Source organism: Helianthus annuus, chromosome 4, assembly GCF_002127325.2.
Source record: "Helianthus annuus cultivar XRQ/B chromosome 4, HanXRQr2.0-SUNRISE, whole genome shotgun sequence".
In the NCBI taxonomy this organism is placed as follows: domain Eukaryota; kingdom Viridiplantae; phylum Streptophyta; class Magnoliopsida; order Asterales; family Asteraceae; genus Helianthus; species Helianthus annuus.
Window position 1 is genome coordinate 36640397 of NC_035436.2, and position 72089 is coordinate 36712485.

General features: G+C 37.4%; 2 protein-coding genes and 1 non-coding gene across 3 annotated transcripts; 1 reads left to right on the forward strand and 2 right to left on the reverse strand.

The window, feature by feature from the left end:
- Positions 1-16667: 16667 nt before the first annotated feature.
- LOC118491773 lies at positions 16668-16774 on the forward strand. The gene has a single exon (XR_004892218.1). It is a non-coding gene; the product is annotated as a small nucleolar RNA R71 (small nucleolar RNA).
- A 10332-nt stretch (positions 16775-27106) lies between these two features.
- On the reverse strand, positions 27107-27793 carry LOC110933164 (ATP-dependent DNA helicase PIF6-like). Its single transcript, XM_022176398.1, has one exon. It carries the CDS (start codon positions 27791-27793, stop codon positions 27107-27109), a length of 687 nt encoding a protein of 228 aa, XP_022032090.1.
- A 7539-nt stretch (positions 27794-35332) lies between these two features.
- Positions 35333-38910, reverse strand: LOC118491470 (replication protein A 70 kDa DNA-binding subunit B-like). Its single transcript, XM_035989280.1, has 10 exons — positions 38728-38910; positions 38065-38200; positions 37761-37848; positions 36922-37049; positions 36772-36832; positions 36477-36615; positions 36161-36372; positions 35770-36085; positions 35586-35666; positions 35333-35491 (listed from the first exon to the last, which is right to left on the reverse strand). Exons 1-10 carry the CDS (start codon positions 38908-38910, stop codon positions 35333-35335), a joined length of 1503 nt encoding a protein of 500 aa, XP_035845173.1.
- Positions 38911-72089: the final 33179 nt, after the last annotated feature.

A 72089-nucleotide genomic window follows, 5' to 3' on the forward strand; every position in this document is an offset into this window, starting at 1 on the left:
GTTAAGATTTAAGATGAAAATGTTAGTTAAATCGACTCATTTAAGTTGTCGTTGGCGGTTCACACGACCTTCAAGTTGCTATCGAGAAGTTTAAATCTCAAAAGATCGACAACAAGCCCGAATAACACCTTACAACCAATTCAGCCCGAAACTAGAAATTCTACATATTTTGCATCCATGCATTGCTTCTAATAAGACCAATTGTTATTGATTTTTTTTTTGAGTTAAATGTCATTTTAGTCCCTATGGTTTGGGTCATTTTGCCAGTTTAGTCCAAAGGTTTGAAACGTTGTCATTTTAGTCCACTGGGTTAACTTCATCCATTTTTTTTTGTTAACGAGAAGGGTCATTCGGTCATTTTATATGTAACTCTATTAACTAAAAGGGCAATTCGGCCATATAAAATGACCGAATTGCCCATCTCGTTAACATAAAAAATGGATGAAGCTAACCCAGCGGACTAAAATGGCAACGATTCAAACCTTTGGATTAAACTGACAAATTGACCAAACCACAGGGACTAAAATGGCATTCAACTTTTTTTTTTTTTTTTTGAAGATCAAAGGTTTTGTTTTAAGTTATTCCCGATTTACAATGGTGACCCTGTTGGGCTCGACCTTGAGGCTTGGACAACATGTTTGAAATTTGAAAGTAGCCACTTGCCCAACAATCAACATCGTGGGCTAGCCTTTATTTCAGATGGACCAAGAAGCACTTTTACATTTTTCTTAGAAGTTATAACTTTTACATGTTTCTTAGAAGTTGTAACTTTAGAATACGTTCCAAAACATGTCACTAATCGATATTCAGTGACATAGCAAGGTTTAGCAGCAACATAGCTTACAGTGACGGCTATGATAGTGTGCAGGGAGGAGCTCCGCACAGGGCTTGTGATTTTGAGGGCACGTGATTTGTAAAATAAAAATCCGATATATATGTTATTTTTTTAAAAAGTAAACACATAACAATTCCAATAAAGGCCCATTTACAAATCATTTTTTATAGTTTAGAATTTAGCCCACTTGTCATTAGGTTTATTGAGCTCATTACTAATTTGATATTATAATAATAATAATAATAATAATAATAATAATAATAATAATAATAATAATAATAATAATAATAATAATAATAATAACAATAACAATAACAATAACAATAACAATAACAATAACAATAACAATAACAATAACAATAACAATAACAATAACAATAACAATAACAATAACAATAACAATAACAATAACAAAACATTACGAAATAACACATTTTTTCGAGCTCAAATAGGGTACGTGAATTCTCAGAGACGTCTCTGATAGCTTAGCAAACAAAATCACATAAAAACAAAATTACAATACAAAACTAAACATTTTCCACTCGCTCCATGATATACCCCGATAGCCTTCGCCCGCTGCTGAATCCATTCAAAGGACCCGTCTTTTATTTCCTCAATCAACTTGAACAAGAATATGTTCTTGCCATTAAACACCATGCCATTTCTGTGTCTCCAAATGCTCCAAATTGTTTGTAGAAAGACCACATATAACACTTGTTTCTTCTCTGTGGATACCGCTAATCCTATTACACTTTGCAATAGTTCACTAACCGATTTGTTATTGTGCCCCATTGGAGTATTATTGAGGCTTAGAAATATACGTGATCAAGTCAAGATATATGCATGCTATTTACTACTTGCTAGTCTACTACGATATAAGTCTAGAAAGCTAGTTATGTGGAATTCAGGGGTGGACCTACCCACATTCGGGGGTGGGTGGGCGCACTCTTTGAAAAAATTAGTGTTATATTTTGCGCAAAATCCCAACTGCACCCCTTGGAAATTTTCAACCGCCCCCCTTAGAAAAAAAATCTTATGAATATATAAAAAAAATTGTAAATGCTGATTTTTATTAAAATATAACCTAGTTTATATAATTATAATTTAACCACTTCCGCTTAACAATTTAACCCTGGTGTATTGTAAAATACATCCTTTATTTGTGTATAGTTTGTACATATTTCGTTTAGTTTGTTTCAGTTTTTAGTTAGAATTCGTTACTTTAGTTAGTTTGTGTGTTTCTCAGGTCGTTGTTGCTGAAAGTCGAAGAAAACGTCAAATAACTTGCTGATTATGAAGCTGAAATTGGAGCCGAATCATCACGTAGCTGAACGGGAACAAAAATCGAAGAAATCTGGAAAAATAAGGCGTTGGCGCTACGCGAAGGGCAGATGGTTTTGGCCTGGACAAGCGCGAGAATCAAAATAATATTAAATGGACATTTGAGGCTTGGTGCTCCGCGAAGCCTAAGAGGAATACCCGTCGCGTAGCGCGACGGGGTAAATGTCGGTAATTTTTGTGTATTCGTCAGGGTTCTTGTAGGGTTTAATTATAAATGGTCATTGTTATTAAAAACTCTAATTACAAATCAGCAACACTTTGGGCAAAAACTGGACATCTTTTGGAGCGTTTTCGAGATCTTGAAGCAACCGATTGAAGTCTGGAAGCTTAGGAAGTCATCCGGGTCATTTTTTTGCTATTCGAGTCTCTTTGTTCATCGTTTCTTACTTTGATTATGTTTCTTGTTATTGGAAATACTTTGATTTTGAATTGTTCAATGACTATGATTGGCTAAAACGTTTTTACTACCTAGATTGGATGATCGGTTTTATAAAGTTTTGATTGTTATGATGGATATTTAGTTATTTATGGATTGTTTGCGAAAGTAGTCGACTCGGTTATTGTTTTGATGTATATGCATGCTTAAAAGTGTTTGAATATTGTTTATTGCTTCGTGTGAATCTTGGTGACTGTCTATATCACATAATAGGTTCATGCTAGATTATGATTTTTAATTGTGATCTTTAGGGTTAATTGGCCAATATACCTTAGAAGCGATATTCGGTAATCAAATAAATTTAAGTGTTCTACTAATCTCAATAGCTGTGAGGTGCGAGGTTATTGTTAGGTCTAAGTCATTAAATTGCTAGGTAAGAGCTTCGTGAGGAGTCTGAACTAGTTTCCCTATTGACCGTTGTCTAACAAGTCAAACTGAGAACCCGAGTCTATCCTACGTTTATGTCCTGTGAGGGAGTAAATCGAATTAGGGTACTTTCGTAAACCCCTTAGATGTCCAGTGAGGGAGTCTAGATCAACCGGTATTTATAACAGCCTTTAGAGTACCATAAGTGTCTTCCTGAGAAGGGTCGTGGGTCTTGTTCGGTATCTCGACAGGTTTAGCATTAGAAGATCCCGGTTCCATAATAACTAATATCCTAATAATATCATTACTGATGCACACCAGGATTCCAGTCTAGGTAGTTGCTTCCACCATCCGAGTAAAACCCAAGTTAGTTCGTGATTAATTAATTTAGTCAATTTACTTTAACTGAAATTTTAGGAAATTTAGAAACCCCCCCCCCCTCAAACATAAAAACAGTTAGTGTCGTGTCAGTGTCGGTCTAGATAGAGTCGTTAACGTAGTTAAATCGATTCTCGTGGGTTCGATATCCGGACTTACTTAAGTTTACTAGAGTCGATTGGTTCACTTGTCGGTTAGTAGTTTAATCGAGTTTTAGAGAGTCTAGAGTATTACTTAGTGTCTAGATTAGGTTATTTTAGTTTGTTATTATTAAACTACTTTTAGCACATCAAACCCAATCACTTTCACTTAACAATTTAGCCCAATAAACATTACATTGTAACCCAAACCCAATTAACACAATCCAATCAAATTTGAAGTTTAATATAATAACCCAAGCCATCGCCCCTTCCAATTCATTTCTCATGCTCTCCGTCTTCTGCTCGCCTATGGATGCAAACAGTGAATAGGACGACAATAGCCACCAATTTCTGGCCGAAAAAGCTTGATTCCAGCCACCAAACCACCTGGAATCCGAAATTTAACGAGGTACCTTCGTTTATTTATGTTTTTTATGAGATTTTTTAGGAGAAATAGAGTTATAGAGATGTTAAAAGGGGTTAAATTTTATGTGTGTTTGATGTGTTTTTTGGTTGTTCTAGACTTTAGTAGGGTGATTTTGTTGTTTGATGATTTTTGGTTGTTACAAGTAATCAACAATTAAAACTAGCGCTTGAAAATTAAAATTAAAAATTATGAACTGCGGTTGAACATGATTGTTTATTTTTAATTGTTTAGTGTTGTTTTAAAAATATTCCACACCTAGGAAAAAATCCTGGATCCGCCACTGGTGGAATAAGTTCAACTTAAGTACTAAATTACTCGATCATAAAGCCTTATCAAATTTTGAAAAATAAAACCAGTTTGTGAACCTCTACTTGGTACCTATATTTTGTTGTGCATGATGTGCGTGAAGTGTGTATATTTTTAGGTGTATATTTTAAGCCCTTTTTACACTTTTTAACCAAGTTTTAAATTTATAAACACGATATTCACTAACACTAAACACACATATGGGCAAGTGCACCCATCGTGGACGTAGTATAGTGTTGGTAAGATACCGAGGTCGTCCAAGGATACAAGAGCTTTTAGTACTGGTTTATCCTCAACGTCTAATCAAATCAAAATGTTAGAAAAAGGTTTTTAATTTAGGAAAATAAAACTAACTAAAATGCTGAAAATAAAATAAAAATAAAAACAGATAGACAAGATGAATCACTTGGATCCGACTCGTGTGTAGTATAACCTTTGATTATTTTCGCACTTTTGCACTTGTTTAAGAGATTATCTTAGTTATTGTAGTAAGTCCCTCTTTTGAAGGCGACATTACCCTCAACCCAGTAGTTTGAGTCAGTAAGGATACAATCCTAAAGGGTCGGATTACTGAAAGATAATTAATTAAGTTATTAATGCATAATGTGGTAGGCCCCTCTTTTGAAGGCGACGTTACCCTCGGCTAAGTAGTCTGAGTCAGCAAGGATACCATCCTAAGTAGCCGGCTTAAAGTTTTAATAGTAGTTTAACTTATGAGGGGGTCAAAGAGTTTGGACCCCCGCCATCCAATACCGTTGGGTATTGAAGGAGGTCCTACTAAATTTGACCCAGGTCCTTTGCAGGATCTATACACTGAACAATGGCAAGACTCTTACCAAACCGTTCCCTTAACCCCCGACCAGGTAGCCAACATACCTCCATATAGACCGTGGAGATATGAATGGTGAAAATCTTTTATTTTATATAGACGGTAAAATAATGCCAAGACACCACAGACAAACGATAAGGAAGAATCACCTTCAACATAAGAAACTAGTAATTAAAGTCATTAATACAAAACCAATTAAAAAGTGCAAAAGATTAAAAATAAAAAGTATTACAATAAACACTTGTCTTCACCAAGTGATGTAAGAGACTAGGCAAACATGGCCTTTGATTGTCAAGAACTCTTACGATCAATCTTGGATCCCGAGACGACTCACACACTCTATGATGGACAATGGATGATGGTGGTGGATGATGGTGTTGTGATGGTGGTGGGTGGTGGGTGAAGTGTGAGAGAGGTGGTGTACCAAGGGATGAGTTGCAAGAGCTCCAAGCACTCCTATTTATAGGCTGAACAAAAGCTCGGGCACGGCCCCGTGTCCATCCTCCTCTCTTTCTTCATTAAATGCAGTTTGTCTGCATTAGTTGACCACGCCCCCGTGTCCGCTGAGCACGACCCCATGTGCAGAAGCATATCTGTACTATCAAGATTTGCCTGGATTCCGCGAATCATATAGTTAACCACGGCCCCGTGCCCGTTGAGCACGTCCTCGTGGTGGGCGATGGAAGCTTCTACCACTTTGTCTTTTCTGCTGACACTTGGGCACGCCCCCGTGCTCGCTGAGCACGGGGCGTGTTCAGGCTTCTGTCTTCTTGTTTTGCTTGGGAAGATGCTGTCGGGAGGTCGGGCATGCCACGTTTTGTTCATTTTCTTGTATTTATGTTAGATTTAGCTGTCTTTTTGCTTCTTTTGTTCATTTGAGCTCATTTAATCCTAAAAATGCAAAAGGAAGACAAAAGCATACTTTTTCCAACATTAGTACTAAAAAGGGTTAGTTTTATGCAACAATTGATGTAATTTATATGTTGCATTTTGTGCACATCAAATACCCCCACACTTGAAACTTTGTTTGTCCTCAAGCAAAACTCTTTATAATGTGGCTTTTTCACTCCCAAATGGAATGGGTAGAAGAGAAGGGGTTTTTTTTTTTTGGGCTTGTCATAGAGTGTCGGGATTTCCAAGATTCTTTATCAAGTTTTATTTTTATTTAATTGCAATCCTATTCGTCGTGATTTATTAAAAACGTTTCATAAGATAAATTACTTATTTGGGCATAACATACCTTTTTTAAAATTACATTTATATACAAGTTCACATACCTCACGGGGGATCACTCAACACTCGGCCGAAGGTGTATTTTTAGTGAATCACTCGAAAGCGGCATGGAACTTACTCCTACCATAAGCTTGCCACGCAATCAATCCTCCTCCTTTTTAACTATATACCTTTGTAAATATCAAGAGGACTTTTTGGGTGAAGGGTTAGGTTTGGGCTAAAGGTGGGTGGTTGGGTTAGTGGTTAGTAAAATGGCGAAAAGCGTAAAAAGCATCGGTTTTTTTAAAGACTTTTTATTTTTCACAATTTTATTTTTATTTTGATTAACCATTTCTTTCAAACAAAGTTATTTTTGATGAATTTGTTTGTTTATTTGGTTTCATCAAATATATATAATTTTTTTTTAGAAGTCATAAGAAAAACCGAGCTTTGTTACTAAAAGAAAGGGTTAAAATAAAAAGGTTTAGGTGGGTAAAAATGGTGATTGTTTTGGGTTAAGAAATGAAAAGGTTTAGGCTCAAAGGGGTTAACTAGGGGGATTTTGGGTAGGTGGTAAAAAAAATGAAAAATAATGGTGTAGAAAGAAAAAGGGTTAATCCTAATGCCTCCATCATTTACTTACTTGGGTTTAAGTTGGTAAGGATGGGCAATGCATTGTCGTGGCAAGTTCTAGAGTCGTAAGAACCAAGCGGCTATTCACACAAGAAACGAAAAATGGGCATTTACTGTAAAGATATGTATTTGTATGCTCAATAAAGGCTCAAAACTCACTTTTGTGGGAATGAGTTTTTATGTGATCAAGTATATATAATCAAATTTTAACTAAGCTTGTCATGCCGTTTCATAATTTTCTTATGTTGGTTCTTTTTTTATCACGACGCTATCGGTTGTAAATTTGTAAAAATATAACCTTTTTTAGAACTTGAAATTCCCAACTTAAACTTAGACAAGTAAAAAAAATGAAAATTTTTTGAAAAAATTTGGGGTGATTAGCGGTTCCAATAGAGTTTTGTGTAAGGCTTGTTGATTAGGACTTGCAAGATTCAAAGTTTTAGCATCCCCCCCACACTTAAATTACACATTGTCCTCAATGTGTCCCAAAAATAAGTTTTTAGGTTAATTGAATGTGTAAAAGGGTGTTAAAAGCAAAATTTTATGTTACTGGCACTCTGGACACGGCCCCGTGGTGTCCGGGCACGGCCCCGTGTTCAGGTGCCAGTGACAAAATTTAGTAAAAAGAAACAGAAGCCTGGACACGGGGGCGTGTTCAGTGAACACGGCCCGTGTCCAGTTACCTGAACTGGGCGTTTTCTGCAGATTGTGCAGCACGGGGCCGTGTTCAGCGGACACGGCCCGTGCTGAACTTACTGTAATGAAGAAATTTTTATCGGATGGCCCTGTTTTCGTGCATGGGGTTATGTTTCTCGTTTCCCTTGTTATCCTTCACCATCCCGAATGTGTTTTATTCCTGCAAATTAAAATTAAACTAAAAATTAATCTAAGCTAAACTAAGGATAGTTCCCCGGAATGACTCCGTGGTGCGCCACGTTTATAGGGGTCCTTGGCTAGACCCAAAGTTAGGTCATATGTTATCCGAGCGGGATGTTTTGCATCCCATGTTGCACCGTCGGAGAACATCATCCAAACTCGAATTAATGACCTTCATGTAATTGACCGGGTCATCGTCCTCTACTCTCTTCCCAACTCCAAACTTCACTTCCTTATCCCCAAACTTCAAAGTAAGTGTTCCGTCATTCATGTCTACCACTACTTGTGTAGTGGCTAGAAATGGCCTCCCTAGTGTGAGGGGGACTTCGGTGTCCTCTTCCATATCTAGTATGACAAAGTCGGCCGGGTAGACGAAATTGTCGACTTTGACCAATAGATTTTCAGCGACACCTTGCGGGTACTTGACGGATCTGTTGGCAAGTTGTATACTCATCTTGGTAGGACTTGTTTTTCCTAGGCCGAGTCGTTTGAACATTGATGCAGGCATGAGGTTAATGCTAGCCCCAAGGTCGGCTAGTGCATTACGAACGGGGGATTCCCCGATCGAGCAAGGAATCGTGAAGCTTCCAGGATCAATCTTCTTTTGTGGGAGTTTGTTGAGTACATGAGCGGAGCACTCTTCGCCTAAGTTAACTAATTGCAAAGATTCAATTTTCCTTTTGTGGGTGAGGAACTCCCTCAGGAATTTCGAGTATTTAGGCATTTGAGTTAGGACTTCGATAGATGGAATATTGACATGCAATTGTTTTAGTAAATTTTCGAATTTTGCGAATTGCTCATTGGTCTTTTGGCGAATTAACCTACCGGGGTATGGAACCGGAGGAGCCTTGGTAGGCTCTTGAATTAGAGGAGAAGCCTTTTCTTGTGGTGTTGTGCTTCCCTCAGTTGGCGGTGGTGGACTTCTTCGGAACCCACGGTACGATTTCTCGATGTTATGAGATGGACTTGTGCTTTTGGGTTTGTTTCGGTATTACTTGGTAACGCGCCTTGTGGTCTCTCGGAGAAATTTTGAGCTAATTGATTTATTTGTTTTTCAATGTTTTGTATACTAGCTTGTTGATTTCTAAAATTCGATTCCAATTGTTGAAATCGATCCGAGTTTTTCTTTTCAGTGTCGGAGATGAGGCGAGATACAATATCTTCAAGCCTTCCTCGTCCACCTTGTTGTTGAGGGAAAATTTGTGACTCGTTTCTTGGTTGTTGAAAGTTTGTTCGTTGGTTTAGGTTTTGTTGGTTACTACTATTGCCGGGTTCTCTCCGACCAAGGTTAGGGTGGTTACGCCATCCTTGGTTGTAGGTACCCGTTGGAGGACCCGACGGCCTAGGTCTGTTATCAATGTAGTTTACCGACTCTTGTTGATCATCTGTTTCTTTCATACAACTCCAACTTTCATGTGGCCCACCACACCCTTCACAAGCCATAACCGAGATCGTTTTTGTCATTTCTAACTTCTTGATTTTTGAAGAAAGGGCCTCGATTTGTGCCTGTAAAGAAGTGCTTTCATCAACCTTATGGGCGCCCGGGGCAATAGATTTATTGCCTCGGGGAGGGTGCCACTAAAAATTGGTTTGAGCAATTTCCTCAATTTGATTGTATATTTCATGTGGGCGGCTGATGTGCGTAAAGTGTGTTATATTTTTAGATATACTTTTAAGCCCTTTTTACACTTTTAGCCAAGTTTTAAATTTATAAAACACGATATTTACTAACACTAAACACACATATGGGCAAGTGCACCCATCGTGGACGTAGTATAGTGTTGGTAAGATACCGAGGTCGTCCAAGGACACAAGAGCTTTTAATACCGGTTTATCCTCAACGTCTAATCAAATCAAAAAGTTAGAAAAATGTTTTAAACTAAGAAAAATAAAAACTAACTAAATGCTGAGAAATAAAATAAAATAAAAACAGATAGACAAGATGAATCACTTGGATCCGACACGTGTATTAGTATAACCTTTGATTATTTTCGCACTTTTGCACTTGTTTAAGAGATTATCTTAGTTATTGTAGTAGGCCCCTTTTTCGGAGGTGACGTTACCCTCAACCCAGTAGTTTGAGTCAGCAAGGATACAATCCTAAAGGGTTGGATTATTGAAAGATAATGAATTAAGTTATTAATGCAAATTATGGTAGGCCCCGCTTTTGGCGGCGACGTTACCCTCGGCTAAGTAGTCTGAGTCAGCAAGGATACAGTCCTAAATAGCCGGGTTATAGTATTAATAGTAGTTAGCTTATGAGGGGGTCAAAGAGTTTGGATCCCCGCCATCCAATACCTATGGGCATTGAAGGAGATCCTACTAAATTTGACCCAGGTCCCAAGCAGGACCTCTAAACGCTGAACAAGGGCAAGACCTTTACCAAACCGTTCCCTTAACCCCCGACCAGGTAGCCAACATACCTCCATATAGACCGTGGAGATATGAATGGTGAAAATCTTTTATTTTATATAGACAGTAAAATAACGCCAAGACACCACGGATAAACGATAAGGAAAGATCACCTTCAACATAAGTAACTAGTTATTAAAGTCATTAATACAAAACCAAATAAAAAGTGCAAAAGATTAAAAATAAAAAGTATTATACTAAACACTTGTCTTCACCAAGTGATGTAAGAGACTTAGGCAAACATGGCCTTGATTGTCAAGAACTCTTACGATCAATCTTGGATCCCGAGACGACTCACACACTCTATGATGGACAATGGATGATGGTGGTGGATGATGGTGTTATGGTGGTGATGGGTGGTGGATGAAGTGTGAGAGAGGTGGTGTGCCAAGGGATGAGTTGAAATGAAGCCAAGCACTCCTATTTATAGGCTGAACAGAAGCCTGGGCACGGCCCCGTGTCCGCTGGACACGCCCCCGTGTTCGCTGGACACGCCCCCGTGTCCGCTGGACACGCCCCCGTGCCCGTCTGACACTCTCTCTCTTCATTAATTGTAATTCAGAATTACAATAAATGCACCTGCAGCACTCTGACCACGCCCCCGTGTCCGCTGGGCACGGCCCCGTGGTGGGCAATAGAAGCTTCTATAACTTTGTCTTTTCTGACCATCCTGGACACTGCCCCGTGTTCGCTGAGCACGGCCCCGTGTTGAGCTGGACACACCCCGTGTCCGCTGGACACTGCCCCGTGTTCAGCTGGGCACAGCCCCATGCTCAGCTGGGCACAGCCCCATGCTCAGCTTTCTTCTTGTTTTTGCTTTGGGAGATGCTGTCTAGGAGTCGGGCATGCCACGTTTCTTCCTTTTCTTTGTATTTATGTTGGATTTGGCTGCATTTTTGCTTCTTTTGTTCATTTAAGCTCTTTTAACCCTGAAAATACAAAAGGAAGACAAAAGCACACTTTTTCCAACATTAGTACTTAAAAAGGGTTGGTTTTATGCCTCATTTGATGTAATTTATATGTTGCATTTTACACACATCAAATACCCCCACACTTGAATCTTTGCTTGTCCTCAAGCAAAACTCTTTAATATGTGGCTTACACTCCCAAATGGAATGGGTAGAAGAGAAGGTTTTGGGCTTGTCTTAAGTGTCGGGAATCCAAGATCTTTATTGGGTTTTATTTTTATACTATTTACAATCATATTCGTTGTGATTTATTTAGACCGTTTCATAAGAGAAATTACTTATTTGGGCATAACATGCCTTTTTAAAATTTCATTTATATACAAGTTCACATACCTCACGGGGGATCACTCAACACTCGGCCGAAGGTGTATTTTTAGTGAATCACTCGAGAGCGGCATGGAACTTATTCCTACCATAAGCTTGCCAAGCAATCAATCCTCCTCCTTTTTAACTTTATACCTTTGTAAATATCAAGAGGACTTTTTGGGTGAAGGGTTAGGCTTGGGCTAAAGGTGGGTGGTTGGGTTAGTGGTTAGTAAAAGGGCGAAAAGCGTAAAAAGCGTCGGTTTTCGTAAAACACTTTGTTTTTTTTTTTTTTTTTCACTTTTTTTTTTATTCTAATGAAGCATTTTTCAAACAAGGTTTCTTTTGATGAGCTTGTTTGTTTATTGCTAACTTCATCTTTTTTTTTTTTTTTTTTTTTTTTGTCACAAGAAAACCGAGCTTTGTTACTAAAATAAAGGGTTTAAAATGAAAAAGGTTTTGGTGGGTAAAGGGTGTTTGTTTTGGGGAAAGAAACGAAAAGGTTTAGGCTCAAAGGGGTTAACTAGGGGGATTTTGGGTAGGTGGTAAAAAAAAAAGAAAAATAATGGTGTAGAAATAAAAAAAAAAAAAGGTTAGTCCTAATGCCTCCATCATTTACTTACTCGAGTTTAAGTTGGTAAGGACCGGGAAAGTATCGTCGTGGCAAGTTCTAGAGTCGTAAGAACCAAGCGGCTATTCACACAAGAAACGAAAAATGAGCATTTAGTTTAAAGATGTATATTTGTATGCTCAATAAAGGCTCAAAACTCACTTTTGTGGGAATGGGTTTTTATGTGATCAAGTATATATAATCAAATTTTAACTAAGATTGTCATGCCGTTTCATAATCTTCTTATTTGGTTCTTTTTATCACGACGCTATCGGTTGTAAATTTGTAAAAATATAACCTTTTTAGAACTTGTTATTCCCAAATTAAACCAAGACAAGTAAAAAAATATGAAAAGTTTTTGAAAAAATTTGGGGTGATTAGCGGTTCCAATAGAGTTTTGTGTAAGGCTTGTTATTAGGACTTGCAAAATTCAAGGTTTTAGCATCCCCCCACACTTAAATTACACATTGTCCTCAATGTGTCCCAAAAATAAGTTTTTCGGTTGATTAAAATGTGTAAAAGTGGGTTAAAAACAAGATTTTATGGTACTGGGTAGCTGAACACGGGGTGGTGTTGGCTGAGCACGGCCCTGTGTCCAGACTGCCAGTACCAAAAGTAAACAGAAGGCTGGGCACGGGGGCGTGTTCAGTGAGCACGGCCCCGTGTCCAGGTACCTGAACTGGGCATTTCTGCAGATTTTTGGGCACGGGGGCGTGTTGGGTGAGCACGGCCCCGTGCTGAACTTGCAGTAATGAAGAAAAATTGTCGAGAGGCTCTGTTTTTGCGCATGGGGTGTTGGTTCAAGCTTCCCTTAGTGTCCTTCACCATCCCGAGTGTGTTTTATTCCTACAAATTAAAACTAAACTAGAAAGCATAAAAGTTAAACTAATCTAAAACTAAGGATAGTTCCGCGGAATGCCTCCGTGGTGCGCCACGTTTATAAAGGTCCTTGGCTAGACCAACCTTATCAGGTGGCTCTGGCTCATCTTCAATCAGGGGGTCGTCATTGCCAAAAGGATATTTCATTGAGCGCTCAAGATCTATGCTCCTTTTGAATGCCCCTAATTGAAGAGGTAGATTGTTGTACTTCCGGTTTTTCAAAGCTTCGTGAGTTTTTACAAAAGGTCGTCCCAACACTAGAGGAGCGTCATCAAGGATGACAAAGTCGGTTGGGATTACCATTTGATTTGTTTGAACCAAGATATCCTTAACTACACCGATTGATTTTATTATTCTCCGATTGGATAGAAAAATGGGTATTTGAAGTGGAGCAAAATCACTAATACTTAGCTTTTCAAAAATGTAGTTAGGCATTATGTTAACACAAAGATCTTTATCAATGGTGATATTACTAATAAATGAATTTTGAAAGAAACATGGAACCGGTGTAATGTTAATTTCAAAAGGATCTTCTTTTATTAGCGAGGTTTGATCATTAGTTAACTTAACACTTACCATTTCTTCTATTTTTGTATTAATGTTTAGCTCTTTTAAAAACTTAGCATGAGTTGGTACTAAACAATGATTTTCGAAAGAAGGTGACAAGAGATTAATTTCTTTAAAATTAGACTCTTCTTGTAATTTAACGTTATCGACTTCGCCCCTTTCGTTGTTTAACTCATGTGTCGGTTTTTCACTTATTTGTTCTTCCATTTTTAACTCCTCAATTATCGTTTCTTCCTTTTTTAATTCTTCTCTTGCGCGGGACTCCTCTTCCCTTGCGCGAGATTTTTTTATGCATCTTTCGATAAATTTGAGTTTTTCTATTATCCTATCGGCTATGTCGGTGATAGAGTAAGGATCGGGATCCTCAAAGCTTGAATCCGGTTGTTCGATCCTTGGTTCCTCATAGTACCCATATGAAGTAGATGGCTCACACCATTGTTCTTCATGATAAGTACATGATGGATAAGGGTCGAAACTTTGTTCTTCATAGTACTCATATGAGGTGGGTTGTTCACGCCATGGTTCCTCATAATAAGAGTATGAAGGTGGTGGCTCATATCTTGAGTCTTCAAAGTATGAGTATGAAGGCTCATACCTTGGTTCATCAAAATATGAGTATGAGGGGGGAGGTTCATACCTTTGGTCTTCATAGGATGTGTATGAAGTTGATGGCTCGTACCTGGGCTCCTCATAATGGTTGTATGAATTGGATGGTTGATATGAGTTATTATATTGAACCGAGTGTGCATTACGACAATTAGTGCAATAATTACCCCTATAATCATCCTCATCATAGGTGTAGTTGTAACCTCTTGAGTATTGATCCATAGGAATCACTCAACAGACTACAACTGAGTCTCGGGACCAGAAAACAAAAATAAGACGGAAACAGAAGCTGAGCACGGCCCCGTGTTGGGTGAACACGGCCCCGTGTTCAGGGACTGTATCTGGGCGTTTTAATTAAATTAACTGGTCACGTTGAGCACGGGGGCGTGTTGAGTGAACACGGCCCCGTGGTCAGACTCTGTATCTGGGTGTCTACTCTAAAATATGCAGCACGGGGGCGTGTTCAGCGAGCACGGCCCCGTGTTCAAGCTACTGTAAATGCAAAACTAAACTAAAATGCAGAAAAAATGCGCGCGTTTTAAAAAATGTTTTGAAAAACTGATTAGGCCGTCGATTTTAAGCTTTCTTAAAATCCTTGTGTCCCCGGCAGCGGCGCCAAAAACTTGATGTGCGTAAAGTGTGTAATATTTTTAGATATATTTTTAAGCCCTTTTTACACTTTTAGCCAAGTTTTAAATTTATAAAACACGATATTTACTAACACTAAACACACATATGGGCAAGTGCACCCATCGTGGACGTAGTATAGTGTTGGTAAGATACCGAGGTCGTCCAAGGACACAAGAGCTTTTAATACCGGTTTATCCTCAACGTCTAATCAAATCAAAAAGTTAGAAAAATGTTTTAAACTAAGAAAAATAAAAACTAACTAAATGCTGAGAAATAAAATAAAATAAAAACAGATAGACAAGATGAATCACTTGGATCCGACACGTGTATTAGTATAACCTTTGATTATTTTCGCACTTTTGCACTTGTTTAAGAGATTATCTTAGTTATTGTAGTAGGCCCCTTTTTCGGAGGTGACGTTACCCTCAACCCAGTAGTTTGAGTCAGCAAGGATACAATCCTAAAGGGTTGGATTATTGAAAGATAATGAATTAAGTTATTAATGCAAATTATGGTAGGCCCCGCTTTTGGCGGCGACGTTACCCTCGGCTAAGTAGTCTGAGTCAGCAAGGATACAGTCCTAAATAGCCGGGTTATAGTATTAATAGTAGTTAGCTTATGAGGGGGTCAAAGAGTTTGGATCCCCGCCATCCAATACCTATGGGCATTGAAGGAGATCCTACTAAATTTGACCCAGGTCCCAAGCAGGACCTCTAAACGCTGAACAAGGGCAAGACCTTTACCAAACCGTTCCCTTAACCCCCGACCAGGTAGCCAACATACCTCCATATAGACCGTGGAGATATGAATGGTGAAAATCTTTTATTTTATATAGACAGTAAAATAACGCCAAGACACCACGGATAAACGATAAGGAAAGATCACCTTCAACATAAGTAACTAGTTATTAAAGTCATTAATACAAAACCAAATAAAAAGTGCAAAAGATTAAAAATAAAAAGTATTATACTAAACACTTGTCTTCACCAAGTGATGTAAGAGACTTAGGCAAACATGGCCTTGATTGTCAAGAACTCTTACGATCAATCTTGGATCCCGAGACGACTCACACACTCTATGATGGACAATGGATGATGGTGGTGGATGATGGTGTTATGGTGGTGATGGGTGGTGGATGAAGTGTGAGAGAGGTGGTGTGCCAAGGGATGAGTTGAAATGAAGCCAAGCACTCCTATTTATAGGCTGAACAGAAGCCTGGGCACGGCCCCGTGTCCGCTGGACACGCCCCCGTGTTCGCTGGACACGCCCCCGTGTCCGCTGGACACGCCCCCGTGCCCGTCTGACACTCTCTCTCTTCATTAATTGTAATTCAGAATTACAATAAATGCACCTGCAGCACTCTGACCACGCCCCCGTGTCCGCTGGGCACGGCCCCGTGGTGGGCAATAGAAGCTTCTATAACTTTGTCTTTTCTGACCATCCTGGACACTGCCCCGTGTTCGCTGAGCACGGCCCCGTGTTGAGCTGGACACACCCCGTGTCCGCTGGACACTGCCCCGTGTTCAGCTGGGCACAGCCCCATGCTCAGCTGGGCACAGCCCCATGCTCAGCTTTCTTCTTGTTTTTGCTTTGGGAGATGCTGTCTAGGAGTCGGGCATGCCACGTTTCTTCCTTTTCTTTGTATTTATGTTGGATTTGGCTGCATTTTTGCTTCTTTTGTTCATTTAAGCTCTTTTAACCCTGAAAATACAAAAGGAAGACAAAAGCACACTTTTTCCAACATTAGTACTTAAAAAGGGTTGGTTTTATGCCTCATTTGATGTAATTTATATGTTGCATTTTACACACATCAGCGGCGATTACCTAAAAGTCCCCCGGAGCTAGAGTCAAGTGTTTGTCTTGTGTGTGGCAACAACCCATTGTAGAAAGTGGATACTTGTTGCCATACCGCAAGACCGTGATGAGGACACTTTCGCAATAGCTCCTTGAACCTTTCCCAAGTTTCATATAAGGATTCCCCATCCTCTTGTGAATATGTATTAATTTCAGTCATTAATTTAGCCGTTTTAGCAGGAGGGAAATACTTATACAGAAACTTTTGGGCTAGTTCATCCCAGGTGTTTACCGAGCCAACTGGGAGGGCATTGAGCCAAGCCTTTGCTCGGTCCTTTAACGAAGAGGGAAACATCCGAAGGCGGATGGCGTCGTTTGATGCTCCATTGATCCGGAAGGTATCACATATTTCTAAGAAATTACTAATATGTAGATGGGGATCTTCATCCGCAAGCCCATGGAAGGTTGCGGAGTTTTGAAGCATTTGTATCAAATGCGGCCGAAGTTCGAAGTTATTAGCTTCGACATTCGGGGCATTGATAGCGGCGCCGAGATTACCTACGGTGGGTCGTAGGTAATCCATGAGGGTACGTTGGTCCGCCATTGGAAACGGGTCCCCCGAAACTTTCTCTTGGTTTTTAGCTTTAAGTCTTTTTCTGAGAAAGCGTTCGGGTTCTTCTAGAGGTTCTTTTATGTCTCTACTGGAACTGGAGCTGATACACTACGTAGAAAGTTCAGATGTGGTGCCTGGGTTCCAAGTCCTGCAATAAAAACGGAAAAGATGTTGGTCAGAAAGTTCACCACGGCCCCTTGCTCAGTGAACAGGGCCCGTGGTCGGAGATACAGTGATTGTTTTCCGGATCCCTGTTACTGGAAGGTTGTACACGGCCCCGTGTTGCACCGACACGGCCCCGTGCTCAGCTCTCTGTAACTCGGAAAATAAAAACTACCAGTGACACTGTTGGGCACGGCCCGTGTCCGACCAGGCACGGCCCGTGCTGAACTCTGCAGAAGCTGAAAAATTTAGAAAACCCGAAAAAAATAAAAATAAAATAGAAAAAATGATTAGGCTGCTGATTCCTAACTTTCTTAAAATCCTTGTGTCCCCGGCAACGGCGCCAAAAACTTGATGTGCGTGAAGTGTGTATATTTTTAGGTGTATATTTTAAGCCCTTTTTTCACTTTTTAACCAAGTTTCAAATTTATAAACACGATATTCACTAACACTAAACACACATATGGGCAAGTGCACCCATCGTGGACGTAGTATAGTGTTGGTAAGATACCGAGGTCGTCCAAGGACACAAGAGCTTTTAGTACCGGTTTATCCTCAACGTCTAATCAAATCAAAATGTTAGAAAAAGGTTTTTAAACTAGGAAAATAAAACTAACTAAAACGCTGAAAATAAAATAAAAATAAAAACAGATAGACAAGATGAATCACTTAGATCCGACTCGTGTGTAGTGTAACCTTTGATTACTTTCGCACTTTTGTACTTGTTTAAGAGATTATCTTAGTTATTGTAGTAGGCCCCTCTTTTGAAGGCGACGTTACCCTCAACCCAGTAGTTTGAGGCAGCAAGGATACAATCCTAAAGGGTCGGATTATTGAAAGATAATAAATTAATTTATTAATGCATAATGTGGTAGGCCCCTCTTTTGAAGGCGACGTTACTCTCGGCTAAGTAGTTTGAGTCAGTAAGGATACAGTCCTAAGTAGCCGGGTTAAAGTTTTAATAGTAGTTTAACTTATGAGGGGGTCAAAGAGTTTGGACCCCCGCCATCCAATACCGTTGGGTATTGAAGGAGGTCCTACTAAATTTGACCCAGGTCCTTTGCAGGATCTATACACTGAACAATGGCAAGACTTTTACCAAACCGTTCCTTTAACCCCCGACCAGGTAGCCAACATACCTCCATATACACCGTGGAGATATGAATGGTGAAAATCTTTTATTTTATATAGACAGTAAAATAATGACAAGACACCACAGACAAACGATAAGGAAGAATCACCTTCAACATAAGAAACTAGTAATTAAAGTCATTAATACAAAACCAATTAAAAAGTGCAAAAGATTAAAAATAAAAAGTATTACAATAAACACTTGTCTTCACCAAGTGATGTAAGAGACTTAGGCAAACATGGCCTTTGATTGTCAAGAACTCTTACGATCAATCTTGGATCCCAAGACGACTCACACACTCTATGATGGACAATGGATGATGGTGGTGGATGATGGTGTTGTGATGGTGGTGGGTGGTGGTTGAAGTGTGAGAGAGGTGGTGTGCCAAGTGATGAGTTGCAAGAGCTCCAAGCACTCCTATTTATAGGCTGAACAGAAGCTCGGGCACGGCCCCGTGTCCGCTGGACACGGCCTAGTGTCCATCCTCCTCTCTTTCTTCATTAAATGCAGTTTGTCTGCATTAGTTGACCACGCCCGCGTGTCCGCTGAGCACGACCTCATGTGCAGAAGCATATCTGCACTATCAAGATTTGTCTGGATTCCGCGAATCTTATAGTTGACCACGGCCTCGTGCCCGCTGAGCACGGCCCCGTGGTGGGCGATGGAAGCTTCTACCACTTTGTCTTTTCTGCTGACACCTGGGCACGCCCCCATGCTCGCTGAGCACGGGGCGTGTTCCGGCTTCTGTCTTCTTGTTTTGCTTGGGAAGATGCTGTCGGGAGGTCAGACATGCCACGTTTTGTTCCTTTTCTTGTATTTATGTTAGATTTAGCTGTCTTTTTGCTTCTTTTGTTCATTTGAGCTCATTTAATTCTGAAAATACAAAAGGAAGACAAAAGCACACTTTTTCCAACATTAGTACTAAAAAAAGGTTAGTTTTATGTCACAATTGATGTAATTATATGTTTCATTTTGTGCACATCAGTGCATGTTACAGAGATTAATTGTATTGACCTCCTTATATTACTAACTATATGTTTAGTGGTGTGCTTACTTAGGCCATGTTTGGATGAGCTTATTTTACCTCCTTATGACTTATTGGTTTCTTGAAAAGGAGTTTTTGTGAAATGATGTTTAGGTGGGCCAGGTTTCTTGTTTTCCAAATCTCGTGTTTTGTTTTTTCTATTAAACTTATCAGAGCTTAGTGTCGGCGGTTTTGAAAGTCATAAAAGTTTTCTTGTTGATCGAATAGTAACAAAAGAATATTAATCAAGATTGGGTTCGGAGAATTTCTTAGCCAAGAAGAAGAATGGTGTGGGCTAGTTTCTTTTGGTAAGTAACAACCAACGAACTTGGGTGTAGGTAAAATGAGATCAACAGGGGTTGGGGCTGATTGTGGTGGCGTCGATAACAGTGAGTGCAAATCAATCAAGCAATTATTTTGCTTAAAATCCGGTCAAGATTATTCAAACAAACGGGCTAGAAACTTCTTCAATCGTGGTAACCAACAGATGCACTAAAAACGAAACATGGTTGGATCTTTCATTAGGCAGAATCAAAGTTGGTAGCTACGTTTTCGGTTGGTGAACGCGATTTTACAATCAAGGTGTGATCGGTGGTGGAAGTGTGTGGGATATTGTGAACAAACAAAAGATTAGGGGTGATTGTTGGACTTAATTGTTTTGTTCACACAAACGAATGGGTTAGAGGTACAAGTGTCATTTTTATTAAGTTTATTTATTTAAGGAGTCATATTATTATAGTTTGGGTCAAGATTTAATCTTTATTTACTTTCATATTTGAGAGGCTAGGTTTTTTGTTTTCTAAGATGCTTGCTTAGTATAAATTGATGGTTAATGCTATTGTAATTTGTATATCTTGGTTTATGATTAAAAAAAAAAGACAATTAAATTCGTTCAATCTCGTGTATTTTGATGTTTCTCTTTTAACCAATCTAGGCCATTACAATATACCATAACTATGGGGGTTCCATATGCACCCCATTACAATCAAGAGTTTTTATTTCATAGTATCATATTGGAAACACTTTTATACACTATTATAACACTAATAGAGAGTATGGTACCCAAAAAAAATGATTAATGATACATTCAACCAATGAACTATGACTTGGTTATTCCATTGCCACGATTTATCCATTCGAAGGGCGTTACAGGGTATGAGTGATTTTATTGAAGAAATGCTAATATCTTTAGGAATAATTACTAGCTAAAAAATATTTTTAGTGCCCAAAAGTAATGCATGACTATCTAATAGGGATTCACTAAATAGCATTGAAAATAGGTGCTGAATCATTTCTTTCTTTATGTTCTTTTGGAAGGCATGACACTATAAAAAGAAACCAAAGCACTCTAGCAAGAAGCTAGAATGCTGCAGAAGGTACAGTACAGCCAAAGCAAAACCCACAAATACAAAAACAAAATTAGAAACATAACATAGGACTCTTGACCCACTCCTCCCAACATAGGTGAGAAAGCTTAAACCTGTTCACAACCCAACTAAAGAAGTTGGAGATAATCTCGTCTCCAACATACTTTGTCCTCCTCTTTAAGCTATTAAACATTCGGTTGTTTTTCACCTTCCAAATAAACCAACATGTAGAGAAGATAACTTTACCTTTATTTTTTATGTTCTTAAGTTGTATTATTACCATCTCTCAATTTTTTTTTAACTTCCTATTAATTGAAATTATACCAACGCACCAATCTAACTCATGTATAGTCGAAATCAACACACAAAGACCCTTCCTATGCTTTAAAAAAAAAGAATATAATAAATGGGATAATATATATACACACTGCACACATATATAGGGTAAGGTTAAAATGAGAACTCATATATTTCATAAGAACTTGAAGAACTTTGTTAAAAAACATTCAAAATCACAAAAGAAAATTTACACTTATCATTATATAATTATATAATATCAATTTGGAACACATGTAGGCATCAAGGATTGTACTATATGTTTCATGAGTTGTACTCATATTTTAGTTCTTTTATTTTTAGTTTGTTTTACTTTAACCATAAAACAATTTGTAACATATGTAGGCATGAAGGATTGTACCATATGTTTCATCAGTTGTACTTATATTTTGGTTCTTTTATCTTTAATTTGTTTTACTTTAACCATAAATCACTTGTAAGCATATACAAATTAACATTTAAAGGAATAAGAGGTTGTACTCATATGTTTGGTGGGTTGTACCCACTTTTGGTTTTTTTTTCTTTCTTTTTTATCTTTAATTTTTTTTACTCTTAACCCCATAGATTTATATGTTTTACATTTTTACCAATCACGTTTAATCACATACAGATTTTTTTTTATTACGTTTTGGTCAAATTTTGCGAGTTTACATGCTACAATGTGCGTGTATGATTCAACGTTTTTATGCGTAGTTTTCCTGTTTTGCACACCGTCGCAGCGCGCGGTTCTATAACAAATTAGTTGTTGTTTTCTACGTTTTACATTTAGAGTGTGTGGTTCAACATTGTTTCATCATCTGCATTTTGTTCGGTTTTATATTTCTTTTTTTACACGAACCTTTCTGGTATTGATGGTCGCTCATAGTGATATAATATTGGAGCTACTTAGCACGGTTTTAAGCCCCCACCACAACATGGGGGTATATAATTTGCAACATATCTATGCATTATGATTTGTCACATAATGTTTAGTGAGTTGTATCCACTAAAGACAAATTTGTATTTCATTTAAATACTATAAATAATTTGCGAGTTAACATGGCGCAACGTGCGTGTGTGGTTAAACGATTTTACGTCATCTATTTTTTTCCGTTTGATTGGTTGATCGTAATGCTCGGGGTCCTAGATCGACTTAGTTATTTGTTTATATGTTTTATGTTTCGGTTTAATTTCTTCGTATTAAAACGCTGCAACTTCATTGTTGGTGGTCGTTGATCGTAGTGTGGCATTGGTGTTCGCTCCCGCCGCATCGCGCGGATGTTTAATACTAGTTATTATTAAAATACCATACGAAAAACGAATTTACATGTATTCGTAAATAAAAATATATACACAGTTAAATTTACCATTTACACATAGGTAAAAAAATTATATACACATATATACAAATTTATTGAAATTGATTTTGAGAGGAGAGATGAACTCATATGTAGTAAATTAATTGTTTTTTTAATACTTTAATATATTAGTATAAATAAATTGACAAGGTTAGTATAATAAATTTGAATGGATTTTTTATTAGTTTTCACAGGTATTACAATAATTAGGTTCTTAAGATAAACAATCCAATAACATATTATCATAACCAATAACATATTATCATTGTTAAGTTTAATCTCTAATCTTATCCATAAAAATAAGCATCCTTCTCACGTCATGTATCTTGTATTTTTTATTCATGTATAACACCTGTTATTATTAGTATTATTTTATCCGGGTATAGACTTTAATTTTCAAAATGGTTAGCATGATAATGAGAATCAAAGCTGGGACACGTATAACTGGTTAAGTATACTTTAGTATAAAAAAAAAATATATAAAAAAAATAGTATTTTTTTACTAATAGGGGTTGTCCTTTCGTTTAGCCCAAATTTGGATTTGGTTTGCAACTCAAGATCCTGTTCCCGGGATATCATACATGAGAGCATATTACGTGCATTTGTAACTATTTAATCATGTGGTTTTATTCCCTTAAGTCCTTTTTAATTATAATTAATTGTCTTTCATTTGCTATCTCAGATATACCTTAAAACCAGAAGTGTGTATGATTTAATTAGGGTTTTCTTTATAATCGAATTATAAAAAGTTTTGGGTATTGAACATTATCGGTTAGGTTAATTTCGATTTTGGTTATGGGTTAAACATAAAAAACGATTCGCTTAAGCTATTGTCGAGTGGGCTTCATTTTTGAGTTTGTGTTACTTGAGCTAATTGTAATATTGATTTAGGGTTAATAAAAATAAAAGATTTTATAATACATTTAGACATGGGATTTTGAACTTTACCACTAGGTTAAACATGTTCTAATATAAACTATAACTAATGAATTAAACAGTCAAATGAAAACATATAATAGACACTAGGTGTAGTACCCGTGTAACCACACGGGTAGGTTTAGTAATGATCGAAATCAAATACTAAAAAACAGATTATAATATATCATTTAAATTTTGGTCTTTATAAAGTAATGTTAAAAACAGTATGTGTGATCACACGGGTAGCTTTAATAACCATCGAAATAGATTATAATACATCATTCATATTGTTTGTGTTTAATACAACTAATCAAATGTTATTGATCAGTTCAATAAAGCCCCTTATATTTGATCCAATTAAGCTTAATAATATATTAGATTTTGTAGGCCCATTAAAACCCTTATATCCAGTGTTGTAAAAGTCGGATTACTCGGCCGAGTACTCGGCGAGAACTCGGTCCTCGGACCCCCTCCGAGGCGACTTCCTCCTAGGCGGTCTCAATTAGTCGGCCTCGGGATTACTCGGGAGTACTCGGTGCCTAGTCGGCCTAGTCGGACATAGTCGGACGTAGTCGGCCTAGTCGGTCTAGGCGGTCAACGTGGTTTGTTGACTTTTAATCGGTCAAACTCGGTCAAAATCGGCATACTCGGCCTTGTACTCAGACTAGTCGGACTTGTATTCAAAATATTTGAATTTTAAACATGTTTCATTTTAAATTATACTCAGTTGACATGAATTATGCTTATTTTAACACATAAATAATATATAGCAATTAATTTTCTTTATATTTACCATGTCCGCGTACTCCCCGAGTACTCTCCGAGTACTCCGATTACTCCCAACTCCCCAGTCGGCCGACTAGGGACCGCCTAGCGACTTTTACAACACTGCTTATATCAAATCCGGCCCCAAATTCTAACCACTCATCTACCATTCCATTTCCATCTCCGAACTTCGAAGGGCGACAAACTAATGACAGGGAGTGTTAAAGATTTTTCCTTATCAGCAAAAGGTAATCGAAAACGTATTGATTCGATTTTGTTTTTCTGAAATCTTTGCTTCATGTAATTTTTTATACCACGCTTGCATGTATGATTTTTGATCTTAGGTTTGTTCTTTTATATGAACTGTAAGTTATGATCATGTTTGTTTATTTGATTTGTTATACTTCAGATTCCATCATATGAATGTTCGTATTGATGTTCGATTGAAGTTTTTACTTTTGTATGGATGTTCGATTGAGGTGTAGATATTTAGGGCTATGTTAAAAATGATTGTTTATCAGTTGTTGTATAAAGATTTTTTAAGATTATGATGTTTAGTAAACTTTCAGTTGGTGTTCTTGACAGATTTTATCAGATTATATTTCACATGTTTGGGGTTTTGTATCACGCTGTCAAAAATAGAAACATATTAATAACCTTTAGAAACTCTCGGCATCGAAAATAACATTTGGTATTTCACATTGTTGACATTGAATATACCCTAATAACCTTTTAACGTTATATAATATTTTAGTCTATTAGTTATACTCTTTTTAATTGCATTAATTAGAATAATCTTTTCAAGTTTTTCATAAATAATGCTCATCAACTTAAAATCATTGTTGTTGATACATCTGTTGACTTTGGTTAACAGATGGATGAAAATATATGTTTAAAATCACTGTTGGGTTAAACAGTGTTTTGAGGAGAAAACAGTGGTTTGTCATTGGACAAACAGTGGTTTGACCATGGTCAAGCAGACTTTTGAACCACTAAGAGTCATAGTTTTGCAAACAGTGGTTTGACTTTGGTCAAAGAGGCTTTGGTCAAACAGATTTTTTTAAAAAAAGTGGTTTGACTTTGGTCAAACAGTGGTTGGATACTAATGCTATTTCCTTTCATCATGTTCTCTCAGTTACTTACCATCTTTTAACGTTTTTCTCTTTTTATAGAAAGATGTATGGTTTTGCTTGTTACATGACCGACAACCAAAGGAAATCTTTGGTTAGTATTTTAATCTCAGATATGTCGAATTTATTTTCTTTATAACATCATGTTAGACAGTTCTGATTTTAATATACTTATACATAGGTTCTGCCAAAAAAGTATAAACAATGGATAAAAGAGTTTAACTATCCTGTTGGGTTTGTCAAAGTACGGACAACTAATGGGCAAGTCTTTGAAGTCAAGATATATGATATAGGAAACTTCTATTGTCTCTACAATGGGTAGTATTCCGTAGTTCAAACTTTGAAACTACAATCTAGATCATGGCTCGTATTTCAGTATGAAGAAGCAAAAGTTTCCGGATATTTTATTTCTATGACAATATTGCATTTGCTCCATCTGATTATTTTTACTACAGACCCAATGGCGATTTTGATAAACCTGATGCTATGGTATGTAGTTCGCAATCTGGGTTCGGTATATTTATTATTGTTTCTTATTTATTATGGTTCCGTATATGAAACTACTAATATTTTTTTTTTCTCGTTGTAGCATATCAATCGTTTATTTGTACATCACAAGATGGACAATACCATTCCAAATTATCCGGTTGTTATTAGAGGTCCTGGGAAGCATAAATTTTTTGTTCGAATGGATGTTAGTGACAATCAGCTTTACATAACAACTGGATGGGATTGGATTAAGAAGAACTTTTCACTAAGTGATGAACATCTTCTTGTGTTTGAAATGATTGATCTTCACACTTTTGATATGTTTGTTTTCAATTGTTCCAAGGATGCTGATTTAATCTTGCCACCGGAATTATATGCTGCTATTAAGGAAGAAGTGGTAGAAGAGGTTATCAGTATCTCTGATGGTGAAGATGTGGATGACATAACTAAGGACAATGAAACTGAAATGCTCGCTGTAACTATGAATAACGAAACTATTCCAGTAGTTTTTCATGTGGACAATCATTTTGTAAGTTTCTGTAACCAAAAAGTAGTAACAGGACCTTACATTGTGTTAACCATATTATAATACTATCTTTGTTAACATTATTTTTTGTTTGGTACAGCGCATTAAAAAAGTTCTTGGTAAAAAACTTGGCTTGGATAGGAAAAGAACTTTAAAGATTGTAGATGCTGCTGGAAATGTTTGGGATGTTCGAGTTGGTATCGAGTCTCCTGATGATCGGTTTTACATAAAAAACATGAAACAGTTTGTGAAGGATAAAAACTTGGTTCCTCGTGAAGAGTTTACCCTTAAATTCGTCATGGGTAAAGGTATTTTCTTGTTTGACTGAATGGTTGTGGCGCTTTTTCAGATAATGTTATGTTGTATGGAAACAATGTTTTTTGTTTGTGGTTGTTGGTTTCCTCAAAACACTTTTGTAAAGGTTGGTAGTTTAGTTTTGATGTTGGTAGTACGAAGGGTTAGCTACTGAAAAGTTTTTAATTCATATGTTACTGAACTACAAACAAACGGTTGAAAGTATTACTTGTATTAGTTATTTCTTGTCTTTTAGATATATGTTATTGTTATTTATCTTTCATTATTTTATAATTGTTAAAGGTATCATTTTTTAAAAATGTATACTATATTTTAAAACAATTCTGTAAAATAACATCCATTATTATTAGATAAAAGAAACATGTTGATAGGATGTGCAAAACATAATACCAAATAACTTCAAACATTACAAGACTTTTCTTCAAAATGCTATTTCTACAACGACTATAGATTTTGTAGAACTTCTTTGTAGACCACGTTAGTTGTGGTTTTACACACTTGTTTTCCCCTGTCACATATCAAGATCTCCAAACCCTTCCTGCTCTTTACTCGTGATACAGCAACGTATAGTTGTCCGTGACTAAAAACCGGCCTTGGAAGATATAAGCCTACACGTTCAAGTGATTGTCCCTGGCTTTTGGTGATGGTCATTGCAAAGCATAGAGATAATGGGAACTGTCTTGATGCAATTTTCACCGGTATTCTTTTATCAGACGGTGTCATTTTCAATCTTGAAATCAAAGTATGATGACCTATATTATTTCCAGTAATAATCTTTGCTTCGATTACAAGTTTTCCAAGTTTTGTTACTTGAAGTCGTGTACCGTTACACGGACCATTTGTTTTATCAATGTTTCTAAGTAACATTACCGGAGCTCCAACTTTGAGAACCAATTTATGGTTAGGTAATCCTGACAGATGCAATTTGTTTAATACATCCGGAGGAAACAATGCCATGTTAAAGTCGGTTTGATCCTCAGACTCACATAAAGTATCTGAACTGAGATATATCTTTTCTTTACCAGGCTTACTATTTAACAGTTCTGTATTTATTGAATCCACAACTTCATTTGTGGGTGCAAGAATGGCTCTTTGTTGGAAGTAATTTGAATTGCATAAAAACTTTTGCATATCCGGATATGTGAAAGCGATCAATGAAGATATAGGATTGACTGCATCGAGTATAAGTAAATCATCTAGAATTTCAATTTCCACTTCTCCATCATTTGGACCCCAAGTAGACCATCACCAAGCCTTAAAATCCATTCAGCAAATTCCTTGGTCTCGTTAAAATTACTTGATTTGGTACCCATTTTTAACCTCATGTTTTCAGTTAACTTGAGTAACTGACAATCCTGCCATATATAAGAAGAATTCAATGAAGAATTTACAATCATGCTTCTGGTACCTTTTGGAATGACTGGAAGGATTTGTCTAAAATCACCGCCAAAAAGCACAATCTTTCCACCAAAAGGTTTGTTCTGCAAGGACGGATTATTGGAACGGGCTATATCTCTCATTGTTCTATCCAGAGCTTCAAAACAATGCTTATGTGTCATTGGCGCTTCATCCCAGATTATCATCTTAGTTTGTTTGATTAAGCCTCCTAGCTCACTGTTTGGTTCAATAGAGCATATAGAATCCTCGTTAACATTTATCGGAATTACAAACCTGGAATGAGCCGTTCTACCACCATCGAATAGAAGTGATGTAATACCACTGGATGCAACATTCAACACAACTTCACCATCGGAACGTAACGCAGCTGCAAATGTTTTCCACAGAAATGTTTTACCAGTTCCACCGTAACCATATAGAAAGAAAACTCCTCCACTTCCTTTAACAACTGCATTCATGACGGTTTGATACACTTTTCGCTGTTCATCAGTTAAAGATTTTAGGGAAGCTGCAAGTTCCTTTTTTAAGATAGCCCGATCATACGAAAGTTCCTTCGTTATCAATTGATTGTTCAATCCTGAAGTGTAGTTGTCAGGAACATTTGGCATGTCAGGAAAGTTGCTTAACGTACTTCCATAACCAAGTAACAGTTTTTGGATATGTGCTAAGCAAATGTTTTCAATCTCTTCCTCTTTAAGAACCAAATCTAAAAAATACAACAGATGTTTAGTAATTAGATTTTTTAAACACTTGATTAAAGTAAAATGGAATCTGAAATTTTATTTAAGTTTTTAAAATTACCAGGAATACCAGTAATCCTCCGTTGCTGATATAATGTATCTTCACATAATAGAGATTTTGTTTCCTTCCAGAAAATACCCAGCCTAGAAATGGAGTTTGACATCAAGAGCATTACAAAAAATGTACGCAAGAAATCAGAAGTAGCCCATGTACTTGCTTCATTAATGGCCATTAAATACTCCTTATCATCGTCCAACAGACCGCGAACGAAACATGCATCTTTAAAAGTATGATATATTTTTCCATCAACTGTTTTTATATCATTGAAACTCATTGGTCCTATAACGTGATTCAATAAAATTCTCAAGAAATAACAATCACCAAGTGATGGAGGTACATAATGTATCCTACCAACTGCACCAAAAGGTTTTTTTCTACGTACCCACTTTCGTGTTTTGCGTATCCATACAAAGTATCTAGGGAACTCTATATACTTCAAAGTTCTAGCAAATGCATCCGTTTGATTACATTTCATCCATTCTGTGAACATAGACATTTTCACAGTTGGGTTACTGATCACGTCACACAAGTTTGAATTATCGTCATAAACAATAGCCTGACCATCTTCACAGTGAAAAGGTAATATTTCAACAAATGGATGCCGATACTGTATGTCAAACTTAAAGATTCTCCAAGCAGCTTCACACGGTGAAATATATCTACAATCAAGATATGCTTTAACTTCATCTACTTCCGATTTTCATTATTTGTCATTTCCTTGTTTTGAGGGTTCACATTAGCAGTGGAGGTACTTTCGTAAACAGAAGCTGTCACTCTATCCGGACCCTTATTAATGTATTTGAAGAGATATTTGATGGATCCTGTTTGGTTACACCACTCAACATTTATGTGGCACTGATACTTTTTGAGTAGCATAGCATTGTACGGAACCACAAACCTATTGTCAAGTAAGACACCATTTTTTCTATTGTGTTGCATGATTGACGACGTCGGTAGACAGGATATCCTTCAGAATCAACACAAGTCTCATCTACATATTTTTTCGGAAACTTTTTTGAACATTTTAAATTAACCATGCATGGAGAATGAGGATTGTCTGTACCACAAGGACCATGGATCATAAATTGTTTGACAAGTTCATACAGTGAAGCATCCATCTCTTTGTCAGGTATTTCAGCACTAATAACCAAATCGATTTCTTTAGCCGTTGGAAATTTGCTCTCGGCACTTAAGAACAAACATATATGAGCATGAGGTAGACCACGTTTCTGAAATTCGATTGTATAAATAACTAAAATATTACATCAAAAAAAGTGTTAGTAAAAGTATTATTTGAGAAATTAATTAAAACAATTTACAATGACTTACTTGCTTGTATCTCACCAAAGAATTTATGTTTCATGAAATCTTGAATTAGATGATTGATTTTAATTTTGAATAACCGTGCGATAATATCCGGTCTATCTTGAGGGTTCAACCATTTGTCTTTTAAACATCTATAAATCTCAGGCCAATTGGGATTACAAGTGACTGTTATGAAGAGATCCGGATATCCTACAGCTTTGCAGATTGCCATAGCATCTAGATACTTTTGCATCATATATCTCGCTCCACCGGTAAATAAAGATGGCAACAAAATTCGTTTTCCACAATTTGACGCATCGCTTTGGCCACTTTGAACACTTTTATTTAAATTCTTAAATGTTTGACTTCTAAGTTTGGGTTGTTGTGTCTTTATGTAAGCTAACCGTGCAGATTCTATCATTGTATACGCATCAACTACAAATTGTTGGAATAGCTTTTGGGCATTGAGTAACAACGAAAATTGGTTGGCTTTGTCTTGTATCCTGTAACTAAAGAACTCTCTCATTGTGGTACTGGTTCTAAGTATGTCACAATCAACTGAAACACCTCGATGTTTAATACCAAGTCTAAATCCATCTTCTGCATATGGAAAGATAAGTGGATATTGCAATGCAAGATAAGAGGGATGAAGCTCACTGATTCTCTGAAGATCGCCTGATTTTGTTTGAACTATGATATCCCTTTTATCAAATGCTCCATCAAAATCACCAATTATTAAGGTAACAATTTCTTCAGCAGTAGGCAAGTTAAAAATTCTACCATCCTTATCCCTTATTCCAATGAGCTTGAGTCTTACATTTTGCCAATCATTTTGTTTAAAACAATCTCGTACCATTCTAAATGACTTCACAAGTGGATTGCATGAATCCAACATTTTTTAAGACTCGATATGATGGCAAGATCAAGTTGTTGTTTAGTGTCTGTCTTCGAACCTTGCTCGACACTGTGTAAAAAACGACATTATTGTATAGATCAGATATATATATATAACACTTGACATAAAACAGAATTTACTGAATGCTTAATTTACCTTACAGCCTTTTGACGATTAAAATCCTCGTTTTGGGAATCATAAATATAAAGCTATAAAAATTTGGGCTCTTCACCATCTTTCAGTAGCAGACTACCAATGCGATGGTAATTTTGTCCTTGCAGTCCAAAAACATAAGGACCTTTGGTTTTTTGAAAAGTTTTAGATACCTTGCCACCAAGGGATGTGAAGGAAAACATCATGTTATATGCTCGAATGTTATTCATGAAATTGCGGCTTTCAGGAGTAACTCTTTTGTAAAATCTTTCGAGCAGTGGAGGAGGAGCAGGTTAGGAAGGCAATCCAACGTCTCCGTACGAACAACAAAGAGAAAAAGAAGATTTCTTAGAATCCAAATTACCCCTAAGCATTTAATCTTTCCAAATCATTGCATGACAGTAAGAACATACATAAATAGCATCTCCATGATCAACGTATTCTACAAAATTATATAGGCAGATAAAAAAACGATGATATAAGTGAAATATTAGGAGATTAAACTGTTATTTGGAAAGATACTTTGATAAGTTTAAGGAGGGTGGTTACCTCTTGCAATTCCGTAATCTTTTTTACGATAAAAGATGGTAAACAATCCTCCGAATCGGGATCATCAAAGTTAGACCTCTCACCAGGGTAGGAATTTTCTTTTCCTGCCGTTTCATTTTGGAAAAGGCAAATTAACATCGGTTACAACAGATAGGAAGATAAGCCATAGATTCGACAAATATAGTGACTCAGAAACTTATATTTAGTTTTGTATTAAAAGTAAAACACATACCACTAAACGCTACTACGGAACATTTTGGCAGTTGTCGAGAAGTTCTATTGTCAATATTCTGAGGAGTTGGAATATAACTTCGACGGGACCTTACTGTAACACAATCCACTTGCAAGACAAAATTTATAAATGTTATCAAACTTACATTAACATTCAATAAATGATTAACAGTAATAACAAAAGTGTATATAGCATACAGTTTGTAATATCTGTTAATGGACTTCTATCAATTTTATGATTTGATGGTTGAAGAGGAGTGACCATTGAAGATGTCCTGCTTAAATCAGCTACAATGGAGAAATCAAATTTACTTATATCCATGGTTTTCAAACTTTGTTTCCTCTTTCTAGAGTCATAAACACCATACTTAGCCTTTCGAGATTCCCTAAAATTCAAACAAAGGGATAAGGTCAAGTCAGATAGCATACCTTAAAAAAATAAGATTTATAACCTTACCAAGACTGGATGAAGTCAGAGGGATTGTACTAACACATGTTCGATCTAAATTGTCGGGCGTGTGACATGCTGTACATGAAGAGATTTGGTTAATTTATGCTACAAACACTTACATTTTTGACATATGACCATCAAAAACATACCTCCGTTATCATTTTTTTGTGATAGTAACATTGCCCAGAAGTGTATCAATAATAGGAGGTGTCTGTACAAATTGAACCACACCCCTGTTTCTACGCTTATTGAAGATAGACTTTCTTATCTTCCTGGATTCTTTGGACTGTTGGGGACTGCACTGTGGAAAATACTCTCTATGTCTTGGTATCAAATTCTTTTTACTCTCCGTAACTGTACATAAGAATTGAGCACATATGTCTGATTTAGGGCTAGCTATACGTGATTATTGTAATCACTGTCCAAAAAAACATTTATTCTCAACAGCTAGTGGTGATTGAAGATCCCTATTGAAAACCTACCTAAATAAGTGGATGATCACATCAAATGTTGAGAATAGATTTAAACAAATGAGATAGAAAAACCTACCATTTAGTGTTCATCGATTGCTTCCAAACTAAGAGCGTCTTGAATTATAGGTTGAGTTTTTGGCGCTAATTTTAAATCTTCACTTTGATTCATTCGAAAAAGAAGCTATAAACATAGCGTACAATATGAAATGGTCATTTAACATACCTAATTCATTTTGTGGGCCTTTGACAGGATTTTATGGTTCACAACTTATGGGCCAGAAATTATTGAAAGAATTAGACCATTTAACTGCAAAATTAAGCCAAATTGGGGGGCCTTTGTTTTTGTATAAAAAATATAACCAAGTGAAAGTTCAACTCCATAATTTATATGGAATTAAATAGTACATATTTTTTTATCATTACAACGCGATCCTCAAGAAACATCAACTCCATAACTACTACATGTTTCTAAACATTCTTGTCTTGGTTTTATTAGGAATTCGTTGGACCCCTTAGAAACATCATAATTTATATGGATTTAAATACTACATATTTTTTAATCATCCTTGTCTTGGTTTGAACAATATATTGGTTACTACAATGAAGTTACTATAACGCGACCAAATAGCCAACTTATTTAAAGTTGAAGTTTAACTCAAATAATTATATTTATGAATTATATCCTGTCATAACGAAAATCGATTTAACTCAAAAAATATAACGAAAATTGAAGACAAAGTGCTGCTATTTAATCGACTGCCCTAAGTCAAGTGCTGCTAAAGACCAAAGCCCGGCTTGGACTGAAGCAGTGGAATGAAGAAACAATGGTTTACTTTGTCTATTGTAATAGTATGAGTGTTTAGCTAGCCGTAGTTATATGTAACACTGGTTAAAGAAGAACGATAATAAGAGCCAAAACTGGTGAATGGTTGAACGATCAAATACTAAAAAACAGATTATAATATATCAGTGGATTGATCATAAGTAGCTGTTTGCATTAAACTTTAAATCATCCCTTTCATCAGAACCGCAGATGCTCAAAACATTTGTCAAAAGCTTATTCACTGTTGATTCATAAGAGGCAAACAATATGGTTCACATCAGCGGATTCATCATCAGCAGCTGTTTGCATTAGACTTTCCCCTTTAAAGTGTTTATAACATCTGATAGGCCTCATCCACTGTTTGTACACTACAACTGATGTCCATTAAGCACTGCTTGTATACAACAACTGCTCAAGACAAAGTCCTGCTATTTAATCTACTGCCCTAACTCAAGTGCTGCTAAAGACCAAAGCCGTGCTTTGACTGAAGCAGTGGAATGAAGAAACAATTGTTTACTTTGTCTATTGTAATAGTATAAGTGTTTAGCTAGCAGTAGTTATATGTAACAATTGTTAAACAGGAACAACTAAAAAGAGCAAAAACTGGTTCACATCAGTGGATTCATCATAAGCATCTGTTTGCATTAGACTTTGCCCTTTAAAGTGGTTATAACATCTGATGCCCCTCATCCACTGTGTGTATACTACAACTGCTGTCCCTTAAGTACTGCTTGTATACAACAACTGCTGAAGACAAAGTGCTGCTATTTAATCTACTGCCCTAACTCAAGTACTGCTAAAGAGCAAAGCCCTGCTTAGAATGAAGCAGTGGACTGAAGAAACAGTTGTTTACTATGTCTGTCATAATAGTATCAGTGTTTAGCTAGCAGTAGTTATATGTAACAGTGGTTAAAGAGGAACAGATAATAAACAGCTGATGGCCCTCATCCACTCTTTCTATACTACAACTTCTGTTCCTTAAGTACTGCTTGTGTACAACAACTGCTGAAGACAAAGTGCTGCTATTTAATCTACTGCCCTAACTCAAGTACTGCTAAAGACCAAATCCCTGCTTAGAATGAAGCAGTGGACCGAAGAAACAGTTGTTTACTATGTCTATTGTAATAGTATCAGTGTTTAGCTGGTAGTAGTTATATGTAACAGTGGTTAAAGAGGAACAGATAATAAGCAGCTGATGGCCCTCATCCACTGTTTGTATACTACAACTGTTGTACCTTAAGTACTGCTTGTGTACAACAACTGCTGATGATACATTCAAACTCTATATTAAAAAAAGTAGAATTTAGAATATGTCAAACTAATTTAGACATCCCATATACTATATTCACAAATCATAAGCACACGTTATAACCAAAGATTATATTTCCCAGCATAATACAAAAAAGTAAACCACATAATGGTTTACCACATGTTCCAAGTTCATAAGTTACCAACATCTAAAACATAGAAAACAACTGTTTGAGTAGTTTACCACTTACCAACGACAACCAAACTTCAAACAACCACGTACTTAAGTACATACCAAAAAACATAGCATGTTTACCATCAAAATATAACGACGTGAAAGAAGCTAAGTGTTAAGCCTAGATGGCTTCCTTTTGTTGTTAGAAGAGAGTTCCCCAACATTTTGACCTTCGACATCCTGCAACGAACGTTTACCATTAGGACTGGTGGCCGAATCCTTCTCAGCTTCAACAACGGAAGAGTCGGCCATAACAGATACAACATCCTTCAATTAAATCACAAAACAACTACTAAGGTATCAAATAATGTAATATAATCTATACTAAACCAAAAAACAAAACTGTAGAATTCTTATTCACCTTTGAAATATCAGCACCGGCCATCTGTGAGGATTCAGATAATTGAACAGCTTTAATTTCTGAACCTTCTTGACTAAACACCTAATATCAAAATATTACCAAAAGGGAATTTAATTAAGATATTTAAACTACAAAAATTGGGAAGAAAAAAACAAATCAATATAGGATATACAAAAACTCTTACCTCATCAGCAACCTCAAGAGCATTTCCATTACCACCAACCAATTCAGCAATTATGTCCGGATCATCACATACTTTTTGGATAGTGTAGACGTGGTAGTCATGGTTAAGGTTGTAATCAGAAACTTCAATTTTAAACGCCAACTTCTTTTCAACCAACCGTGATATTTCATGGGGAAAAGTTTCAGTATCATCAAGCTTCACTTGGCGTTCCCTTATATCATTCGCAGTTGAACCAATAAGCTTCATTACATCTTTATCAAACATCATAAAAGAAACGCTGCCAGTTTCATCTTGCACTCTCAGATGTACTTTGAACCTGTAATAAATGCCAAGTAAATTACAGCAAAAACCATAGCAGTTCTGGACATAAAAAGATCGGACATTAACTTACTTTATGGTTATCGATGTGCATTCTTTATCGCATTTCGGAAAAACCAATGAAGAAGGTGACAGATTCATGACCTCATCAGAAATGGTTTTAGCATATTGTAAGTACTCAATTTTGGTCAACACCTTCTTGTTACAGTCTCGACATGCCGAATAAAACCATCCATAGTTTTGTTGAACAATTTTGATCGTTGCAACTACCACACATGGCATTCCCTACAATATCACAGATAAAGCTTTATTAACATGCTCAATTAATAGAACATAGAAAACATTAACAAAATTAAAAGGCCTATGAATGTATATAGAATTATTCATACACTATCAATCTCAATAATTTCATCAACATGTCTCTTAGGAGTCTCAATTAGAAATTCTTGACGGACTGGAAACACACTCTGAGATGAAAGAATGGCTTGAGAAGAAGAAGCACCAGCTTCAAATTGTTTCACTAAAAGACTATAAAAATAAAAACACAATTAGCGTTAATACTCACACTTATGTTAATAAAAACATGAAAAATATGAAATATAAATCACGGATAGTACCTCTTGCGAAGTTCATTAATCTCATCAATTTCTTGGTTGAGAAATAGACGACTTCCAAACTTATCACTCTGAACAGTATATTGACCAGCAAGAAACAATATGCATATCCAACAATTCATTACAAATCACTAAAGAAATAAAAAAAATGTTTTATAAAAATGTAACAAAACGGAGATTGGGAAAACTAAACGAAATAAATCAGTGAAATATAAATTACCCTGCCACTTCCTAATCCTCGCATGCTGAATGACAGCCATCACAGTCTCATTCGGAGAGTTTTGAGACAAAAAATCATTAAATTCTTGTGCATACATATTCCACAAAGTACAACGGACTACCTCTCTCCTAAAAGAAAAAGATAAAAGAACAGCATTAAAAGTTAAATACAATCATTTGCGTTCTTGTGAGAAACAGATAATAAGAGCCAAAACTGGTACACATCAGTGTATATCTCTTAACATCTGATGGCCCTCATCCACTGTTTGTATACTACAACTGTTGTCCATTAAGTACTGCTTGTTTACTTTGTCTGTTGTAATAGTATCAGACCTTAGCTAGCAGTAGTTATATGCAACAGTGGTTAAAGGTTGTTAGGTTGTTAGATGGGGGAGCAACACAAAGATACTGCCATGGATCATTATAACACTGGTTAAAAGTTATTATAACGCGACCAAATAGCCAACTTATAAGAACAGTATATAGTAGATGTTTTAACTTAAAGAATAGCATTAAAAGAACAACATTGAAAGTTCATACACTCATTTACTGTGAATATAGTATATGATTTACTAATCATTTACATTAAATAATGAAAATGATTTACTATGAATATACCATTAAATGCAATAAAGAACAACCATTTAATCATTGGTATTGTATTAAATAAGAACAACCATTTAATGAACTTTTTTATAAAATAATCTAATCATTGGTATTGTATTAAATAAGAACAACCATTTAATGAACTTTTATATAAAATAAACTAATCATTGGAATTGTATTAAATACAATCATAACACACAAACAAATTTATATAAATGGCAAATTAGAAATTACTGGACATCTTGAACATCCAAATTCATCTTTTTTCTTTCATTGGGAAAGATTTCCATATCTCCACACGAGACAACAATTCCAGCAACATCTAAAATGTTAAAAATAGCAACAGAAATTAGTGACATTGAAAAGGGAGGCAAAACATATAACAGATTATCAGAAACAGTCATACCGCACGTGAGCAGATCCTTTGCATCTCCACTAACAATGTGTGAATGTGCGATGAAATTAAATCCGTAATCAACACCTTGCCAACCATTCGCACGTGTAACAACCGTACATCAGTAAAAGTTAATCTTGTAACCATGGTTAATAACTTTGTAAGCATCAGTGTTTTCTCCAACACCAAATCTGGAGAGAATAACAACTTCATCCTCATGAAGCTGTGAGATAAACATAGGAATTAATGGAGCCTTAATCCCTGCCTGAATCTTACGGCCCTGACAAATAAGTGAAAGCACATACTTTAGAAAGAAACAAATAAACAGTATCTCAAAAAAATATAAAAGGTACATGTGGCTAAAGTCTCAACATATGAAGGATCAATAAGTAACTAGTATTCATGTTTGTTTCATTGTGCCTAATCCTATAACAGGGAAACAAACAGTAAGTATCTATAAATGACCAAAAACCAACCCTAAATTACACAAAATAGAAAATAAATAACAGTAAACAATAATCATCTACGAAGGACCATAAACAAACCAAACAAATATTCATCTTTGGTTCTTTATATCTAACCCTAAATTATAAAGGATCCAAAAAACAAACAAAAAGCCATCTTTCTTTCTTTAAACAAACAAACAAACAGACCATTTACAATAATCATCTATTTCGCATAAAAAAGACAAACAAAAAGATTTTCTTCTTTGTTTCTTTTTGTCTAACCCTAAGTTACACAAAACTCAAAACGAAAATGATAAAAAGAGTTAAAAAAACAACAAAGATGATTGACAAACACTAATACCTTCTCATCGAGCAAGATCAGATCCATCCGAAAGGACTGAACCCATTTCCGGATGATTCGACACTTCAGATTCCACATATCTTTAGACGGATTCAAATCATCAATGAAACTGAGTGACAAAGATGGGGGTTCACCGTCGGATTTCTTGCCGGATGACAGAGTTTGCACAGAAGAGCCGGACATTTTGAAATGAGAAGAAAATGGTGAAATGGAATCGGTGAAGTTACATAATGAGAAGAAAGTTTGAATAAAAAGTGTGAAGAAGAAGGAGAGAGAAAGATATGATTACTTCTAGCAGTGCATTAATGGCAATTTCTCCTCCCCATGCAATTTCAAAGTTCCCTCCTAAGGAAAACCTTTTTTTATAATAATAAAATCAGATTATATATTTGAAATAGATTTATGTAGATACAAATATTGTAAACAGAATTATGACATCAGCAACGCCAAGTGGCATAGCTTAGAAGCTGACAAGTAAGCAGATTTACATCAGCTCATAATCTCTTATTATAGATAGTATAGATTTTAAACTTTACCACTAGGTTAAACATGTTCTAACATTAACAATAACTAAAGAATTAAACAGTCAAATGAAAACATAGCATTTGGGGAAGGGCCAACACAAACCTAAGGGCCCAACTCGATTAGGTTATGCTATAAACCATAATCAAACCCGAACCAAGTTATTTTTGGGTTCGGTTATTTGATTTGGTGTTTCCGGTTAATCCGTTTGCTTATCCTGTCATCTCACTTTTCTACTCATCCAATTAAAAACCAGAGAAAATTAAACATACATACATACACACACATATATATACATATATATTGTGTATATATACGACACATTTTGGACGTTATTTTAACTCTACAACTATATAATACATGAATTCATTTTATATAAGAGAATCGTAAAAAGATGGTTTGTAATATACATAGTTGACCACTTTTTACTTTTTCTTAATGATAAATTCTGAATAAAAATTTGACATATATATAAACTACCCCCTTGGCCGCGGCGTTTAATTTTTTTTTTTTTTTTTTTTTACGGCTGTGTTTATAATACACACATCTAGGTGTAAAAAAATCATGGTAAACGGCGACCCGGATGGTGTGGTTCTCGCGGTTCTTACAACTTGGGGTGGTTCTCATTTTAGCGGTCCCCTATATATATATATATATATATATATATATATATATATATATATATATATATATATATATATATATATATATATATATATATATATATATATATATATAAGGGATGGTTCAAATGAAAACCACTTTTATTGTGAAAACTCGAAAACTAACTAAAAAAAGCCTAAAAAGCACACAAAAAAAATTTTTTTTTTTTATAAAAATCGCTAGTTTTTATATATAAAAAAAAACTTTTTTTTCCAAAAAAAAAAAAAAATTTTGTGTAGTGCACATGTGTAATAATACACATGTGTAGTACACATACATATGTGCAGTATTACACATGTGCACTACACAAATTTTTTTTTTTTTTTTTTTTTTTGAAAACTTTTTTTTTATATTAAAAAACCTGCGAAATTTTGATTGAAAAAAAAAATTAAAAAAAAAATTTTTGTATGTTTTTTTGGCTTTTTTTAATTAGTTTTCGAGTTTTCACAATAACTAGTGGTTTTCATTTGAACCTTCCCCTATATATATATATATATATATATAGTGGAAGGTTCAAATGAGAAGAATTTTTTTGTAAGAAGAAAAAAGAACAAGTTTCAACCAATAAGAATACTTCATTTTACTTCATTTAATATTTGCATTTAATTTTAATATAAGGGTATTTTGGTAAACTTACAAAAATCATTATTTTGTATTCTTCCCTTTAATAACTAACTAAATTAATTTGTAACTCCTTTTCAAAATATATACTTTTTCCAAATTAAAAAAACAACTTAATTTAAAGTGTAGAATAAATTACTAATTGTGTAGGATAAATTACGAGTTGTGTAGGATATATTTCGAGGTGTGTATGATAAATTTCGACTGTGTAGGATAAAATTCTATAATGTGTAGGGTATATGTAGGAAAATTTTGATATGTGTAGGTTTTGTAGATTATATGTAGGATAATTAATGATTAGTTAACTAATTAACTAAAGAGTTAAGAATTAATAATATGAGTTATAAATGAAATAGTATTTTACTAATATGCCCTTTCTTCTTTTTCTTCTCACATTAAATTTCTTCTCAAATGAACCTTCCCCTATATATATATATATATATATATATATATATATATATATATATATATATATATATATAGAGTATGAGTTGGGTGGAAAGTCTATTTTTCCTAGAAAGTCTAGGAAGGAATAAGAATTGGACATGTGTCATTGAGGGATTTTAAGTAGAAGGGCTATCATGTAATTTCACATTTTAATTTTATTTTTGGAATGTATCTTCATTAACTAAAATTTCATGATTTTTGGAATTTTTATTATTTTCGAATTCAAATCTGGAAGTTAATGTGTTCATTAACTAAAATTCCATGTCACATTACATCGCATATTCCATTGTTCAGAAGATTACTGGAATTTATCAGCATGTTCTTGGTGCTGTGTTTTAACAGTTGACAGGGCTAAAGTCAATTTTTTTTATAGATCCCACAATATAAAGATGGTAAAACACAGGGTATAAATCTGATTGCTGTTAAAACACAACTGTATGAATCTGAATGCTAAAACACAACTGTATGAATCTGATTGTTGTTAAAACACAACTGTATGAATCTGAATGCTAAAACACAAGTGTATGAATCTGCTTGCTGTTAAAACACAACTGTATAAATCTGTTTGCTGTTAAAACACAACTTTATGAATCTGAATGCTAAAACACAACTGTATGAATTTGCTTGCTGTTAAAACACATCTGTATGAATCTGGATGTTAAAACACATCTGTATGAATCTGCTTGCTGTTAAAACACGTCTGTATGAATCTGCTTGCTGTTAAAACACATCTGTATGAATCTGGATGTTAAAACACATTTGTATGAATCTTCTTGCTGTTAAAACACATCTGTATGAATTTGGATGTTAAAACTCTTCTGTATGAACCTGCTTGCTGTTAAAACACATCTGTATGAATCTGCTTGCTGTTAAAACACAACTGTATGAATCTGTTTGCTGTTAAAACACATCTGTATGAATCTGAATGCTAAAACACAACTGTATGAATCTGCTTGCTGTTAAAACACATATGTATGAATCTGGATGCTAAACCACAACTGTATGAATCTGCTTGCTGCTAAAACACAACTGTATTAATTTGCTTGCTGTTAAAACACATCGTCAAGAAAACGGAGATGATAAGAACAATATTTGAATGGTGATGATGAACTCGGAGATGGTGGAGATGGAGAAGTGTTTTAATTTGATCCGGTGCTCTCCATCGTTTCTAAAGTTATCTTCTTCCATGATTGTAGTTATTTTTGGTAGGAATCGGGGTTTCCAAGATGGGTTTGGAGAGAGAGAGAGAGAGAGGGAAAATCGCTTGAATTTAGGAACTGGGCGGTTATCTAATTGATTTAAAACACGGCCATTGACAAAACTGCCTCTACTCATTTAAAACAATCAATTAATTAAACTCAAATATTACAAGATTGCTATTGATTTAATCTCAACCCTTAAACACACCAATCGGATGGACCAGATCGCTTCCTAGACTTTCTAGTAAAAACACACTTTCCGTGCGAACCCTACTCTATATATATATATATATATATATATATATATATATATATATATAACAAAACTTTACGTATAAACTAGAAAAGAAAAGGAAACTTTTAAACAAAATATGTCGATTCAGCATATGGATAAAATGAGTTCTTTCATTTAATTCATTTCATTTCATGTCATGTATAAAGTATATTTATAGGATGACATATTGATGATTTTCTATTTAATTCATTTCATTTTATGTCATGTATAAAGTATATTTATAAGATGACATATTGATGATTTTCTATATTTATTTATACATAATACATACATTACTTGACAGGGTCGGCCCTAAAAATTCATGTACCTTGTTCGAGCTCGAAAAAACGTGCTCTTGAGGCTTAACAAAATTGGGTATTGGGCTCATTAAAGGTTTAAACCTAATGGCAATGAGCTAATAACAAATCTAAACCGTAAACATATTTTGTAAGTGTGTCAATGTTGGTGTTTGTATGAGTATACCCTATTAATTTATTTATTTTTACATTTACATATCGGATTTTTTTTTAAATAACGTACCCCCCAAAGTACCAGGCTCTGGCCGGTGGTCTCCCCATCCACCCTAAATGCGGGAAATGTTACTTGATTTAGAAGTTTAAGCCATGAAAAGAGAGCAGCATCATTATGATATAATGTAGACCACATTTGGCTAGTGTTATTGTGTATGTCAGCCTTTTGTCCGGTTTCCATGCGTCTCATTTTCATATTATTTTGGAACTTATACTATATATTTCTAAAGGTATCAATGAGGTTAATATATAGTACATACTTCAATGTTTATAGTAAATTAAAAACTAGGGTGTATTATTATAAACCAAGAGACACAATGGGAAGCATGTGGGGAGTTGTGGTGATGAATGTGAGGGCCATGTGATAAGGACATGTTCATTGGTTGCTACCTTTTCAAACTACATGACTATCACATAACTCCAGCTATTTAAAATTTTACAAATATGTTTGTTTATTACTTTTATTATTATATACTTTTTATTAATTTTTGAGAAAAAATAAGTAAGGTGGTACAAATGGTTCATGACATATTCATACTACGCTCATCTTTTGCTAGTTAAAAACTCAAATAGATTTACCTCAAGTTGGTCACAGTATATAATTTTAGATCTAAGTACAAGTTAAGGTATACTGGCTCGCTTGAATAATACAATATAATATTATAAAGGTTGCCTAAATGAATAAATAGTATTCAAAATAATATTATTAGTTTGTTATTTGACACATCTATAAATAAAAACTATTAAATTATCAAATTTCAAACAAGTTAGAGTCGAATACGAGTTGAGGTGCCAACTCAATATTGATATGCTCACCTGAGTCAACTCGACTCATATTTAGTATACAATCATCTTTGCATTTATATTGACTTGACTCGTTTTTGACCATTATATTTACAATTGCTTAAACTTAAAGAAGAGTTTCTAAAAATCTTTCTTATTCTAAATACATAAAAACTTAAAGTTAAATTTCTTTGTTTTCCACTTAAATAAAATTTTATAATGGTAACATTTTATTAGAGTATTTGGTAACAAAATTCATTCTTGTTTTCCTTGGCCGGTCATGTTTATCAAAGAATGTGACTAATAGTTAACACTTTATTAAGGTGTATTAAAAATTGATCACACCTCCAGAAAGATAAAAGAAAAGTGAAAAACCAGGATTTAAAAGTAATTAAACAAGTCGTGGTTATTAAAGTCCCAAAGTCTAATTTGGAAATAAAGAATCTTAGAAGTTTCTAGTTTGGGTAACAATATTTTATGTCCGTGGTGATATCATATTTAACTAATGTTAAGATAAAGTGTCACCTACTAGCCAGCTATCTGTTTTATTATATAAGATATTATATCTTTGAACTTTGAGTTATATTTTTCTATAGATCTCTGTTGTGTATAAAAATTAACAGTACGTACAAATATTTATCTAAAATCAATGAATCCTTTGTCTTTTTCTAAAACTAGTATTTAGGCCCCCGTGTTGCGGCGGGGGTGTAAAACCATGCAAAGTACCACCAATATCACACCACTGGCAGCGACCAACACCGAAAAACTCGTAAAAACAAAATAAATAGAAAAGGAAAAAATAAAACGAATGAAAAGAAGATGTAAAATCGTTGAAACACACACACCCATTGCGGCGTGTTAATGCAAAAAATTTAGGCTAAAACGTAAAACATAGAAAAATAACTAAGTCGATCTAGAACCCGCGCGTTGCGACGAACTTGTTAGACGGGAAAAATAGCCAAAAAAACTTTGAACACCACACGCACGTTACGACGTGTTAACTCGCAAAATTTTGAACGAACGCAAAACGAAAAACATGCGAAAAATATGGGGGGCCAAAGTTGAAAGTAAAAAAAAGTGTTGGGGTTAAACTGGAAAACATAAAAAGCTTTGTATTAAAAGTAAAAAAAAAAACCAAATAGGTTAAATTGTAAAGATGAGATATTGTGGGTTAGAAGTGAAAAATCTTTTTTTTGTTAATTTATAGTATGGAAATGAGAGTTTATGATATGTGGCGCCGGGGTCGATCTCTGCCCCCTATAAATATACACCATGCATTTTAACTTTTGTTTAAATGGTCAAACACTAAATTTATAATATTTACACTCTAAGTTGTAATATTTTTCAATCGAGTCTTTTGTTTCCAATACATCATATACGTGTTTGTGTTAGTGTGCGTTTTTTAAGGTTTAATGTGTGACAAGAAAAATCAGATTGATTGAATATTTACATTGTATAAATTTATAACCTTTTGTGTAGAGAGGTGTTGTATGTAAGCTTAGTAGTTTATTTTAAATGATTTTTTGTTTTTAACTATTTGATTTTTTTTATTTTAGCTCACAATTTTTCATCTTTTTTCCATTTAACCTAGTAACCATTTTACTTTCAAAACCTTATATTTTTCATCTTTCGCAAATTTTTCGTTTTACGTTTTGTTGTAAATTTTGCAAATTAATACGACGCAAACTGCGTGTGTGGTTCAACGTTTTTATGTTTCGTTTTATGCTTCTTTCTAGATTTTGGGAGTTAACACGACACAACATGCGTGTGTGATTCAACGTTTTTACGTCGTCTGTTTTTTTAGGAAAAATTAAAGGTTTTGTCCTTTATCTTAATACCATTTTGCCGGCGGTGTCCTTTTCAACGAATTTTGACAGGTTTTGCCCTTTATAGGGAATTTTGTTGCACGTTACGTCCTTTAAGCCTAACCCAGTTAAAATTTTCTTGTTAAATCTGGTCCACTAAGGGTATTTTAGTCTTTTTACTCATCTATTTAATATTTTATTTTGATAAATAAACAAAAACATATTAAAAATTAATGTGTATATGTATACACTAAAAAAAGAAAATATATATACACTACAAAGAAAAACCAGTGTTCTCCTATACTCCACCACAGTTCACCACCTACAACCACCCTACACCACCTGCCACCGCCACCCCACACCACCAGCCACCACCCACGCCCTTGATCTATTTACCAATTTTCACATGCTTTAACATAAACAACAAAAATATTCTCATATATCATCCTAATCCTAATCCATCTATCTCTAACTAGATCTGTGAAACAAACACATTCAATAAACACACATATTTTATTAGATCTGTGAAAATCAAACGACGGTTAAATCAGCGTCCTAAATGGGGTTTTTTCTAACGATGGTGAAGGAGTGCTACTCGATCAGTTCGATTCTATCGCTGATAAGTGTTTCTATCATTCAAATTTCGTCAATCATTGAAGAAATCGGCTTCGATCCATGTAAGAAGTTCTTTAATTTCATTTTTATGATCTGGGTTTTTGATTTAGTCATTGCGTTTTATGATCTTGACGGGGGTCCGGGGGCAGCGCCCCTCGTAGCAGGGTCCAAGGGGCGGCAGCCCCTGGTGTAACACCCCGTGTTTCGGAAGTCAAAGTCAAGATTGAAGTCAAAGGAAGAAAAGATTGCTAATTGCGATCTGTCACTCCTTGCTCAATTCTTGTTTTGACTTCTTTGACTTGTAGTTAGCCTTTTTATGCTTTTTCGTTAGTTATATTATGTGGAGTAATTATTAATAATCGAGCTTTATTCGTTATTTTATCGATGTTTATCGCATGTTTTATCGCTTATCGCAATCGCACTCGCAACTCGAATTATGCGTTCTGGTTATTGTTTTACGTGTGCGTGCCTCTTATGTGTTACTTGTGCATGTTTATTTATGTTTATGTTAAGGTGATCAATCGAAACGCAATCGAAACGAAATCGCAATCGAATCGCAAACGCTAAACGCAAGTTATTTAGGATGATTGTATGTTAGATGGAGTAGTTGGGATTAAAAGTAATTTGAATAGGAAACTCTATCGCATCGCAACGATCGTTACGCGAATCGAAACTGCAAAAGTCGTCGCACTGCGCACTCGGATCGAGTGGCTAGCCGACCGAACGGCCACCCGATCGAGGTGCTGTTCGATTGAGCAGCCTCCCGGCCAAGTTGCCAACTCGATCGACCAGCCTCTCCCCTCCTTTTCCTTTTATGGAAACCCTATAAATACCCTTGTCAACATCACAAACATACCTCTCTTGCTCTCTTGTCCGACCAAGCGCTTCAACCTCACCTTTTCTTTGATTTCTCGCGATTCCGGTAAGATCTTATTCCAAATCTTGTACTTTCCTAATCTACACGCACTCATACACCTTTCTATTTTTTGAATCTTAACTTTTAACCATGAAATCACTAGATTTGAGGTGTTCTAGGATGATGTCATCATGGTGTTCTTATGAGATTTATGTTTTGGCTTCAATCCACCAAGAACAACTTAGATCTAACTGATTTCCACACAAATAAACAAAGATCTTGCATAGATCTAAACATATTCATGGTGAAGAAGGATTGAAAGATGGTTTCTAACCTTCTTTCAACTCTTTTACACTCAATGCACTCAAAACCGATAGAATCGGGCCTTGTTCTAACCATCTACTCTATCTTAGTGATGTGTTAGCTCAAGATCCGGATTCTATCCACGAAACCACCGATTTCGAGTTAACCAAGAACAACCGTCTTGAACCGATTAACTAGTTGAACTTGGGTGATTCCTGTTCGATCGGGCTACTGAGGTCAAGATGGGGTTCTATTGATTAGCGCGTTGTCACACCGTCTCGATAAAACTATAAAACTATCAAACAACCAAGGAAGAAGACGATCAGGCCGACCAGGTTGAGTAACGCTCGATCGGACTGCTGTCCGAACGGAGTGCCACCCGATCGACTTGTACCTTGGGGCCCCACACTTAACCATTATTCCACCGTTTCAAGTTTAAAAATTGAACGAATTGTTGTCCGATCGGACTACCACCCGATCGGATTGCCACTACGACTATGTGATGTTTTGACTTTAACACTTAACCAATTTTCAAACTTGTTCAATACGAATAGATTGCCACCCGATTGGACTATAATTCGATCGAAGTGACAAACTGCTGTGAACTTGTTCTCATTAAGTGTTCAACCTACCGGATTGTCGCCGATCGAACGGTCATTTAATCGATCGACCTGAAGGATAGAAACACTTCTATGTTTTCAAAATGCCACAACGAAAACTTCAAAAGTCAAGCCATCATACACAAACACATCCTTCCCAAAGGAAGAAACAATCCACTCGAAAGGTCACCCGATCGGACGACCATCCGAGCGGATTGTCACCTGATCGATCAGGCTACCCGATCGGATAGCCATCCGATCGGAGTACTGTCCGATCCACTGATACCTCACACCCCATTTACGTTTCGCTTATCATTATGCTATCGTTCTGATCTGGCTAATCTCATTCTAAGCGCTCCCTTCAATCCATCATCGCTGTGAGTATACTCGAACCCCTTTTGCTTTCGCACTTTTGGGTGTTACATACGTTACCTATACTCAAATCACATCAATCACACAACGCAACACTATTCAAACGCTAACCGTTACCGCATGTTTTACGTGACTTAATGAATGCTTGTTTGTTATGTTTACACATGGAATGCTGTCTACCTGCCTTAGCAACGATAGTACTATAGTTTGGACTCAGCACCTGTTCACTCAGGGGTTGTTAAGGACAATTAAATACATGGGTCACAATGGTGATCATGCATTACGAACTGCCCTGGGCAGTCAACCCGCAGTCATTGATATCGATAGGTTCATCTCGATAACTAACATGCCTCATTTTACACTGTGTATGTGCTGGTTATGCGTAAACGATTTTGAACTCTATTATATCTATTAAACTTGTATGCTCACCTTTACACTATGTGTATTGACTTTTACTTTAACGTATGTGGCAGGTGCTTAAGATGTTTGAATGCTTTGCTTGCTGTGAAATCAAGGCTAGAAAAGGTCTAGAAACCAATAAACAATTGTCTGTAATTTGAAATCTGAGTTGTCGGAACAGAAAAATTTGACTAGATCTTGCCTGTAATAATTATGTTATCTTTTATGACATGGTATGGGACATGTTGTTTTAAATAATTGGTAATTATAGTTGTTATGGAAACTTCTGGACAATTTGTTTCGCTCAGTGCCACGCCCTGGTGTTTCCGCCACCGGTCAGGGTGTGATAGATTGGTATCAGAGCCATAACTATAGGGAATTAGGCCAGACTCGACCTAGTCCGGGTCGATGTCTTAGAAACGACCTAGTCTATAGTTAGGAGCCAACAGACCAACTTGTACAAATCCTTAGGGGTTTGGCACAAGCTTACTTGCTATATCTCGCTATTCTCGCCTACACTACACTATCACTGCACACTATTATTCAAAAATAAACGAGTAATTTGGTCGAGATCAGGTGTGAAAACCGCAAACTCTCGATTAAATTGCTTATTCGATCTGTATTTATCTATAAAACACGAGAATTTGCGTTGAATCAGGAGTGAAATCCGTACTTTAACGCGGATTTTCATCCCCATTTTTATCAAAACAGGAACGAAGTTGTTAAGTTAGGGGTGAAACCCGAACCTTGATGACTTATTCTGCCCAATTTTGTTTTATAAAACTCTCACCAAAGTCTCGACGGACTCCAACGACTTGAAGTCACACCGTAACTGGAAGGATGCGTGCCATTCGCCCAAATTCGAGGCGAGAGCACAGTTCCGAAGGCTAAAGTATGTACCAAAAGTCCTTGTGAATAGACGAATCACTTTGGGTTGTCGATGTCTATCAGCCTAAGACAATCTACACTCGATCTCGATTTCGCATTTTCGCCAATTTTTATGTGCTTCGATTCTGAGCCCGCAACTGCCGACTCTGATATTTGTTGATTTTATGTGTATTTTATGTGGATTTACTGTCTATGAGCTTCGATTTTTGGTGATTTTATTCGCTTTTCGCCTCTCGTTCGATGGACACACACGAACCACACTACAGGTCTACCTCGAATCGTTGCTCGCTTATGGTATACGACTCGCTATGTACTCGAAATCGCTATTCCCCGACGCTCGCGCGACTTTGAATGATAGGTTTCTGTATTCTGACCGTCTCTGTGTGCTTCTAGGAGAACTATGTGCTTAGATGCTTCTGTGTTTCTGTGCCTTACGTGCTTACGTGCTTCTTTGCTTATGTGAATCTGTGATTATGTGCCTATTTGTTACGTAATTATACGTGTTCCTGAGCTTTAGTAGTATTAGTTGTGTGAGGTGAGATTCGATTATATTGTGTTGAGTCCTGTGGCGATGTCTGTTGCAGACAATGTCGTCATCTGGATCTCGCGCTACTCAAGCTGCTCGCCGAAAGCAAGCGGATAAACGCCTCGCCGCTCTGGTTGCTAAGCAAATGGCGAAGGTTGTACCTTAAGTCATCAGTGAACTTGTAACACCTCGAAATTTTTGCCTCCAATGATGTATTGACACGTGTCATAAGTTTACACGTGGCATTAAATACTAAATAAAGGACCAAAGTTGACAAACATTGAAAGTATGCAAATTCGAGGGTTAAAAATGCCAACAAGGGATAAATATATTGTACAGTAACCCTAAATGATGCTCGTACCTTCAAACGAATGAATCACGGATCGTACGGGACGAATTGTGGAAGAAAGTGAGGAATTACAAACTACAGGGGCCAAATGTGTCAACATATTTAAGTTATACCTCTAAGTGACCTTTGGGCATACCTGAGGCTTTGTAATGGTAAATTATACTCACTAGTACGTGCGATATAAATTTCGCGAAGTTCCGATTCAAAACGAGAAAGTTATGATCGAATTCGTTAATAAGGGTTAAAAGCGTCAAACTTTGAAAGTTAAGGAATTTCGGGTAATAATAAATTAACCAAGGGTTAATAAGTTGGGTAAAAGTTCCGAGGCCCTTATTCGTAAATAATCGAGGCCCAAATCGCAAAGTTACCCCTTCGAAACCGAAAGGCCAGGGCAATAATTACAAAAGATTTGAAAATCTTGGAAATTAAGCTTCAGGCGGGCCGCGTTAAAGAATTGATGGAACTTACGCAGGCCGCGCGGGCAGTGTGGATCCGGGCTCTGACAATAGGATTCAGGCGACCCGCGTAAAGTTAGGCTGACCTCTTACTTGGGCCGCGTCAAGGCCCCAGTTGCAGAAAACGTAGACAGGTTCACTGTTTGCTGTTTTAACCGACTTATATGGCAATTATGAAAGCATGGGCGCCCCCTAAACGTCCCCTAGCACTTAGGGACAGTTGTTGATCATCCATGAACAATTATAGACCTAGTTGTAATGATCCCATGCTCCAAATTTCACTATAAAAGGCCTTGTTGTGCACACTTTAGAAACACACCTCAATTTGCTTTCTTGATCACATCTGGAGCTCAAGAACACTCTTCTAGCATCTCTGGTCGTGTACCAAACTTCTGTAAGTGTGCCTAACCCTTTGTGGTTTAGTTTTTACATAGTTATAGCTTAAAAGTCAATCCGTCGTAATTAACGATTGACTTGACGATAAATCACAAATGGTCCAGTGGTTTGTCGAATCAAAGGTAGTTATATGTTGGTAATCATGTAGGCTTTAAACCGCTAAAAGGGCACCCTCTGATTCCCGCTCTAACTAGTCCGAATGTCGAGTCAAACTTGCTTAGAAAAAGTTAACAGAATGCTATTTTGCGATTTTATGCATAATCAGTAATGTAGATGGCGTGTAACCTATTTTAACACTCATATAACATGATAATAAGTATATTAACTAGTCTAAGCTTGTTTGATCCGACCATTTACTGTTTTGACCCGGTTCGGAACCGAAAGCCGCAAAACTTTGACTTTTTCTTTGACTTCAGTTCTGACCCGTTATGGTATGATTTAGTTATGCCTTAGGACTCTCTTAGGACCAGGTTACATGATGGTATAACCCTCTATGACCGGTTCATTGTTTGTCTGAGTCTTTAGCACATTTCCGTTAAACGCCTAAAAGTTGACCATAACGCCCTTTTAACTTTAAAACGAGAATTTTGGACATGTGAAGAGAAAATAACCTTAGTTACTGATTTCTAAGCATGTCCCTAAAATTTCACGTCAATCCGAGGTCTAGAATGGGAGTTATGCTAAATAGCGCAGTTACGGAAACTTTAGTAATTAAATGGCGCAATTAGCATAAAGCCTATCTAAACCCAAATTTCGACACCAAACCTTTTACACACTGATGTAAAATAATATTTTGAGATTTTTAAAGATTTTTAATTATTTTTAACCTGCTCATAACCTGCGGTTATGGCATCGGTTCGGTAAATACCGAATATACCCTTTTTGGACATAACTTGAATTCTACAAGGTATTTTGACCGATTCCATTTGCTACTGATTTTAAATAATAAATAGAGTATTTTGGACTTTATAAACTGTTTGGAAAACTCAGATTTCCTGTAGAACTCAGAAACCTCTTTTATAATCTTTAAAATGACCGAAATACCCCTACGGGGCATATATTGGATTTAAAACTCGTTACGGGCATTATGGAAGGTATCCTACTGATACCACAACCTCTTTAGAGCATATTAACTTAGGAAACCTGTGTAGGACTCCTACGGTTACCCGTTACGCCTTTTTGCGCGCACGGTTCGGTTTATGTAACTAGTTTACACAAACTAGCTGAAACGGGTCAAACCTTGTTGGGCCCAAACCTAGTTTACTCAAACGGTTTATGTAACTAGTTTACACAACTCCAGAGTGTGGTTATTATACCCATATAAAACAAGTCTTCAAACTTGTTGGGCCCAAACCACATTCCATTCCTGGTTTTCGCCTTTCACGCGATTAAACCGTAATTATCCTTTGAAACTAACCGGTCTAAGCTAAGGCTAGATTAAAGACGCGTTAGGATTCTAATAGGTTGTTTAAACCTTCGTTCCAGAGTAGGAGACCAGTAAAAGAAACTTGCATTTATTTGATTGAGGTTATTACTTGCTCAGGTAAATACTTTTAACTTATTTTCCGTTATACGGGCTTGGGTTACGGTATTTAAAATACAGCTTGGTCGGGCAATTGACCCCAACTCATTAGTAGCTGGGTATTATCAATGTGACCCGTTTAAAAATTGGTTTTGTTGGCTTTACGCTTTTGGGAGCTTAATGTGTTAGTGCAATACGTCTATTGACTTCGTCTTGTATCATGTAATAGAATAGGATAGGTTAGAATATCCTGTGCATGAGGTTCGCGAACTGAAAAGTGATGGTTAAGCAAGGAGGTCCGCTTATATGGACATTGTCCATATAAGCGAACCACACACATCACACAGGTCCGTTCATATGACATGGTCACATAAGCGAACCACAAACACTATATATAGTGCACAGGTTAGTTCATTTGGAACGGATCTGAAAGTGTAACGAAGTGCTGCCAAATTGCTTCCAGGTTGTAAACATTGTCAAGAATCAATATAAGAAGCATTATATTTAGTTTGAGCGTCTGATTCACTGATTCCGCCTTTAAATTAGATAAACGACTCTTCTGGTCGACTCATTCAGGGTCAACGACGATCCTACAAGTGGTATCAGAGCACAGGAGGAAGAGTTTAGCTCAAATCGGATCAGTTTTCTGTCTTCTACACATTCTTTTTCGATTTGGAAAAGTTTCCACGGTTAAAATTGGATAAATTTTTCACAGAATGTATGTTAGTGGACAATAACAAACCCTTGAAAGTTTCATATCATAATTCGAACTAAAAATGGATAAAATGGACAAAATACCCTTCGAATGTAGGTTCGCCCTTTTGGACAAGAGTGAGGTTCGCTCTTGTAACATTTGGTTCGCTTCAAAACTACCTAGATTCGCTTCAGAGGTTCGCCTATAGTGTCACATTCAGAGTAGTTTCGCTCAAAAGGTTCGCTCGAACGGACACTTCCAGGTCCGCTCAAACATACATTGCCGGTCCGCTTTTACGAACAGATTCTGGTCCGCTTAAACAAACCAGTTTAGGTTCGCTCGAACTCACTTTTCAGGTTCGCTCATTCAGACAGTTTGAGATCCGCTCGAAAGGACATTGTCAGGGTTCGCTCATTTGATCAAATCTGTTGGTCCGCTTATCCATACCTTGATAGATTCGCTCATTTGTCAACAAGAGATCCGCTTATTCTGTTAAATCAAGTTCGCTTATTCGGTCAACTTGATTGGTTCGCTCATTTGTCAACTTGTTTGGTCCGCTCATTTGTCAAAGTGGTCCGCTTATTTGTCAAATCTGGTTTCGCTCATACGTTCAATCTGATTTCGTCCAAATGTCAAGATCATTTCTAGAAAATCGAGTGTCAGTGTATTTCAAATTACTTGATATTGTTTAAACTGATTAAGTTTGTTTGTTTGCTTCCAGGTCATTGACTTTCAGGTGTTTTAAAGATGTCAAACAACGGTGAAGAGTTCTACAACACATTCTACAACGCGTTCACTTCCGAATCGTCAGATAGAAGATCTGAGATGAAAGAATATTCAAGAGAAATTTCGGAGAATTTGAAGTTCGAAAACATGTACGGAAGTCAACAGAAGCCACCAAAGTTGATGAAAGTCGAAGACTATAATTGGTGGAAAAACAGATTTGAAGGCTGGGTTAAAGCATTTGCTCTTGAAAGCTGGTTAAAGCTGACAAATGGATACATTGAACCAGTGAAAGAGGGAGGAGAGTTGATAGATCCAAAAGAATACACTGACATTGATATAAAAAGTGTTGTGGCTGAATCAAGAATGATAACGTTAATCAAACAGTCAGTGAGAGAGGATATCATCTCTTTACTTGAACAGGAGAAAACTTCAAAGAGTTTGTGGGAAGCGTTAGGGAAAAAGTGTGTAGGTAGTAATGAAATTGTTAAAAACAAAAAGAAATTGTTGCGTAAAGAGTTTGATGTGTTCAATTGCATGAAAAATGAATCTGTTTGTAAGATGATCGAGAGATTTGGACATCTGAAAATGGAGTTAGCCAGATATGAAATCTCATATCCTGAAGAAGAGATGGTGGATAATTGTTTGATGCATTGCCCAATGATCAAGATTGGCAATATTTTGATCTTTTGCTGAAGAATACAATCAAGCCTGGTGATTTAAAGATTGATTTGCTGATTGAAAGGCTTGAAAGTCATGAGTTGGAGATAAAAAGATCGAAAGTCAACAGTCCAGCTTATCAGCAGAATGTGGAACTGTATTACAGAGGAAATATACCACAAGCTGGGTCTCCAAAAACAACATTCTCTGCAGAAAGCTCGAGTTCAGTGAACAATGAAAATCTTCACAGTGGTTTTCACAGTGGTTCTTCTTCAAATGCTTCAGACCAATCTGCTTCAAAGAAACTATTCCAGTGTAATATCGCAGTAGATTTGAAGAATGGACAGAATTTCAGCGAAGAATCGGCAAAACAACAGATGGTCTTCTTGGCATCTATACTTGAATCGTATGAATGCCTCGTTGCAGGGAAGATTGACAATACCAATTTGATGAAAGAAGATTATGATCAGCTAGACCCCGAAGAGATGGAACTTATGGATATAAGATGGTGCATGGCCAGTGCGGTTCGTCGAGCACAGCGGTTCATGGAGATCACGGGGAGAAAGTCAATTGGTGGTCCATCTACAAAATTGGGTTTTGATAAATCCAAAGTGACATGTTTCAAATGTAAACAAAAAGGTCACTTCAAGCGCGAGTGCAAAAATGTGTATGCTGCTGATGATTCTGAGAATCCTTTCACCGAAGATTATTACAAGAAAGCGATATACCATCAAAACAAGTCTGAGCCACCAAGGTTGAAACAGCAAGAAGAAAGATCAAGAGCGCTTGCAGTTATCTACGACGATGAAGGATATGATTGGGGCAAAGAAGTTTTACCTGAACAAGATGCTGTTGGGTATGCTTTTGTTGCTGATGCAGATCCTGATAGGTGGTGGAAAGCAGACTATGCAAGATGGGAAATTGGAAAGCTAGATGAACCTTTCAAAGAAGCTCAAAGAGCCAAACGATGGAATGAAGAGTTAGAATGTTACATGGATCCACGGGGCAATCCGGTTGTCGACCCATCAAAAGTGGATTTCAAAGCTGTAACAAATCTGTTTCCAAGGCAAGCTACTTTCAACACACGAAGATTATCTGATAAAGAGTATTTGCCTGACTTGGAAAAGAAGATACGAAAGGTTTTTGAAGCAAGTCTACCGAAGGTGGTAGAGATGAGAAAGAGGAAAGAAGAAGAATTGAAGAAGTTGATTGAATAAGTGAAGGCTGATGCAAAGACTGCTGCTGAAATAGAACAGAAAGCTGAAGAGAAAGAAGGAAAAGAGGAGAAGGCAGTGGAAGATCAGAAAGCTGAGAAAGAAGATTTGGTGCTGAAAGAAAATGAGGTAAATAAATCTCCTGACTTATCAAATGTTGAGATTGTTGATAAAAATGAAAACAAGTGCAGGAATTGCATAGAAGTGTGCAAAGCCTGTACAGAAAAAGATGACATTATAAAAATAAAAGATAATGAAATGAATAAACTTGAAGATGTTTTAAAAATGAAATGTAAAGAAAGAATTGAAACAGAAGAAAGTTTAAAATTAAAAGTTGAGAAGTTAACACAGAAATGTCATGATCTTGAAGAAGAAAATAAGATTTTGAAAGAAAAATGTGCCGCAAAATGTGTTGATTGTGTTGAGAAAGAATCTAAGTTTCTAGAGTTACAAAAACAATATGATTCTTTAAAGTGGTCGAGTCAGAGAGTACAAGAAGCTTATGATACTTTGAAGAGCCAAGTCAAAAGTTTTGATCAAAGATTGTCAGAAACTTTAATCACTAAAGAAATGTATGAAAGAAAGGTTAAAGAAAAGCAAATTGAATTAAACAAATGTGTTGATGAAATTGCTAATCTTAAACAAGTCTTGGCTGAAAAAGAAAAGATTGTTACAAAACTTCAAAGTTATCATAACTCTTCGTACATTCTCGAACGCATTTTCAATATCACACCGGATGACAAAGATACTGATAATTGTAAATAGGGTATTGGTTCAGAGTTTCATCAGGTACCACCACCATTGAGAAACAATTATACTTTTTATGATGAAGAAAAGGTGGAAAAGGGTTTGAACATAGCTGACCAATTCCTTGAAAGTATCGATGTGACTTACACCAAATCTGATGATGCTGATGATTCAGAGGTGGTAAGTAAGGTGGTTGATAGTATTTTGAAAGATGAGTCTACAAAAGGTAAATCTGAATCACAGGATGAAGATGAAGGAAATCTTTATGATGGATATCTGAAAGATACAAAATCCGAGAAGATTTTGAATGATGATTCAAAAGGATTGGTTTATACCATGATTGGATCGGACAAACTATTCTTAGATGTTGTTTTCCCGATTCAGAATGTGATTTCAGAGAAAATTGACAAAGTTTTCAAGATGGTTGAAATTGAGAAATCTGAAATGTCGAAGTTTGCTGGTAAAGGTTACAGAGGTTCTTATAACAAACCTGGTTCTAAGAAGAAAAACATGAAGGCTGGTTTGGGTTATAAGAAGAAACAAAATCGAAACAAAATTGAAATGCCAAATTTTCAGACAAAAATGAGTTTTGTTCAAGGAAAAAGCTTCACAGAAGAAGAAAAACTCAAAATTGGACAACGGTCTAATGCAGAGTTTGAGGCTATGAAAAAGAAACAACATCAGGCCAAGGATGTTTCAAAGAAAGTGTGTTTTAAATGTGATCAAATTGGACATGTTGCACGAAAGTGTCCAAATCCAAAGCCTGTTGATGTTAAAGAACAAAAATCTGAGAGTGGGAAACCAAGGTCAACCAGATTTGATTCGAGACAAACATGGAGGTATACTACAAACAAGTTTGCCTCAAATCAAAATTGGAAATCAAACCCGAACAGGTTCAATTCTAGACAGACCTGAAATTCTCACACACCCAGATTGAGAATAACACAGAGTTGGAGAACATCTGTCGATATGACAAAACCTCAAGAGTTTTGGAAACCTAAAAATGTTGTTCAAAATCAAAAGGTTCAGAAAGGAACAAATTTTTACAAAAGAGGTACTCCGGGAGGTCAAGTGTGGAGTGTTAAGAAACATATCAATTCGATAAAAGAAGAAAAAGTTGAGGTTAAAATTGATGATGTTTTTGAGAAAAATGACAGGAATTATCCGGTTTTACATGGAAGAATTCATGTACAATTACCCGAGTCTAAACAGGCTTGGGTTGCTTTGTTCAAATGATCAAATTGTTGATTGTGCAGGTGCTCAATGATGCTGAAGATTGTGAGATAGTTAGTTGGAGCAGCCTGGCACAGGAAGAGGTTGAAGAACCCTGGTTTTGTGTCAAACAGGGAGTTTATTTGTTGATTTGTGTACTGTGTGTATTGTTTGTTGTTAAGTTTGTTTGAATAAGTGTTGATGGACTACGCCGAAGCCCTCACGGCTGAACAAGCATGATTACTGTCACAGGTTGAAAAACGGTTTTCTAACTGTCAAAATCAATGGGTTGTAAATCATGGGGGTACTGGATAGTAGATTTTCTGCAAATCAGAGCACTTTAAGCAGAAAAGGGATGGTGAGACAAAGCTATCAGTATCGGTTTGTCAAATTTCCTTTAATGGTTTTGCATTTTAGGGGGAGAAAAATTGTCAGAAAATACAAAAACATTAGAAAATTTGAAAAAGCCAAAAACATGATAAAATTCAAAAATTTGAGTTTTGCGTAAAAAGTGGAAATGATAGTACATCAGTAGACAGTTACAGTATGCTAAAGAAATGTAATGATTAAATAGCGTTAAACAGTCTCACTGATGATATGCCGATAGGTTTTTATACACTTAGTAAACTTTTTCGGGATATAAACCTAAAATTCAAACTTGCTTATTTCGTGGGGAACACTACTTGGATATATAGGTAACCCCTGAAATCTCGTTTGAAAGGTCCCTTATTCTGAGATACTAGGTCTTTATACTCAGTGATATCTGGGGTATTATTCTGGGACTTCTGCTGTATGGAAGTACTGACCTAGTCCCCGAATAATACTTTCTGCAAATGCTTGAAACATAGCATCGCCCTCAGCAAGCTGATGAAAGAATAAAATTGATAGTCGTTGCTGTTGTAACAAAAAGATCCTCTAAAGGGGACACACCGAAAAGTCAAGCCGTCATCTCTCTGCTGAACGGAAGTTCTAACCTGAGCTCTCACGGTTTCGCATCTAACCCCTTACAGATATCATCTGTGGTATACTCACCTGTAAGACTGAATATCTGGGATTCTTGATACGGGAGTATATTCAAGAGGTGGGACACATGAATGAGTTTAAGTTCTTAAAACATCTAATCGTATCCTGAATCTGTTGAAATTTGTATGAAAATTTAAGTGGATCAGTATATCGACAATCTAAGTGAATTGTTTAATTCTTAACGTGTAACTAAGCTCAACGGTACTTGTGACTTGTCAAAAACTGATATGATCCTCTGACGCATACTCAAACAAAAATATTGTCTGTAAATCTGTGTGTATATATTTCTTTACTGCTTTATATTTTCAGAAAATAAAAAAAAAATTGTTTTCTGCTTTATTTTCGACAACCGATGTCTGAGTTGCTGAGTTTCAAAATCTAAGTAAGCTGATTGTGTTTCTGAAAATAAAACAAGTTCATTAATTTGAAACTTGAAATTTTTAAAAAGTTCAAAAACAGTTTGTGATATCTCCAAGGTCATTAATTTGGACTTGGATGATAAACTGTGAGGGAGTTGGATTCTTTAATGCTGCCATATCTGTTGAGTTGGTTGATAGGGGGAGTAGATTAGAGGATTTGATTGATGATTTTAAAATGTTGTTACTTATTAAGTGTATGAGTGATTGCAGGAAAAGTCCAGGCTATGATCCCAAAAGCAAAGTCTGAGGGGGAGTCTGATGACAAGCTGAAAGAGAGGATGAGTTTGTAGCTGGAAAGCTAGGTGTCGATCCCTAAAAGCACGAAAGCTTGACGAGAGGGGGAGCCAGCTGTCAAAGGAAAAGTTGATGATAGAGCTAATGATGAGATCTTGGTGAAAAAGTCAAAGAGAGAATATGATCAAAGAGAAAGGTTGAAGGATACTTACATTGTTACAATCTGAATAAGATGGCAAGATGATCAAGACTGAAGAGGTGGCATAACAGAGAATGGTTACTGAAGACTTCGTCAATATCCGAGGGGGAGTCTGTTAGTGCAATACGTCTATTGACTTCGTCTTGTATCATGTAATAGAATAGGATAGGTTAGAATATCCTGTGCACGAGGTTCGAGAACTGAAAAGTGATGGTTAAGCAAGGAGGTCCGCTTATATGGACATTGTCCATATAAGCGAACCACACACATCACACAGGTCCGCTCATATGACATGGTCACATAAGCGAACCACAAACACTATATATAGTGCACATGTTAGTTCATTTGGAACGGATCTGAAAGTGTAACGAAGTGCTACCAAATTGCTTCCAGGTTGTAAACATTGTCAAGAATCAATATAAGAAGCATTATATTTAGTTTGAGCGTCTAATTCACTGATTCCGCCTTTGAATTAGATAAACAACTCTTCTGATCGACTCATTCAGGGTTAACGACGATCCAACATAATGACCATGTCCCGGATATCCTTGGCATTATTTTACGAAATGGCCACGACCCCGACACGCGGGTGTAGGCGTACACCCGGCAATGTGTCTATATTAATTAATGGTATAACCGTTGGTTTTCCCGCCACCGCTTTATGCTTTGTGGCGTGTCTATTAACCTTAAAACCGGCACGATCCGGGCGACCGAACGCATAATGAACATGTAATTCTTTTACAAGATTTAACTAATAAATTATCCCAAGTTATAAAGAGTTTGTGCCTTGTGCATTCAAATCAATTTTATTAAACATTTTACAAAAGTGTCGGTTAAATGTATTTACCAGTGTAAACTGACGTATTTTCCCCAAAAGATTAAATGCAGGTTCTGTACGAAATAGGCGGGCCACTCCTTCAGCATCATTAGAGTCTCGCAAGCTTGGGATGCCATATCTGTTGAACAATATTTTTATTTTGATCCCCTGTGGATTTATTTTCGACTATTCGTGATACTTGGATATTACAATCAATGGTTGAAATATAATCTATCTTTATGCTTCCGCTGTGCATTTAAATATTGTGGTTTTTGACTATATTGTTGCCAACTACGTCACGGTAATCCCCCACCGGGCCCACCGGTGAAACACGTGGAAATCGGGGTGTGACAGGTTGGTATCAGAGCCAACGTTGAGTGAATTAAACACTATCCTTATGTGTTTAATCTCAATGACACAATTGCACGTACTTGAGTCTAGACAAGAACATATGACAAATTCGAATTGTTATTCCAGTTTGTCTTTCATTATTTATTGTGATTTAAGGATTTGTTAAGCAGGAAATATGCCACCAGCAATTAGAAGAGGAGGAAGAGGCAAAGGGCCGATCACTACTCATAATGATCATGAGGCCGGACCTTCAAACATGCGAGCTCCTTCCAGCACGAGGAGCGAAGAGCCTCAGAGACGTAGAAGAAACCTCTTTGAGCCAGCAAGACGTTCTACCTCACACAGTTCGACACCTTCATACCGTCACTCTTTTGGACCAAACTCGGAGAACGAGCCCAGTAGCCCTCAACCTTCGTTTATACCTCTCCAGCGATCTGCTTCGCACCGTTCCTATGGCGATCCTACTCCTTTCTTCCAAGGCCAGTTCAACCCGGCTGATTATGTCCAAGAACCAATAGGTTATAACCCTTTAGGACCAGAAGACCATTTCTCCGAAGATAATGCGGTAGATATGGATGAAGACACGGATCCCATAGAACCTGCACGAGGTACTCCCAACCATCCTATCGAGATCTCTGATGGGTCATCCTTTCATGGAACACCCTATCAAGGTCCCGACAGTTACCAGGCGAGGTTTAACCAGTGTGATTGGTACTTCACACCTTCTCACCACTTCTCGCCTCATGAGCAGCAGCAGCAGCAGGATCCCTCCGAGGATTCGCGTTTCGTGGCAGTTACGCCACCGCCACCAGTTCAACCAGCACCTCCTGATCCGCCAAGGCGTAGGAGATCAGGCGCGCGGATGTCTACCCGAGGAGGGGAATTCCACTTTAGCACCCCTCGCCACTCGAGTGCAAGTCACTTTCCGCCAGTGCCTGAAGAACCACAGTTAGGGGAACCTTCGGGTCACCCTGCAGAGGTGAATTCTGCACCAGTTGCACCATCTCCGCCACCATTCGGCTATGACAATCCGATACCAGCGTACGCTGGTTCCACCGCGTACAACCCGTTTGAGCAGTCGACTCACACGCACTACAACTATAATTATGATGCCGACCCATACGTGGTAGCGGCTAATTACAACGCCCTCCATCCCGACAGACCTTATGGGGATCCTTGGGGATTAGGATACGCAGCTCATGGGTATCCAGCACCTCCTAGATCTCCGGTTCAGCAGCCGTCGCAGCAGCCACGTTTTTCTCCACCGGAGCAAGAAGAAATCCTCCACCGTCTAAACCGAGTGGAACGAGACTTTGAGCAAGAACGCAAGAACAATCGTGGATTCCTTAAAGGCCTAGCAAACCTATTAAAGGGGAAGAAGAAGCGAGATCATTAGTCTTTATATGTTCTAATGTAATTTCTATTTTATATCAAGTCCCTGTGTGGACATTTATTATGTTTAGTCCCTGCGTGGACAATTGCCTTTTCAGTCCCTGCGTGGACTTATCTTTTTGTCCCTGTGCGGACATCTATCCTTGTATTTGGTCCCTGCGTGGACTTGTTTTCTGTAAACCTCTGCGTAGGTATTTTGTCTATTTAAAAGTCCCGTTTAGGGCAATGTGTAATCATTATTATGATTAATGAAATGTTAAGTTATAAATTTCATTTTTGGTGATTAGATACATTCTTATATGAAATAAATCAAAACTCATTCCTTTTAAATTAATCTGTCTACTAAATAAAGAATCTTAATGGTGAAACCTAGCCTGGTGTCATTATAAGACCCGGCCAAGATGGTAAGACCTGATTAAAAGATTCAGATTCCTGTTAACCTCTGTAAACATGTTAACGTTCTTGGCAGATGTGATTCGTTAAAATCGCACATGTCATTCTTATAAAAGAATCCTTCAAAGGATTCTAAAACCCAAATTAATGATTTGTAAATCAAGGGTTAAATCGTCAATAGAGATGATCAATTATCGAACATCCGTTAGTGATGAAGTGCCTACGGGCCATACTTATTGTCATATAGACAAAAGGCAGTTGTAGTCTATGACTCCCTGTCAGAAAAAGTAAAAGGACTACGGTTCAAACCTTCATGCCTTGATTCTCTGTGATCCCGACTTATATTATAAAAACGTCCTTGTGACTAGGCTTTTGTGCCCCTAACAATATTATTTGTAAATAGGATAAGTTATATTCAAATCCTAAATAAAGTGAGTAATAAATTAACCAGATGTGGTCTATGTTTACCATGGTTAATGAATTGTCATAAAAGACAATTCCATAATAAACTCCTAAATAGAATTCTGTCATATTCCTTGTAGCAGATCAAGATCACGATGGGTGACCCAAATGAAGTTAATAGTCATTCGAAGGAGGATGACAATGATAACGCCCAAATTCATATAAGGGGCGCTGAAATAAAAGCTCTAGTAGACGGCGCTGTTAAGGCAGCCTTGGATCGGAAGTACGAAGAATACACCGAGTCTCGAAGCAGAACCCTATCTACACCACACTCAAAGCCAAAAACCCATTCTAAATCTCACAGCAAACCACCCTCGACTCCGTCTAAGCCTAAGAAGGACGACGATAGGCACTCATCCAATGAGAATAGTGTCCATCCTAAGAAAAAGGTGGTCAATGACGCACCTCGCGCCAGGGGTTGCACGTATAAGTATTTTGTTTCTTGCAAACCCCGAGATTTTACTGGAGAAAAGGGCGCGGTAGATTGTATGACCTGGCTAGACGAAATGGATACAGTTGTGGACATAAGTGGTTGTGCTGAGAGAGACGTGGTGAAGTTTGTATCCCAGTCGTTCAAGGGTGAAGCCCTAGCGTGGTGGAGATCTTTGGTTCAAGCCTCTAGGAAGGCTGTTTTGTATAGCATGACATGGGAGGAATTTATTGCTCTCATCAAGGAAAACTACTGCCCTCAGCACGAGGTCGAGAAGATAGAGTCCGACTTCTTATCGTTGGTCATGAAGAACCTGGATTGCCAGGCTTATCTCACGACTTTCAACACTCTGTCGAGATTGGTTCCGTACCTTGTTACACCGGAACCCAAACGGATCGCGCGTTTCATTGGGGGTTTGGCCCCTGAGATAAAGGCTAGCGTGAAGGCTTCTAGGCCTGCTACCTTTAGGTCCGTGGCAGATATATCTCTGTCTCTCACACAGGATGCAGTGAGACAGAGATCGTTGAGAAATGCTGATAGTGAGAAGAGGAAACGTGAAGATGATGATTCACGTAGATCTAACAAGAAGCATCGGGGCAATCATGACCACAAGAAGGGGTCAGAGAACAAGAAGAATGATCGACAGTCGGGCGATAAGCCCATGTACAAGGTCTGTCAGAAGCACCATTTTGGAAGGTGCAGGTTTGAAAAGAAATCCCAGCCGAAGGCGTGTGGGATATGCAAGTCCTCTGAGCATAGGACCCTTGAGTACAAGAAACTCAAGGATGCAACTTGTTATAGTTGCAATAAGAAGGGGCACATCAAGACTAACTGCCCGAAGATAGTGAAGAAGGCTGAAGATGGGAAAAAGACCAATGCGAGGGTCTTTCAGATGAACGTTCAAGAGGCCATCCAGAACGACAACGTCATAACCGGTACGTTTCTTATCAATGATGTATACGCAAGAGTATTGTTTGATTCTGGAGCAGATAAATCCTTTGTGGATGATAAGTTCTGCGAGTTGTTAAAATTGCCTGTTAAAACCTTGAATGTAAAATACGAAGTAGAACTAGCTGATGGGACTATGGGAACAGTCTCAACTTTTTTAGATAGATGTGTTATATCCATTAGGAATCACTCATTTCCTTTATCCCTATTACTTTTTAAACTAGCTGGTTTCGGCGTAGTATTGGGTATGGATTGGTTATCGCATAACCAAGCCCAAATTGTGTGCAACAAGAAGCAAGTGGTGATCAAGACTCCGTCTGGAGAACCGCTTACCATCCAAGGAGATACTCGACATGGATTGCCTGCACATGTATCTATGCTAAAGGCATCCAGATGTTTGAAGAAAGGATGTGTCATTTATATGGCACAGGTGACTATCGGTGAGGAGAAACCCAGAATTGAAGACATCCCAGTCGTCTCTGACTATCCTGAAGTTTTCCCGGAAGAACTGCCTGGTTTGCCACCAGATAGGCAAGTGGAATTCAGTATCGACATCATTCCAGGAGCCGCGCCTATTACGTGAGCACCTTATAGATTGGCACCCACGGAAATGAAAGAATTGAGGACGCAGCTAGATGATCTGCTAGCCAAGGGGTTTGTTAGACCAAGTTCATCTCCTTGGGGAGCACAAATCCTGTTCGTCAAGAAGAAAGATGGTTCGATGCGTCTATGCATCGATTACCGTGAGCTGAATAAAGTTACAATCAAGAATAGGTATCCTTTGCCTAGGATCGACGATCTGTTCGATCAGTTGCAAGGAGCGAGCTACTTTTCCAAGATTGACCTGAGGTTAGGGTACCATCAATTGAAGGTCAAGGATGAAGATGTGCACAAAACTGCATTTAGGACTCGTTATGGTCATTTCGAGTTCCTAGTGATGCCTTTTGGGCTCACAAATGCACCTGTCGCATTCATGGATCTCATGAATCGCGTTTGTAAGCCTTATTTGGATAAATTGTCATTGTCTTCATCGATGACATCCTCATCTACTTTAAAAGTCAAGCTGACCATGAGAAGCATCTCCGATGTATTCTTAAACTGCTTCACCAAGAAAAGCTTTATGCCAAATTCTCTAAATGTGAATTTTGGCTACGAGAAGTCCAGTTCCTTGGACATGTAGTCAACGAGCGTGGTATCCAGGTGGATCCCACCAAAGTTGAAGCCGTCATGAACTGGCAGGAGCCGAAGACACCTACGGAGATTCGCAGTTTCCTAGGTCTAGCAGGATACTACAGACGCTTCATCGAAAATTTCTCAAGAATTGCTGCACCCCTAACTTCCTTAACTAGGAAGAATATAAAGTTTAATTGGGGCCCTAAACAGCAAGAAGCTTTTCATGTCCTCAAACAGAAGCTGAGCAATGCTCCAGTGTTGACATTGCCGGAAGGAATGGAAGAATTTGTCGTATATTGTGATGCATCGCACACCGGTATGGGTTGTGTGCTTATGCAGAGGGGCAAGGTGATTGCCTATGCTTCGCGACAATTGAAAGTGCATGAAAAGAACTACACCACCCATGACTTGGAGTTGGGTGCCGTTGTGTTTGCACTAAAGCTTTGGAGGCATTACTTATACGGCATTAAATTTGTGATCTATTCTGATCACAAAAGCCTTCAGCATCTGTTCAATCAGAAAGATCTGAATATGAGGCAGCGACGTTGGATGGAAACTCTAAACGATTATGACTGCGAAATAAGATACCATCCAGGCAAGGCCAACGTAGTCGCAGATGCCTTGAGCAGGAAAGAAAGAGTGAAACCAATAAGGATCAATGCCAAGAGCATTGAAATCAAGAACAGTCTGAATGAGAGATTGTTAGCTGCACAGAAAGAGGCTGTGTTAGAAGCTAACTATCCAAACGAAAAGTTAGGAGTAACTGAAGAGCAGTTATCCTATGGCAAAGATGGAATTCTGAGATTGAATGGAAGGATATGGGTTCCTGTTTATGGAGGTCTTCGTGACGTTATCCTCCAGGAAGCCCACAGTTCCCGATATTCCGTTCATCCTGGTGCTGATAAAATGTACCAGGACTTGAAGGCAAACTTTTGGTGGATAGGCTTGAAGAAGTCTATAGCCACCTACGACGCAAAGTGTTTGACTTGTGCGCAAGTGAAGGCTGAACACCAAAAGCCGTCAGGCTTGCTACAACAGCCTGAACTTCCCGAGTGGAAATGGGAAATGGTGACGATGGATTTCATCACCAAATTGCGAAAGACAAAGAAGGGAAACGATACAATATCGGTAATAGTCGATAGACTGACTAAGTCAGCACAGTTGTTTGTAGACAAGATTGTAGCCCTTCATGGAGTACCTGTGTCTATCATCTCTGATAGAGATACCAGATACACGTCACACTTTTGGAAAAGCTTCCAGCAATCTTTGGGTACACGTTTGAACTTCAGTACGGCTTACCACCCTCAGACAGATGGACAGAGTGAGCGTACAATCCAAACGTTGGAAGACATGCTTCGCGCATGTGCGATCGACTTAGGTGGTAGTTGGGATAACCACCTACCCTTGGTCGAGTTCTCCTATAACAACAGCTACCATACGAGCATTAAGGCTGCACCTTTTGAAGTTTTATATGGTAGAAAGTGTACAACGCCCGTTTGTTGGGCAGAAGTTGGAGATTTCCAGATGACAGGACCTGATATAATATTTGAAACAACGGACAAGATTGTCCAAATTCGCGATCGATTGAAAGCTGACTGAGACAGGCAGAAAAGCTACGCAGATTTGAAGCGTAAGCCTTTCAATTTCGAAGTAGGCGACAAGGTTTTGCTTAAGGTATCACCCTGGAAGGGGGTGATGTGATTCGGTAAGAAAGGCAAGTTAAACCCGAGATATATTGGACCTTTCGAGGTAATCGAACGTGTCGGATCGGTTGCCTACAAATTAAACTTACCGGAAGAGCTCAGTGGTATCCACAATGTGTTCCACATCTGTAACCTGAAGAAGTGTTTCGCTGACGAATCACTGGTTATACCGCATACAGATGTACACATCGACGAGAGCTTAAAGTTCATTGAGAAACCTGTGTCGATCGAGGATCGACAGGTTAAGAAACTTCGCAGGAAGTATATACCGATTCTGAAGGTAAAATGGGATGCCCGTAGAGGTCCCGAATACACGTGGGAGGTAGAGTCCACGATGAAAGAAAAGTACCCTCATTTATTTCAATAAATCTCGAGGTCGAGATTTCTTTTTAGGGGGTGAGGATGTAACACCTCGAAATTTTTGCGTCCAATGATGTATTGACACGTGTCATAAGTTTACACGTGGCATTAAATACTAAATAAAGGACCAAAGTTGACAAACATTGAAAATATGCAAATTCGAGGGTTAAAAATGCCAACAAGGGATAAATATATTGTACAGTAACCCTAAATGATGCTCGTACCTTCAAACGAATGAATCACGGATCGTACGGGACGAATTGTGGAAGAAAGTCAGGAATTACAAACTACAGGGGCCAAATGTGTCAACATGTTTAAGTTATACCTCTGAGTGACCTTTGGGCATACCCGAGGCTTTGTAATGGTAAATTATACTCACTAGAACGCGCGATATAAATTTCGTGAAGTTCCGATTCAAAACGAGAAAGTTATGATCGAATTCGTTAATAAGGGTTAAAAGCGTCAAACTTTGAAAGTTAAGGCATTTCGGGTAATAATAAATTAACCAAGGGTTAATAAGTTGGGTAAAAGTTTCGAGGCCCTTATTCGTAAATAATCGAGGCCCAAATCGCAAAGTTACCCCTTCGAAACCGAAAGGCCAGGGCAATAATTACAAAAGATTTGAAAATCTTGGAAATTAAGCTTCAGGCTGGCCGCGTTAAAGAATTGATGGAGCTTACGCGGGCCGCGCGGGCAGTGTGGATCCGAGCTCTGACAATAGGATTCAGCGACCCGCGTAAAGGTAGGCTGACCTCTTACACGGGCCGCGTCAAGGCCCCAGTTGCAGAAAACGTAGACAGGTTCACTGTTTGCTGTTTTAACCGACTTATATGGCAATTATGAAAGCATGGGCGCCCCCTAAACGTCCCCTAACACTCAGGGACAGTTGTTGATCATCCATGAACAATTATAGACTTAGTTGTAATGATCCCATGCTCCAAATTTCACTATAAAAGGCCTTGTTGTGAACACTTTAGAAACACACCTCAATCTGCTTTCTTGATCACATCTGGAGCTCAAGAACACTCTTCTAGCATCTCTGGTCGTGTACCAAACTTCCATAAGTGTGCCTAACCCTTTGTGGTTTAGTTTTTACATAGTAATAGCTTAAAAGTCAATCCGTCGTAATTAACGAATGACTTGACGATAATTCACAAATGGTCTAGTGGTTTGTCGAATCAAAGGTAATTATATGTTGGTAATCATGTAGGCTTTAAACCCCTAAAAGGGCACCCTCTGATTCCCACTCTAACTAGTCCGAATGTCGAGTCAAACTTGCTTAGAAAAAGTCAACAGAATGCTATTTTGCGATTTTATGCATAATCAGTAATGTAGATGGCGTGTAACCTGTTTTAACACTCATATAACATGATAATAAGTATATTAACTAGTCTAAACTTGTTTGATCCGACCATTTACTATTTTGACCCGGTTCGGAACCGAAAGTCGCAAAACTTTGACTTTTTCTTTGACTTCAGTTCTGACCCGTTATGGTATGATTTAGTTATGCCTTAGGACTCTCTTAGGACCAGGTTACCCGTTACGCCTTTTTGCGCGCACGGTTCGGTTTATGTAACTAGTTTACACAAACTAGCTGAAACGGGTCAAACCTTGTTGGGCCCAAACCTAGTTTACTCAAACGGTTTATGTAACTAGTTTACACAACTCCAGAGTGTGGTTATTATACCCATATAAAACAAGTCTTCAAACTTGTTGGGCCCAAACCACATTCCATTCCCGGTTTTCGCCTTTCACGCGATTAAACCGTAATTATCCTTTGAAACTAACCGGTCTAAGCTAAGGCTAGATTAAAGACCCGTTTGGATTCTAATAGGTTGTTTAAACCTTCGTTCCACAGTAGGAGACCAGTAAAAGAAACTTGCATTTATTTGATTGAGGTTATTACTTGCTCAGGTAAATACTTTTAACTTATTTTCCGTTATACGGGCTTGGGTTACGGTATTTAAAATACCGCTTGGTCGAGCAATTGACCCCAACTCATTAGTAGCTGGGTATTATCAATGTGACCCGTTTAACAATTGGTTTTGTTGGCTTTACGCCTTTGGGAGCTTAATGCCCATGTCCCGGATATCCTTGGCATCATTTTACGAAATGGCCACGACCCCGACACGCGGGTGTAGGCGTACACCCGACAATGTGTCTATATTAATTAATGGTATAACCGTTGGTTTTCCCGCCACGGCTTTATGCTTTGTGCGTGTCTATTAACCTTAAACCCGGCACGATCCGGGCGACCGAACGCATAGTGAACATGTAATTCTTTTACAAGATTTAATTAATAAATTATCCCAAGTTATAAAGAGTTTGTGCCTTATGCATTCAAATCAATTTTATTAAACATTTTACAAAAGTGTCGGTTAAATGTATTTACCAGTGTAAACCGATGTATTTTCCCCAAAAGATTAAATGCAGGTTCTGTACGAAATAGGCTGGCCACTCCTTAAGCATTATTAGAGTCTCGCAAGCTTGGGATGCCATATCTGTTGAACAATATTTTTATTTTGATCCACTGTGGATTTATTTTCGACTATTCGTGATACTTGGATATTACAATCAATGGTTGAAATATAATCTATCTTTAGGCTTCTGCTGTGCATTTAAATATTGTGGTTTGACTATATTGTTGCCAACTACGTCACGGTAATCCCCCACCGGGCCCACCGGTGAAACACGTGGAAATCGGGGTGTGACAGGAACTGTATGAGAATATGAGCAAATCGTCTGAAGAGTCAAGGACAGACTCGCTAAAATCTAGGTTTAGCTTCAAGTAGTTTAAGGCATGCGGACCGAAAGAATTCACTGGCGAAGAAGGCCCTACGACTTTATTTCAATGGTTCGATTCGATCGAGGTCACCCTGCGTCAGAATGGATGTCCTGACAATCTCCGCACACCGAATGCTACCAGCGTCTTCCAGTCCCGCGCTTTAGACTGGTGGACGGCCGAGACGAACAAATACGGAAACGATGCAGCTTATGGTCTGTCGTGGGACGAGTTGAAGAACGTCATGCTCGAAGAGTTCTGCCCTCCCCATGAGCGCCAAAAGTTGGAGGACGAATTCTGGCTCATTAAGCAGAAAGATGGTGACAACGCTGCTCTCATTGCTCACTTCAAGCAGCTCAGTATTATCTGCCCTGATCAAGTCAAGACTACTGACATGACGATCAAGAAGTACATTCGAGCTCTGCCAGACTGTGTTGCAGATTTTATGCATGCTTCAAAGCCAGCAACAATCGAAGAAACCTACTTGCTTGCCGCTGAAATCAATGACAAGCGAGTAAAAGCTGGTTTTTGGGATAAAGCTTCGAAGAACCTGCACCAAGCTACCGCCGCACCAACTCCTGACTCCGCTGCCGCTGCCCCGCAATCATTGAAGTCCTCTCGCCGCAAGAGGAAGAACAACAACAGAAATTCCAGCAACAACAACTGTGCTGTCACTACCGCTGCTCCTCTCCAAGCGGTACCCACTCAGCGACAACAACACCGATCAGTTCCAGCACCAGTCACCTACGCGCCGCCTGCAAAGCGCGTGTACACCGGTCCCCACCCTGCCTGCCCGACATGCACCTACCATCACCCGGTGGGAATCTCCTGCAGATTTTGCGTACACTGCAATATGTATGGATATTTCACCGCAATTGTCGAACCAGCCCCCGCAACACCGCAGCTCCCGCTCCTGCTCAACAAGCTCTTCTCATTGCTCCTCAAGGCCAACAAGCGGCCCAGGCACCCGTGGTCAACGCCAGAGTCAGCTTCGCGTTTGGTGATCCCAACCATTTCGCGAACATGTGCCCGAACAGGGTTGTGAAACAAGAGCCCCAGCAGCAGTAACCTCAGCAACAGCCTTAGCAGCAGCAACAGCAACAAGCCGCCCACGCCAGAACTTTCAACATCAATGTGTGCCAGGCCCAGGCTGACAACAATGTTGTCAATGGTACGTTTCTCATGAATGGTATTTATGCTTCGTGTTTGTTTGATACTGGAGCCGATAACTGTTTTGTATCGTTTGAGTTCGAGAAGCTCCTTAATCGTAAGCGCTCCCATCTCCCCTCGACGTTCGATGTT

Bases quoted from the DNA above. Each gene is read 5' to 3' on its own strand.
- LOC118491470 (XM_035989280.1), bottom strand. From the start codon at position 38,910: ATGTCCGGCTCTTCTGTGCAAACTCTGTCATCCGGCAAGAAATCCGAC. The intron at 38,201-38,727 runs GTATTAGTGTTT...CTTATTTGTCAG, and splicing joins TGATCTTGCTCGATGAGAAG to GGCCGTAAGATTCAGGCAGG. The intron at 35,492-35,585 runs GTGAATAAGAAT...ATTTAATTGAAG, and splicing joins CCGGTGCTGATATTTCAAAG to GATGTTGTATCTGTTATGGC.
- LOC110933164 (XM_022176398.1), bottom strand. From the start codon at position 27,793: ATGCAAAAGTTTTTATGCAATTCAAATTACTTCCAACAAAGAGCCATT.